Source organism: Triticum aestivum, chromosome 3A (assembly GCF_018294505.1).
Source record: "Triticum aestivum cultivar Chinese Spring chromosome 3A, IWGSC CS RefSeq v2.1, whole genome shotgun sequence".
Classification (NCBI taxonomy): Eukaryota; Viridiplantae; Streptophyta; class Magnoliopsida; order Poales; family Poaceae; genus Triticum; species Triticum aestivum.
In genome coordinates, this window is record NC_057800.1 from 554,100,134 (window position 1) to 554,172,222 (window position 72,089).

Consider the following 72,089-nt stretch of genomic DNA (forward strand, 5'->3'; position numbering starts at 1 on the left):
GCTGAAGATGTTAAGAATTTACCTCCTATTGAAGAAATACATGGTCTTAATTTACCGCCCATTGAATAAATACATGGTCTTGATAACCGGACGCAGGTAGTAAAGGTAAATTCTCTCTATAGATATGATAAAGCTGAAATCCCATTTACTAAGTTTGCTAGCCCATGCTCAGATGAGTTCGATAAATTTATGGTTAAGCAAGAAGACTTCAATGCTTATTTTGGTAGAGAATTAAAATGCAGTGTTGATATGTTGGAAATATGCGCTAGAGGCAATAATAAAATGTTTATTATTATATTTCCTTGTTCATGATAATTGTCTATTGTTCATGCTATAACTGTGTTATCTGGAAATCGTAATACATGTGTGAATATATAGACCACAACATGTCCCTAGTAAGCCTCTAGTTGACTAGCTCGTTGATCAACAGATAGTCATGGTTTCCTGACTATGGACATTAGATGTCATTGATAACGGGATCACATCATTAGAAGAATGATGTGATGGACAAGACCCAATCTTAAGCATAGCACAAGATCGTGTAGTTCGTCTGCTAGAGCTTTTCTAATGTCAAGTATCTTTTCCTTAGACCATGAGATTGTGCAACTCCCGGATACTGTAGGAATACTTTGGGTGTGCCAAACGTCACAACATAACTGGGTGACTATAAAGGTGCACTACGGGTATCTCCGAAAGTGTCTGTTGGGTTGGCATGAATCGAGACTGGGATTTGTCCCTCCGCATGACGGAGAGGTATCTCTGGACCCACTCGGTAAAACATCATCATAATGAGCTCAATGTGGCTAAGGGTTGGTCACGGGATGATGTGTTACGGAACGAGTAAAGTGACTTGCCGGTAACAAGATTGAACGAGGTATTGGAATACCGACGATCGAATCTCGGGCAAGTAACGTACCGATTGACAAAGGGAATTGAATACGGGATTGATTGAATCCTCGACATCGTGGTTCATCCGATGAGATCATCATGGAATATGTGGGAGCCAACATGGGTATCCAGATCCCACTGTTGGCTATTGGCCGGAGAGTTGTCTCAGTCATGTCTGCATGGTTCCCGAACCCGTAGGGTCTACACACTTAAGGTTCGGTGACGCTAGGGTTGTAGAGATATTAGTATGCGGTAACCCGAAAGTTGTTCGGAGTCCCGGATGAGATCCTGGACGTCACGAGGAGTTCCGGAATGGTCCGGAGGTAAAGATTTGTATATAGGAAGTCCAGTTTCGGCCACCGGGAAAGTTTTGGGGTCATCGGTATTGTACCGGGACCACCGGAAGGGTCCCGGGGGGTCTGCCGGGTGGGTCCACCTATCCCGGAGGGCCCCATGGGCTGAAGTGGGAAGGGAACCAGCCCCTGGTGGGCTGGTGCGCCCCCCCATGGGCCTCCTCCTGTGCCTAGGGTTGGAAACCCTAGGGGTGGGGGCGCCCCACCAAACTTGGGGGGGCAAGTCCCCCCCCCCTTGGCGGCCGCCCCCCATCTAGATGGGATCTAGAGGGGCCAACGCCCCCTGGTCCCTATATATAGTGGGGGGAGGGAGGGCAGCCGCACCCAAGTCCCTGGTGCCTCCCTCCCTCCCGTGACACCTCCTCCTCCCCGCTTGCGCTTGGCGAAGCCCTGCCGGGATCCCGCTACTTCCACCACCACGCCGTCGTGCTGCTGGATCTCCATCAACCTCTCCTCTCCCCTTGCTAGATCAAGAAGGAGGAGACGTCTCTCCCAACTGTACGTGTGTTGAACGCGGAGGTGTCGTCCATTCGGCGCTCGGTCATTGATGATTTGGATCACGACGAGTATGACTCCATCAACCCCGTTCTCTTGAACGCTTCCGCTCGCGATCTACAAGGGTATGTAGATGCACTCCCCTCTCCCTCATTGCTAGATGACTTCATAGATTGATCTTGGTGATGCATAGAAAATTTTAAAATTCTGCTACGTTCCCCAACAGTGGTATCAGAGCCAGGTTTATGCGTAGTTTCTATGCACGAGTAGAACACAAGTTGTTGTGGGCATTGATTTTGTCAATTTACTTGCCGTTACTAGTCTTATCTTGACTCGGCGGCATCGTGGGATGAAGCGGCCCGGACCGAACTTACACGTACGCTTACGTGAGACTGGTTCCACTGACTGACATGCACTAGTTGCATAAGGTGGCTAGCGGGTGTCTGTCTCTCCCACTTTAGTCGGATCGGATTCGATGAAAAGGGTCCTTATGAAGGGTAAATAGAAATTGGCATATCACGTTGTGGTTTTGGCGTAGGTAAGAAACGTTCTTGCTAGAAACCTTTAGTAGCCACGTAAAAACTTGCAACAACAATTAGAGGACGTCTAACTTGTTTTTGCAGCATGTGCCATGTGATGTGATATGGCCAAAAGGATGTGATGAATGATATATGTGATGTATGAGATTGATCATGTTCTTGTAATAGGAATCACGACTTGCATGTCGATGAGTATGACAACCGGCAGGAGCCATAGGAGTTGTCTTAATTTATTTATGACCTGCGTGTCAACATAAACGTCATGTAATTACTTTACTTTATCGCTAACCGTTAGCCATAATAGTAGAAGTAATAGTTGACGAGACAACTTCATGAAGACACGATGATGGAGATCATGGTGTCATGCCGGTGACGACGATGATCATGGCGCCCCGAAGATGGAGATCAAAAGGAGCAAAATAATATTGGCCATATCATGTCACTATTTGATTGCATGTGATGTTTATCATGTTTTACATCTTATTTGCTTAGAACGACGGTAGCATAAATAAGATGATCCCTCGCAATAATTTCAAGAAAGTGTTCCCCCTAACTGTGCACCATTGCTAAGGTCCGTTGTTCCGAAGCACCACGTGATGATCGGGTGTGATAGGTTCTAACGTTCGCATACAACGGGTGTAAGCCAGATTTACACACGCAATACACTTAGGTTGACTTGACGAGCCTAGCATGTACAGACATGGCCTCGGAACATGGAAGACCGAAAGGTCGAACATGAGTCGTATAGAAGATACGATCAACATGAAAATGTTCACCGATGATGACTAGTCCGTCTCACGTGATGATCGGACACGGCCTAGTTGACTCGGATCATGTATCACTTAGATGACTAGAGGGATGTCTATCTGAGTGGGAGTTCATTAATAATTTGATTAGATGAACTTAATTATCATGAACATAGTCTAAAATCTTTGCAATATGTCTTGTAGATCAAATGGCCCACGCTAATGTTGCCCTCAACTTCAACGCGTTCCTAGAGAAAACCAAGCTGAAAGACGATGGCAGCAACTACACGGACTGGGTCCGTAACCTGAGGATTATCCTCATAGCTGCCAGGAAAGCATATGTCCTTGATGCACCGCTAGGTGAAGCACCTGTTTTCCCTGCAGAACAAGACATTATGAACGCTTGGCAGACACGTAGTGATGATTACTCCCTGGTTCAGTGCGGCATGCTTTACAGCTTAGAACCGGGGCTCCAAAAGCGTTTTGAGCAACACGGAGCATATGAGATGTTCCAAGAGCTGAAAATGGTTTTCCAAGCTCACGCCCGGGTCGAGAGATATGAAGTCTCCGACAAGTTCTACAGTTGTAAGATGGAGGAGAACAGTTCTGTCAGCGAGCACATACTCAAAATGTCTGGGCTGCATAACCGCTTGTCTCAACTAGGAGTTAATCTCCCGGATGATGCGGTCGTTGACAGAATCCTTCAGTCGCTCCCACCTAGCTACAAGAGCTTTGTGATGAACTTCAATATGCAGGGGATGGAAAAGACCATTCCCGAGGTACATTCAATGCTGAAATCAGCGGAGGTGGAAATCAAAAAGGAACATCAAGTGTTGATGGTGAATAAAACCACTAAGTTCAAGAAAGGCAAGGGTAAAAAGAACTTCAAGAAGGATGGCAAGGGAGTTGCGCGCCCGGTAAGCAAGCTGCCGGGAAGAAGTCGAAGAATGGACCCAAGCCTGAGACTGAGTGCTTTTATTGCAAGGGAAACGGTCACTGGAAGCGGAACTGCCCCAAGTACTTAGCGGAAAAGAAGGCCAGCAATACCAAAGGTATATGTGATATACATGTTATTGATGTGTACCTTTATAGCTCTCGTAGTAGCTCCTGGGTATTTGATACCGGTGCAGTTGCTCATATTTGTAACTCAAAACAGGAACCGCGGAATAAAAGGAGACTGGCGAAGGACGAGGTGACGATGAGCGTCGGGAATGGTTCCAAGGTCGATGTGATCGCCGTCGTCACGCTACCTCTGCGTTTACCTACGGGGTTATTTTAAACCTCAATAATTATTATTTAGTACCAGCTTTGAGCATGAACATTGTATCTGGATCTCGTTTAATGCGAGATGGCTACTCATTTAAATCTGAGAATAATGGTTGTTCTATTTATATGAGAGACATGTTTTATGGTCATGCCTCGCTGGTCAATGGTTTATTCTTATTTAACCTCGAATGTGATGTTACACACATTCATAGTGTGAATGCCAAAAGATGTAAGGTTCATAATGATAGTCCCACATACTTGTGGCACTGCCGCCTTGGTCACATTGGTGTCAAACGCATGAAGAAACTCCATGCGGATGGACTTTTGGAGTCTCTTGATTATGAATCATTTGACATGTGCGAACCATGCCTCACGGGTAAAATGACCAAGACTCCGTTCTCCGGAACAATGGAGCGAGCAACCAACTTATTGGAAATCATACATACTGATGTGTGCGGTCCAATGACCATTGAGGCTCGCGGTGGCTATCGTTATGTTCTCACCCTCACTGATGACTTAAGTAGATATGGGTACGTCTACTTAATGAAACACAAGTCTGAGACCTTTGAAAAGTTCAAGGAATTTCAGAGTGAGGTTGAGAATCAATGTGACAGGAAAATCAAGTTCTTACGATCAGATCATGGGGGAGAATATTTGAGTCACGAATTTGGCACGCACTTAAGGAAATGTGGAATAGTTTCACAACTCACGCCGCCTGGAACACCACAGCGTAATGGTGTGTTCGAACGTCGTAATCGCACCCTATTGGATATGGTACGATCTATGATGTCTCTTATCGATCTACCGCTATCATTTTGGCGTTATGCTATAGAGACTGCCGCATTCACTTTAAATAGGGCTCCGTCGAAATCCGTTGAGACAACACTGTATGAATTGTGGTTTGGCAAGAAACCTAAGCTGTCGTTTCTGAAAGTTTGGGGATGTGATGCTTATGTCAAGAAACTTCAACCTGAAAAGCTCGAACCCAAATCGGAAAAATGCGTCTTCATAGGATACCCTAAAGAAACTATTGGGTATACCTTCTATCTTAGATCCGAAGGCAAGACCTTTGTTGCCAAGAATGGATCCTTTCTAGAGAAAGAGTTTCTCTCGAAAGAAGTAAGTGGGAGGAAAGTAGAACTTGATGAAGTATTGCCTCTTGAACCGGAGAGTGGCGCAGCTCAAGAAATTGTTCCTGAGGTGTCTGCACCGACTAGGGAGGAAGTTAATGATGATGATCATGAAACTTCAGATCAAGTTGCTACTGAACTTCGAAGGTCCACAAGGACGCGTTCCGCACCAGAGTGGTACGGCAACCCTGTCCTGGAAATCATGTTGTTAGACAATGGTGAACCTTCGAACTATGAAGAAGCGATGGCGGGCCCAGATTCCGACAAATGGCTGGAAGCCATGAAATCCGAGATAGGATCCATGTATGAAAACGAAGTATGGACTTTGACTGACTTGCCCGATGATCGGCGAGCCATAGAAAATAAATGGATCTTTAAGAAGAAGACAGACGCGGATGGTAATGTGACCATCTATAAGGCTCGGCTTGTCGCTAAGGGTTATCGACAAGTTCAAGGGGTTGACTACGATGAGACTTTCTCACCCGTAGCGAAGCTGAAGTCCGTCCGAATCATGTTAGCAATTGCCGCATTCTATGATTATGAGATATGGCAAATGGACGTCAAAATGGCATTCCTTAATGGTTTCCTTAAGGAAGAATTGTATATGATGCAGCCGGAAGGTTTTGTCGATCCTAAGAATGCTGACAAGGTGTGCAAGCTCCAACGCTCAATCTATGGGCTGGTGCAAGCATCTCGGAGTTGGAACATTCGTTTTGATGAGATGATCAAAGCGTTTGGGTTTACGCAGACTTATGGAGAAGCTTGCGTTTACAAGAAAGTGAGTGGGAGCTCTGTAGCATTTCTCATATTGTATGTGGATGACATACTATTGATGGGAAATGATATAGAATTCTTGGAAAGCATAAAGGCCTACTTGAACAAGTGTTTTTCAATGAAGGACCTTGGAGAAGCTGCTTATATATTAGGCATCAAGATCTATAGAGATAGATCGAGACGCCTCATTGGTCTTTCACAAAGTACGTACCTTGACAAGATATTGAAGAAGTTCAATATGGATCAGTCCAAGAAGGGGTTCTTGCCTGTATTGCAAGGTATGAGATTGAGCACGGCTCAATGCCCAACCACGGCAGAAGATAGAGAAAATATGAGTGTCGTCCCCTATGCCTCGGCCATAGGGTCTATCATGTATGCCATGCTGTGTACCAGACCTGATGTAAACCTTGCCGTAAGTTTGGTAGGAAGGTACCAAAGTAATCCCGGCATGGAACACTGGACAGCGGTCAAGAATATCCTGAAGTACCTGAAAAGGACTAAGGATATGTTTCTCGTCTATGGAGGTGACGAAGAGCTCGTTGTAAAGGGTTACGTCGATGCTAGCTTCGACACAGATCTGGATGACTCTAAGTCACAAACCGGATACGTGTATATTTTGAATGGTGGGGCAGTCAGCTGGTGCAGTTGCAAGCAAAGCATCGTGGCGGGATCTACATGTGAAGCGGAGTACATGGCAGCCTCGGAGGCAGCACAAGAAGCAATCTGGGTGAAGGAGTTCATTACTGACCTAGGAGTTATTCCCAATGCGTCGGGCCCGATGACTCTCTTCTGTGACAACACTGGAGCTATTGCCCTTGCCAAGGAGCCCAGGTTTCACAGGAAGACCAGGCATATCAAGCGTCGCTTCAACTCCATTCGTGAAAATGTTCAAAATGGAGACATAGATATTTGTAAAGTGCATACGGGCCTGAATGTCGTAGATCCGTTGACTAAGCCTCTTCCTCGAGCAAAACATGATCAACACCAGAACTCTATGGGTGTTCGATTCATCACAATGTAACTAGATTATTGACTCTATGCAAGTGGGAGACTATTGGAAATATGCCCTAGAGGCAATAATAAAATGGTTATTATTATATTTCCTTGTTCATGATAATTGTCTATTGTTCATGCTATAATTGTGTTATCCGGAAATCGTAATACATGTGTGAATATATAGACCACAACATGTCCCTAGTAAGCCTCTAGTTGACTAGCTCGTTGATCAACAGGTAGTCATGGTTTCCTGACTATGGACATTATATGTCATTGATAACGGGATCACATCATTAGAAGAATGATGCGATGGACAAGACCCAATCTTAAGCATAGCACAAGATCGTGTAGTTCGTCTGCTAGAGCTTTTCTAATGTCAAGTATCTTTTCCTTAGACCATGAGATTGTGCAACTCCCGGATACTGTAGGAATACTTTGGGTGTGCCAAACGTCACAACGTAACTGGGTGACTATAAAGGTGCACTACGGGTATCTCTGAAAGTGTCTGTTGGGTTGGCACGAATCGAGACTGGGATTTGTCACTCCGCATGATGGAGAGGTATCTCTGGGCCCACTCGGTAAAACATCATCATAATGAGCTCAATGTGACTAAGGGTTGGTCACGGGATGATGTGTTACGGAACGAGTAAAGTGACTTGCCGGTAACGAGATTGAACGAGGTATTGGAATACCGACGATCGAATCTCGGGCAAGTAACGTACCGATTGACAAAGGGAATTGAATACGGGATTGATTGAATCCTCGACATCGTGGTTCATCCGATAAGATCATCGTGGAATATGTGGGAGCCAACATGGGTATCTAGATCCCGCTGTTGGCTATTGGCCGGAGAGTTGTCTCGGTCATGTCTGCATGGTTCCCGAACCCATAGGGTCTACACACTTAAGATTCGGTGACACTAGGGTTGTAGAGATATTAGTATGCAGTAATCCGAAAGTTGTTCAGAGTCCCGGATGAGATCCTGGACGTTATGAGGAGTTCCGGAATGGTCCGGAGGTAAAGATTTGTATATAGGAAGTCTAGTTTCGGCCACCGGGAAAGTTTCGGGGTCATCGGTATTATACCGGGACCACCGAAAGGGTCCCGGGGGGTCCATCGGGTGGGGGCACCTATCCCCCCATGGGCTGTAGTGGGAAGGGAACCAGCCCCTGGTGGGCTGGTGCGCCCCCCCATGGGCCTCCTCTTGCGCCTAGGGCTGGAAACCCTAGGGTTGGGGGTGCCCCACCAAACTTGGGGGGCAAGTCCCCCCCCCTTGGCCGCCGCCCCCCCCCCCCCATCTAGATGGGATCTAGAGGGGCCGGCGCCCCCCTGGCCCCTATATATAGTGGAGGGGAGGGAGGGCAGCCGCACCCAAGTCCCTGGCACCTCCCTCCCTCCCGTGACACCTCCTCCTTCCCGCTTGCGCTTGGCGAAGCCCTGCCGGGATCCCGCTACTTCCACCACCATGCCGTCGTGCTGCTGGATCTCCATCAACCTCTCCTCTCCCCTTGCTGGATCAAGAAGGAGGAGACGTCTCTCCCAACCGTACGTGTGTTGAACACGGAGGTGTCGTTCGTTCGGCGCTCGGTCATCGGTGATTTGGATCACGACGAGTACGACTCCATCAACCCCGTTCTCTTGAACGCTTCCGCTCGCGATCTACAAGGGTATGTAGATGCACTCCCCTCTCCCTCATTGCTAGATGACTTCATAGATTGATCTTGGTGATGCATAGAAAATTTTAAAATTCTGCTACGTTCCCCAACATGATATGGTTGAACACTTGGGTGATTATATGGCTAGTGTCAAAGGTGAACTTAAACTTATTAGTAAACAAGCTTCTATGGTTACCACTCAAGTATAACAAGTACTTAAAGCTCAAAATTATTTGCTCAATGAATTGAATAGTAAGAATAATGATTTTGCTATTAGAGTGGCTACTAGAACTGGTAAAATGACTCAGGAACCTTTGTATCCTGAAGGCCACCCTAAGAGAATTGAGCAAGATTCTCAGAGAAATAATATAAATGCACCTAGTCCTTCTAAAAGGAAGAAAAAGAAGAATGATAGGACTTTGCATGGTTCTAGTGAACCTATTACTGAAACACCTGAGAATCCAAACGATATTTCTATTTCTGATGCCAAAACACAATCTGGTAATGAACCTGAAACTGGTGATAATGTTCATGTTGATGCTCAACCTAGTAATGATAATGATATAGAAATTGAACCTGCTCTTGATCTTGATAACCCACAATCAAAGAATCAACGTTATGATAAGAAAGACTTTGTTGCTAGGAAACATGGTAAAGAAAGAGAACCATGGGTTCAGAAACCCATGCCTTTTCCTCCCAAACCATCCAAGAAAAAGGATGCTGAGGATTTTGAGCGCTTTGCTGAAATCATTAGACCTATCTTTTTGCGTATGCAATTAACTGATATGCTCAAAATGAATCCTTATGGTAAGTACATGAAAGATATTGTTACTAATAAAAGATAGATACTGGAAGCTAAAATTTCCACCATGCTTGCTAATTACACTTTTAAGGGTGGAATACCAAAGAAACTTGGAGATCCAGGAGTACCCACTATATCATGCTCCATTAAAAAGAATTATGTTAAAACTGCTTTATGTGATCTTGGAGCCGGTGTTAGTGTTATGCCTCTCTCTTTATATTGTAGACTTGATTTGAATAAGTTGACACCTACTGAAATATCTTTGCAAATGGCTGATAAATCAACTGCTATACATGTCGGTATTTGTGAGGATGTGCCTATTGCGGTTGCAAACATTACTATTTTAACGGACCTTGTTATTCTTGATATTCCCGAGGACGATAGTATGTCTATTATTCTTGGAAGACCCTTTAAATACTGCAGGGGCTGTTATTGATTGAAACAAAGGCAATGCCACTTTTCATGTTAATGGTGATGAGCATACGGTACACTTTCCGAGGAAACAACCTCAAGTTCATAGTATCAATTCTATTGGAAAAATTCCATTGATTATTTTTGGAGGTTTTGAATTTCCTCTACCTACTGTCAAGAAGAAATATGATATTCTAATTATTGGGGATGTGCATATCCCCGTTGAGGTAACTTAGTATTATTTGAAATTTCTCCGGTTCCATGTTATTCGGAATGAGTTTGTTAACATGACCTGATCAACCTTGTTAATGGACTCCTTTTGATGATCATGAGATGGATGAAGTTAGAAAACACAAACCCCTATACCCTCCTTTTACTTTCTGTTATTTATATTAAATAAAGTAAAAATACTATTTTTCTGTCTGTTATCTGAATTATCCATGCAATATAAAAATACCCTAAAAATAAAAGTTCTCCAAATGCCCTGAAATTTAAATATGATTTTTTCAGGAATATTTGAGAATATTTGGCACTGAGAACACAGCAGGGGGCATCCACCTGGCCACGAGGGTGGAGGGCGCGCCCTACCCCCTGGGCGCGCCCCCTGCCTCGTGGGCCCACGGTGGCCCTCCTCCACTTATTCCTGCACCCACACACTCCTTCTTCCTTCCATAAACACCATTATCCAGCTCAAGCACGAGTTCTAGCTCATTTTGCTGCAATTTTCGATCTCCTTGCTCAAAGCACCTCTTACAAAACTGCTTTGGGAGATTGTTCCTTGGTATGTGACTCCTCCAATGGTCCAATTAGTTTTTGTTCTGGTGCTTTATTCATTGCATATTTTTGTTGGCCAGGTGACCCTATTCTTGAGCTTACATGTCAAATTTATATGGTTCCAAGTAGTTCTAATGGATGATATAGGCTCTAGGCACTTGTAGGAGTAGTTGCTATCAATTTTGTTGAGTTTGGTTCACTTTTATTTGAAGTTACTAAAAATTACAGAATTTTTCAGAAAATAATGAAGAGATTTTTGAGGGGCTCATCGAGCCGAAGCTCGAAGGAAAAGCAAAATGAAGAAGCAAAGAAGCCTAAATATAACCTGCCTCGCATCGCGGAGGTTCGGCCGTGTGAATGGCCTTGTGATGATTTCTTGACAGCAGCCGGGATTTATGATGATTTATATGAATTGGCTGAGAATGCAGGCCTCACCGCCTTCCTCCACGACTAGCGCGAACAGTATCTCTTACTCACCAATATCTTTGTGCAAAACTTTCATTTCCATGCTAGGAGCTCACCACCTATGGTGGAGTTTTATTTATATGATGAGCATAAGGAGATGTCACTTCGTGATTTTTGTCGGGTTTGTTTGATCCCTTTTGAGGGCATCATAGAGGAACCACATCACGGCGATGTGGATGGGTTTATTGATACCATCACTATAGGGGAAACGAGGAAGGTTTCCGATGCACGAACTACTAACATACACTTTTTTGTTCTACATTACTTTGCTATATTTTCTAGTAGATGCTTAATTGGGCGCGGAAACTGTGGAAACCTGAGTGCCCCTGATATTTTTATTTTGTGCCATGCCTTATTTCGTGATGATACATTCAGCATGGGTGCTATTATTGCAAAATGGTTAAATCTTAGCCGTACTAAGGGCCCCGTCTTTGGAGGCATCTTCGCCTCGCACCTAGCTGCACATTTTAACATACCTATTAGGCATTATGAGAAGGAAGAAAAATTGTTGCCTCCTGTTTATTTAGATTATAAGAGTATGGTAGCACACGATTTTATTGTTAAGAATAGAGGAGATGAGCTCAAATACAAATTTTTCTTTGATAAACATCATCCTGAGACTATTACCCTGCCTGCTCCTTCCTTGTTTGATTTATCTGCAGGCAAGTACCTTGTTCCATTGGAGGCTATTCACGCCTACAGGAACCCTACATCAGCCACAGAGCCAGAGTCGGAACCACAAGTAGATCCTCCACGATAGTCTAATTACCAGTGGGATCCAGAGATGATTGCCAACCAGTGGCAATCAAAGTCTTCTTCTTCGCAGTATGTCCCCAACTATTACTATGGATATCCGCCAGGCCAACCGTGGCCATAGACCAACTTAGGCCAAAAGCCTAAGCTTGGGGGGGTACGTATTTCTCACCGACATTACATTCATGTTCACACACTCATTGCTAGATGTCGGTGCTCATACGTTTTCACGATATTATCCATGCTAGTTTATTTCCTTTTTATGCCTTCTTCTCGTGTGTTTAATAAACCTTAAGAAAAACAAAAAAAATTAGTTGTAGATTTTAATTAGTTTACTTTCCATGCTTGTAGTAGTAATTAAAAAGAAAACCCAAAAGGATTTATTGTTCTTCTTTTGCTTGTTGGGAGCTTTCCCGTGTAAATAGTTTTATTTCTTTTCTTTTCTTTGGGGGTCGATAGGAGAAGACCATGATTAAATTGTTGAAGTGTCTCTTATATGCATTATTGTTGATCTGACAAAAGATCCCATATTGCCTTGTCTTCTCCTATTTATTGAATGCTTGCAGATTCCAGCTTAGTCCAATGCACGTGCACTATTATTATTATCCACATCATTCGGTCGTGCAAGTGAAAGGCAATTATGACGATATATGATGAACTGATTGAGATGGGAGAAGATGGTATGAACTCGACCTCTCTTGTTTTTGTAAATATGATTAGTTCATCGTTCCTGATTCAGCCTATTATGAATAAACATGTTTGCGATGATAATTACAGATCATAGTTTCTTATGCCATACTTAATTAGCTAGGAGCTTATAATGGTTTACCTTGCGTGCCAACATGCTATTAAAATGGTTGTGGTATGATAGGGTGGTATCCTCCTCTGAATGATCTAAGTGACTTGACTTGGCACATGTTCACGCATGTAGTTGAAACAAAATCAACATAGCCTTCACGATATTTATGTTCATGGTGGATTATGTCCTACTCATGCTTGCATTCGATGTTGATTAATTTTAATGCATATTCATGATTGTTGTCGCTCTCTAGCTGGTCGCTTCCCAGTCTTTTTCTAGCCTTCACTTGTACTAAGCGGGAATACTGCTTGTCCATCCAATTCCATAAACACCAAAGTTATTCCATATGAGTCCACCATACCTACCTATATACGGTATCTACATGCCGTTTCAAGTAAATTCGTATGTGCCAAACTCTAAACCTTCAAATAAACATTCTGTTTTGTATGCTCGAATAGCTCATGTATCAAATAGGGTTGTCTGTATCTTCCATGTTAGGCGGGTTATTCTCAAGAGGAGTGGACTCCGCTCCTCACTCACGAGAAAATGGCTGGTCACCGGGATGCCCAGTCCCATGCTTTATGCAAACTAAATCAAAATAATTGCAAACAAAACTCCCCGTGGGACTCTTGTTAGTTGGAGGCACTCGTTGTTTCGAGCAAGCCATGGATTGATGCTTGTTGGTGGAGGGGGAGTATAAACTTTACCATTCTGTTTGGGAACCGCCTATAATGTGTGTAGCATGGAAGATATCGCCATCTCTTGGTTGTTATGTTTACAATGAAAGTATACCGCTCAAAATATTATTCATCTCTATTTCAAAACCAAGCTCTGGCACCTCTACAAATCCCTGCTTCCCTCTACGAAGGGCCTATCTATTTACTTTCATGTTGAGTCATCATCCTCTTATTAAAAAGCACCAGTTGGAGAGCACCACTGTCATTTGCATTCATTACTGTTAGTTTACATTGAGTATGACTTGAATGGATCTCTTTTACCATGAATTACAATGTCTAGTCAGTCCTTGATCTTTAAAGGTGCTTTGCATTTATGTTTTGCAGTCTCAGAAAGGGCTAGCAAGATACTATCTTGTTATATCATATTATGATTGTTTTGAGAAAGTTTGTCATCCAAGACTTATTATTATTGCTCGCTAGTTGATTATGCCATTGATATGAGTAAACATGAGACCTGAGAGTTATTGTGAATATGGTTAGTTCATAATCTTTGCTGAAAACTTGAGTGCTGGCTTTACATATTTACAACAACAAGAGCAAACATAGTTTGTAAAAGTTTTGCTTTATCACTTTCTGTTTGTCAACTGAATTGCTTGAGGACAAGCAAAGGTTTAAGCTTGGGGGAGTTGATATGTCTCCGTCGTATCTACTTTTCCAAACACTTTTGCCCTTGTTTTGGACTCTAACTTGCATGGTTTGAATGGAACTAACCTGAACTGACGCTGTTTTCAGCAGAATTGCCATGGTGTTATTTATGTGCAGAAACAAAAGTTCTCGGAATGACCTGAAACTCCACGGAGCGTATTTTTGGAAATAATAAAAAAATACTGGCAAAAGATCAAGACCAGGGGCCCACACCCTAGCCACGAGGGTGGGGGCGCGCCTGCCCCCCTAGGAGCCCCCTACCTCGTGGGCCCCCTGGAGCTCCTCCGACCTCAACCCCAACTTTATATATTCACTTTCAGGGAGAAAAAAATCAGAGAGAAGGGTTCATCGCGTTTTATGATACGGAGCCGCCGCCAAGCCCTAAAACCTCTCGGGAGGGCTGATCTGGAGTCCGTTCGGGGCTCCGGGGAGGGGAATCCGTCGCCGTCGTCATCATCAACCATCCTCCATCACCAATTTCATGATGCTCACCGCCGTGTGTGAGTAATTCCATCATAGGCTTGCTGGACGGTGATGAGTTGGATGATATTTATCATGTAATCGAGTTAGTTTTGTTAGGGTTTAATCCCTAGTATCCACTATGTTCTGATATTGATGTTGCTATGACTTTGCTATGCTTAATGCTTGTCACTAGGGCCCGAGTGCCATGATTTCAGATCTGAACCTATTATGTTTTCATGAATATATGTGAGTTCTTGATCGTATCTTGCAAGTCTATAGTCACCCAATATGTGTTATGATCCGGCAACCCCGAAGTGACAATAATCGGGACCACTCCCGGTGATGACCGTAGTTTGAGGAGTTCATGTATTCACTATGTGTTAATGCTTTGGTCTGGTACTCTATTAAAAGGAGGCCTTAATATCCCTTAGTTTCCGCTAGGACCCCGCTGCCACGGGAGGGTAGGACAAAAGATGTCATGCAAGTTCTTTTCCATAAGCACGTATGACTATATTCATAATACATGCCTACATTACATTGATGAATTGGAGGTAGTTCTATGTCACCCTAGGTTATGACTGTTACATGATGAACCACATTCGGCATAATTCTCAATCACCGATCCATTGCCTACGACCTTTCCTTATATTGTTCTTCGCTTATTTACTTTTCCGTTGCTATTGTTACAATCACTACAAAATACCAAAAACATTACTTTTGTTATCATTACCTTTTGCTACCGTTACCACTACTATCATATTACTTTCTACTAAACACTTGCTGCAGATATTAAGTTTCCAGGTGTGGTTGAATTGACAACTCAGCTGCTAATACTTGAGAATATTCTTTGGCTCCCCTTGTGTCGAATCAATAAATTTGGGTTGAATACTCTACCCTCAAAAACTGTTGTGATCCCCTATACTTGTGGGTTATCACTTGCCTGGTTGCTCTGGCAAGTAGAGGTCGTCAACAACGTAGTCGACCGGGGCACCAGCAGCGGCGTCAGTCTCGTAGTCTACCGGAGAGAAGAGGGGGAAGAAACAATTAATACAATGCAAACAGATGAATAAGGATGCATGGCATTGTTGGGTTTCATAGTAATTTCAAAAAAATTCCTACGCACACGCAAGATCATGGTGATGCATAGCAACGAGAGGGGAGAGTGTGATCTACGTACCCTTGTAGATCGACAACGGAAGCGTTTGGTTGATGTAGTCGTACGTCTCCACGGCCTGACCGATCAAGCACCGAAACTACGGCACCTCCGAGTTCTAGCACACGTTCAGCTCGATGACGATCCCTGGACTACGATCCAGCAAAGTGTCGGGGAAGAGTTCCGTCAGCACGACGGCGTGGTGACGATCTTGATGCACTACCATCGCAGGGCTTCGCCCAAGCACTGCTACAATATTATCGAGGACTATGGTGGAAGGGGGCACCGCACAGGGCTAAGAATATGATCACCTGGATCAACTTGTGTGTCTAGGGTGCCCCCTGCCCCCGTATATAAAGGAGCAAGGGAAGGAGGCCGGCCGGCCCTATAGGCGCGCCGAGGAGGAGTCCTCCTAGTAGGAGTAGGACTCCTACTAGGAGGGGGAAAGAAGTGGGGAGGGAGAGGGAAAGGGGGGCGCCGCCCCCCTCTCCTAGTCCAATTCAGACCAGGGGGGAGGAGGCGCACAGCCCACCTCTGGCTTCCCCTCTCTCTCTCCACTAAGGCCCATATGGCCCATTACTTCTCCCGGGGGGGTTCCGGTAACCCTCCGGCTCTCCGGTTTTCTCCGAAATCACTCGAAACACTTACGGTGTCCGAATATAGCCGTCCAATATATCAATCTTTATGTCTCGACCATTTCGAGACTCCTCGTCATGTCTGTGATCACATCCGGGACTCCGAACTAATTTCGGTACATCAAAACTCATAAACTCATAATATAACTGTCATCGAAACCTTAAGCGTGCGGACCCTACGGGTTCGAGAACAATGTAGACATGACCGAGACACGTCTCCGGTCAATAACCAATAGCGGAACCTGGATGCTCATATTGGCTCCTACATATTCTACGAAGATCTTTATCGGTCAGACCGCATAACAACATACGTTGTTCCCTTTGTCATCGGTATGTTACTTGCCCGAGATTCGATCGTCGGTATCCCATACCTAGTTCAATCTCGTTACCGGCAAGTCTCTTTACTCGTTCCGTAATACATCATCTCACAACTAACTCATTAGTTGCAATGCTTGCAAGGCTTATGTGATGTGTATTACCGAGAGGGCCCAGAGATACCTCTCCGACAATCGGAGTGACAAATCCTAATCTCGAAATACACCAACCCAACATGTACCTTTGGAGACACCTGTAGAGCACCTTTATAATCACCCATTTACGTTGTAACGTTTAGTAGCACACAAAGTGTTCCTCCGGCAAACGGGAGTTGCATAATCTCATAGTCATAGGAACATGTATAAGTCATGAAGAAAGCAATAGCAACATACTAAACGATCGGGTGCTAAGCTAATGGAATGGGTCATGTCAATCAGATCATTCACCTAATGATGTGATCCCGTTAATCAAATAACAACTCTTTGTTCATGGTTAGGAAACATAACCATCTTTGATTAACGAGCTAGTCAAGTAGAGGCATACTAGTGACACTCTGTTTGTCTATGTATTCACACATGTATTATGTTTCCGGTTAATACAATTCTAGCATGAATAATAAACATTTATCATGATATAAGGAAATAAATAATAACTTTATTATTGCCTCTAGGGCATATTTCCTTCAGTCTCCCACTTGCACTAGAGTCAATAATCTAGATTACACAGTAATGATTCTAACACCCATGGAGCTTTGGTGCTGATCATGTTTTGCTCGTGGAAGAGGCTTAGTCAATGGGTCTGCAACATTCAGATCAGTATGTATCTTGCAAATCTCTATGTCTCCCACCTGGACTAGATCCCGGATGGAATTGAAGCGTCTCTTGATGTGCTTGGTTCTCTTGTGAAATCTGGATTCCTTTGCCAAGGAAATTGCACCAGTATTGTCACAAAAGATTTTCATTGGACCCGATGCACTAGGTATGACACCTAGATCGGATATGAACTCCTTCATCCACACTCTTTCATTTGTTGCTTCCGAAGCAGCTATGTACTCCGCTTCACATGTAGATCCCGCTACGACGCTTTGTTTAGAACTGCACCAACTGACAGCTCCATCGTTTAATGTAAACACGTATCCGGTTTGTGATTTAGAATCGTCCGGATCAGTGTCAAAGCTTGCATCAATGTAACCTTTTACGATGAGCTCTTTGTCACCTCCATATATGAGAAACATATCCTTAGTCCTTTTCAGGTATTTCAGGATGTTCTTGACCGCTGTCCAGTGATCCACTCCTGGATCACTTTGGTACCTCCTTGCTAGACTTATGGCAAGGCACACATCAGGTCTGGTACACAGCATTGCATACATGATAGAGCCTATGGCTGAAGCATGGGGAACATCTTTCATTTTCTCTCTATCTTCTGCAGTGGTCGGGCATTGAGTCTTACTCAATTTCACACCTTGTAACACAGGCAAGAACCCTTTCTTTGCTTGATCCATTTTGAACTTCTTCAAAACTTTGTCAAGGTATGTGCTTTGTGAAAGTCCAATTAAGCGTCTTGATCTATCTCTATAGATCTTAATGCCTAATATGTAAGCAGCTTCACCGAGGTCTTTCATTGAAAAACTCTTATTCAAGTATCCCTTTATGCTATCCAGAAATTCTATATCATTTCCAATTAGTAATATGTCATCCACATATAATATCAGAAATGCTACAGAGCTCCCACCCACTTTCTTGTAAATACAAGCTTCTCCAAAAGTCTGTATAAAACAAAATGCTTTGATCACACTATCAAAGCGTTTATTCCAACTCCGAGAGGCTTGCACCAGTCCATAAATGGATCGCTGGAGCTTGCACACTTTGTTAGCTCCCTTTGGATCGACAAAACCTTCTGGTTGCATCATATACAACTCTTCTTCCAGAAATCCATTCAAGAATGCAGTTTTGACATCCATCTGCCAAATTTCATAATCATAAAATGCGGCAATTGCTAACATGATTCGGACAGACTTAAGCATCGCTACGGGTGAGAAGGTCTCATCGTAGTCAATCCCTTGAACTTGCCGAAAACCTTTTGCGACAAGTCGAGCTTTGTAGACAGTAATATTACCGTCAGTGTCAGTCTTCTTCTTGAAGATCCATTTATTCTCAATTGCTTGCCGATCATCGGGCAAGTCAACCAAAGTCCATACTTTGTTCTCATACATGGATCCCATCTCAGATTTCATGGCATCAAGCCATTTTGTGGAATCTGGGCTCACCATCGCTTCTTCATAGTTTGTAGGTTCATCATGATCTAGTAGCATGACTTCCAGAATAGGATTACCGTACCACTCTGGCGCGGATCTCACTCTGGTTGATCTACAAGGTTCAGTAGTATCTTGTTCTGAAGTTTCATGATCATCATCATTAGCTTCCTCACTAACTGGTGTAGGTGTCACTGAAACAGTTTTCTGTGATGCACTACTTTCCAATAAGGGAGCGGGTATAGTTACCTCGTCAAGTTCTACTTTCCCCCCACTCACTTCTTTCGAGAGAAACTCCTTCTCTAGAAAGTTTCCGAATTTAGCAACAAAAGTCTTGCCTTCGGATCTGTGATAGAAGGTGTATCCAATAGTTTCCTTTGGATATCCTATGAAGACACATTTCTCTGATTTGGGTTCGAGCTTATTAGGTTGAAGCTTTTTCACATAAGCATCGCAGCCCCAAACTTTCAGAAACAACAACTTTGGTTTCTTGCCAAACCACAGTTCATAAGGCGTCGTCTCAACGGATTTTGATGGTGCCCTATTTAACGTGAATGCGGCCGTCTCTAGAGCGTATCCCCAAAACGATAGCGGTAAATCAGTAAGAGACATCATAGATCGCACCATATCTAGTAAAGTACGATTACGATGTTCGGACACACCATTACGCTATGGTGTTCCGGGTGGCGTGAGTTGTGAAACTATTTCACAATTTTTCAAATGTACACCAAACTCGTAACTCAAATATTCTCCTCCACGATCAGATCGTAGGAATTTTATTTTCTTGTTATGATGATTTTCTACTTCACTCTGAAATTCTTTGAACTTTTCAAATGTTTCAGACTTGTGTTTCATTAAGTAGATATACCCATATCTGCTTAAGTCATCTGTGAAGGTGAGAAAATAACGATATCCGCCACGAGCCTCAATATTCATCGGACCACATACATCTGTATGTATGATTTCCAAAAAATCTGTTGCTCTCTCCATAGTACCAGAGAACGGTGTTTTAGTCATCTTGCCCATGAGGCACGGTTCGCAAGTACCAAGTGATTCATAATCAAGTGGTTCCAAAAGTCCATCAATATGGAGTTTCTTCATGCGCTTTACACCGATATGACCTAAACGGCAGTGCCACAAATAAGTTGCACTATCATTATCAACTCTGCATCTTTTGGCTTCAACACTATGAATATGTGTGTCACTACTATCGAGATTCATCAAAAATAGACCACTTTTTAAGGGTGGATGACCGTAAAAGATATTACTCATATAAATAGAACAACCATTATTATCAGATTTAAATGAATAACCGTCTCGCATCAAACAAGATCCAGATATAATGTTCATGCTTAACGCTGGCACCAAATAACAATTATTTATGTCTAATATTAATCCCGAAGGTAGATGTAGAGGTAGCATGCCGACTGTGATCACATCGACTTTGGAACCGTTTCCCACGCGCATCGTCACCTCGTCCTTAGCCAATCTTCGCTTAATCCGTAGTCCCTGTTTCGAGTTGCAAATATTAGCAACAGAACCAGTATCAAATACCCAGGTGCTACTGCGAGCATTAGTAAGGTACACATCAATAACATGTATATCACATATACCTTTGTTCACCTTGCCATCCTTCTTATCCGCCAAATACTTAGGGCAGTTCCGCTTCCAATGACCAGTCTGCTTGCAGTAGAAGCACTCAATTTCAGGCTTAGGTCCAGGTTTGGGTTTCTTCTCTTGAGTAGCAACTTGCTTGCCGTTCTTTTTGAAGTTCCCCTTCTTCTTCCCTTTGCCCTTTTTCTTGAAACTAGTGGTCTTGTTGACCATCAACACTTGATGCTCCTTCTTGATTTCTACCTCTGCAGCTTTCAGCATTGCAAAGAGCTCGGGAATAGTCTTATTCATCCCTTGCATATTATAGTTCATCACAAAGCTCTTGTAGCTTGGTGGCAGTGATTGGAGAATTCTGTCAATGACGCAATCATCTGGAAGATTAACTCCCAATTGAATCAAGTGATTATTATACCCAGACATTTTGAGTATATGCTCACTGACAGAACTGTTCTCCTCCATCTTGCAGCTATAGAACTTATTGGAGACTTCATATCTCTTAATCCGGGCATTTGCTTGAAATATTAACTTCAACTCCTAGAACATCTCATATGCTCCATGACGTTCAAAACGTTGTTGAAGTCCCGATTCTAAGCCGTAAAGCATGGCACACTGAACTATCGAGTAGTCATCAGCTTTGCTCTGCCAGACGTTCATAACATCTGGTGTTGCTCCAGCAGCAGGCCTGGCACCCAGCGGTGCTTCCAGGATGTAATTCTTCTGTGCAGCAATGAGGATAATCCTCAAGTTATGGACCCAGTCCGTGTAATTTCTACCATCATCTTTCAACTTTGCTTTCTCAAGGAATGTATTAAAATTCAACGGAACAACAGCACGAGCCATCTATCTACAATCAAGCATAAACAAGCAAGATACTATCAGGTACTAAGTTTCATGATAAATTTAGGTTCAATTAATTTACTTAAAGAACTCCCACTTAGATAGACATCCCTCTAATCCTCTAGGTGATTACGTGATCCAAATCAACTAAACCATGTCCGATCATCACGTGAGATGGAGTAGTTTCAATGGTGAACATCACTATGTTGATCATATCTACTATATGATTCACGCTCGACCTTTCGGTCTCCGTGTTCCGAGGCCATATCTGTATATGCTTGGCTCGTCAAGTATAACCTGAGTATTCCGCGTGTGCAACTGTTTTGCACCCGTTGTATTTGAACGTAGAGCCTATCACACCCGATCATCACGTGGTGTCTCAGCACGAAGAACTTTCGCAACGGTGCATACTCAGGGAGAACACTTCTTGATAATTAGTGAGAGATCATCTTATAATGCTACCGTCAATCAAAGCAAGATAAGATGCATAAAAGATAAACATCACATGCAATCAATATAAGTGATATGATATGGCCATCATCATCTTGTGCTTCTGATCTCCATCTTCGAAGCACCGTCGTGATCACCATCGTCACCGGCGCGACACCTTGATCTCCATCGTAGCATCGTTGTCGTCTCGCCAATCTTATGCTTCCACGACTATCGCTACCGCTTAGTGATAAAGTAAAGCATTACAGCGTGATTGCATTGCATACAATAAAGCGACAACCATATGGCTCCTGCCAGTTGCCGATAACTCGGTCACAAAACATGATCATCTCATACAATAAAATTTAGCATCATGTCTTGACCATATCACATCACAACATGCCCTGCAAAAACAAGTTAGACGTCCTCTACTTTGTTGTTGCAAGCTTTACGTGGCTGCTACGGGCTTAAGCAAGAACCAATCTTACCTACGCATCAAAACCACAACGATAGTTTGTCAAGTTGGTGTTCTTTTAACCTTCGCAAGGACCGGGCGTAGCCACACTCGGTTCAACTAAAGTTGGAGAAACTGTCACCCGCAAGCCACCTATGTGCAAAGCACGTCGGGAGAACCGGTCTCGCGTAAGCGTACGCGTAATGTCGGTCCGGGCCACTTCGTCCAACAATACCGCCAAACCAAAGTATGACATGCTGGTAAGCAGTATGACTTATATCGCCCACAACTCACTTGTGTTCTACTCGCGCATATAACATCAACATATAAAACCTAGGCTCGGATGCCACTGTTGGGTTTCGTAGTAATTTCGAAAAATTTCCTACGCACACGCAAGATCATGGTGATGCATAGCAACGAGAGGGGAGAGTGTGATCTACGTACCCTTGTAGATCGACAACGGAAGCGTTTGGTTGATGTAGTCATACGTCTCCACGGCCCGACCGATCAAGCACCGAAACTACGGCACCTCCGAGTTCTAGCACACATTCAGCTCGATGACGATCCCCGGACTCCGATCTAGCAAAGTGTCGGGGAAGAGTTCCGTCAGCACGACGGCGTGGTGACGATCTTGATGCACTACCGTCGCAGGGCTTCGCCTAAGCATTGCTACAATATTATCGAGGACTATGGTGGAAGGGGGCACCGCACACGGCTAAGAATATGATCACCTGGATCAACTTGTGTGTCTAGGGGTGCCCCCTGCCCCCGTATATAAAGGAGCAAGGGAAGGAGGCCGGCCGGCCCTATAGGCGCGCCAAGGAGGAGTCCTCCTCCTAGTAGGAGTAGGACTCCTACTAGGAGGGGGAAAGAAGTGGGGAGGGAAAGGGGGGCGCCGCCCCCCTCTCCTAGTCCAATTCAGACCAGGGGGAGGAGGCGCGCAGCCCACCTCTGGCTGCCCCTCTCTCTCTCTCCACTAAGGCCCATATGGCCCATTACTTCTCCCGGGGGTTTCCGGTAACCCTCCGGCTCTCCGGTTTTCTCCGAAATCACCCGGAACACTTCCGGTGTCCGAATATAGCCGTCCAATATATCAATCTTTATGTCTAGACCATTTCGAGACTCCTCGTCATGTCCGTTATCACATCCGGGACTCTGAACTAACTTCGGTACATCAAAACTCATAAACTCATAATATAACTGTCATCGAAACCTTAAGCGTGCGGACCCTACGGGTTCGAGAACAATGTAGACATGACCGATACACGTCTCCGGTCAATAACCAATAGCGGAACCTAGATGCTCATATTGGCTCCTACATATTATCGGTCAGACCGCATAAAAACATACGTTGTTCCCTTTGTCATCGGTATGTTACTTGCCCGAGATTCGATTGTCGGTATCCCATACCTAGTTCAATCTCGTTACCGACAAGTCTCTTTACTCGTTCCGTAATACATCATCTCACAACTAACTCATTAGTTGCAATGCTTGCAAGGCTTATGTGATGTGTATTACCGAGAGGGCCCATAGATACCTCTCCGACAATCGGAGTGACAAATCCTTATCTCGAAATACGCCAACCCAACATGTACCTTTGGAGACACCTGTAGAGCACCTTTAATCAAATCGGGCCCATAGACATACTAAACGATCGGGTGCTAAGCTAATGGAATGGGTCATGTCAATTAGATCATTCACCTAATGATGTGACCCGTTAATCAAATAACAACTCTTTGTTCATGGTTAGGAAACATAACCATTTTTGATTAACGAGCTAGTCAAGTAGAGGCATACTAGTGACACTTTGTTTGTCTATGTATTCACACATGTATTATGTTTCCGGTTAATACAATTCTAGCATGAATAATAAACATTTATCATGATATAAGGAAATAAATAATAACTTTATTATTGCCTCTAGGGCATATTTCCTTCAGCCATGACAAGTAGCGGTGCTAGGTGTGCCCTAACGCGGTATGAGGTGATACCAGTGAAGGGGGAAACTTTCGGGAAAATATCTCCGGTGTTTCGCGTTTTCAGACAGATGAATCTGAGGGGGAAAGTTGCGTGTTCGCTATGCTAGGGATGTGTGGCGAACGAACGGGCTGCGCATCCGGATTCGTCTCGTCGTTCTGAGCAACTTTCATGTCAAGTTTTTCCATCGAGCTAGGTTTATTTTATATTAACTTTAAAAGATTTAAATCATTTTTAGGATTTATTTAATTACTATAACTCAACATTATCCAGAACAGTGCATGTTGACGTCAGCATGACGGCAGTAGTCAACAGGGATGTTGTGACGCCCGGATAATTAGGCTACAGTAAAACTCTGCTAATGATGCCACGTCATCACTCTTACTGTTGTAAACCTCACGATGATTCAATCCCGTCTGAATTCAAAAAATTCAAAATCAAGGCAAACAATAAAAGTTTTCAAACATTAAAACTAAAATGTTCTATATGTGCCAAATATTGCATAAATAATTATGGTGGAGAATCCGCATTTTTATAAAGTATTTAATGGCACTGAAATAAATAAAACAGTAATAAAAACTAATAATTAAATGCCTTTACTAATTAGTAAATTATCAAACTAAATTAATTGGGGACTAGACATTTTGTGACGGTGGACTAAACTGAGATACTAAATTAGATGCTATGTATATATTTTACAGAAACTAAAATAAAAGGTGACTAAAGTAAAAAAAGGAGGAATAAATAAAAAGAAAAGAACAAGTAGAAAACAAAAGAAAGAAAAAGGAGAAAGAAAACCCCCCAGGCCAACTGGGCCTCGGCCCAGCCAGTGGCCTGCCAGGCCGGCCCAACTGGCCCAGTCGGCCGCACCTTATCCCCACACCCCCCGCAAACCCTAATCCCCACTCTCTCCCACTCCACCCCTCCCCCCCCGATTGGATCGGGGGCTCGAACCGTCCCCGACCCCGTCGTCTCGATGCCGCGCTGGCGCTCGCCCGAAGCCGCCCGTCGCCGGCTCATCGTCCTCCTCCTTGCCTCCTCGCCCCCCTCCTCGCCGGAACGTCGTCCCCATCACCCCCCCTCGACCCTGTCGCCCTCGACGACGATCACCACCATTCCGACGCCGTCGCCGAAGCCACCGCGCCGCCACCCCGCCGGACGCCGTCCCCATCGCCGGTCTTCCTCCCATCTACGTCGACGTCCCCGTCCTCCTCCTCGCCGGTCCTCCCCGACCGCCGTCAAGCCCACTGCCCCGTCCCCTACACCCCCCCCCCCCCGTGAGCTCCCTCCTCTCCCTTCTCCGTCACCGGCGTCGTATCCCCCCCCATTACGCCGTTGCCGCCCCGCCGTGGGCCGCACGCGCCGGCCGTGCCCTGGCCGTGCGCGCGCACGCGCCCCGCGCTCACCGTGGCCCTCGCGCCCGTGGTCGCGCCCTCTTCCCCCCCCCCCCCCGCTCGCGCTCCCGCGTCGTCGGCAACTCCGGCCGCCGTTGGTTGCGGCTGCCCCAGCGCGCGCCCTCGAAGCCTCCGCCCGCACCTGCCCCGTCCGGCCTCAAGACGCGCCTCGGCGCGCCGGCCGGCCCCCTGCTCCCCGTGGCCGCACGCTACCTGCGGTGGCCGCCGCCGTCGGCCGTTCCGCTTCCTCCCTCCATGCGGCACCGCCCGAGTCCACCCCCCTGTTGGGCGTCGATCCCGCCGTCTGTCCCACGCTGGCCAAGCGCCGCCGCTCCCCGGTGGCCTCGCCTTGCCTCGCCTTCCCGGTCGGGCTCGGCCCCGCGCGGGTGCGCCCGAACCGCACCGGGGGCGCCCGCACTCCCGCATAGGCCTTTGGCCCACTGACAAAGGGGCCCCAGCCCTAGAACAAAAAAAAAGAGAGAAAATAGTAATAATAATAATAATAATAATAATAATAATAATTAATTAACTAAATTAATTAACTTAATTAATTAAGTTTAATTAACCTGATCAATTAACTAAACTAATTAACATGTTAGTTTAATTAAACTATAATTAGATTAACCTAAAACCTAATTAACCTAATAGTGTATGACAGGTGGGTCCCAGGGGACCCACATGTCAGTTTGACCCAAGTCAACGGTCAACGTTGATTGCTGATGTCAGCATGACATCATGCTGATGTCATAAATCCATTTTCAAATTAGATTAAATAATTAATTAAATTTTAGAAATTAATAAAATCTTTAGAAAATCATATCTTTTAATCCGTAACTCGGATTAAAATATTTTCAACATGAAAGTTGCTCAGAACGACGAGACGAATCCGGCTACACCCTCCGTTCGTCCGCCACACACTCCTAGCATAGCGAACATGGAACTTTTCCCCTCCGATTCATTTGTCCGAAAATGCTAAACCTGGGGAAACATTCCCGGATGTTATCCCCCTTCGCCGGTAACGTGTAGCATCGCGTTAGAACACGTCTAGCTCTGTTTGTTGTCCTGTTATGCTCTTGCTTGCTATGTATTTACTGTTTCTTCCCCCTCTTCTCTCCGGTAGACTCTGAGACTGCCGCTGATGCCGCTGTGATCAACTACGTCACCGACGACCCCTCTCTCTTGCCAGAGCAACCAGGCAAGCCCCCCATTGATCACCAGATATCGCCCATTCTACTCTATACTGCTTGCATTAGAGTAGTGTATCATGTTACTGCTTTCCGTTATACCTATCCTGATGCATAGCCTGTCCTTGTTACTACTGTTGATACCTTTACCTTCAATCCTATATGCTTAGTATAGGATGCTAGTATTTTTCATCTGTGGCCCTCCATTCTTGTCCGTCTGCTGTGCTATACTATTGGGCCGAGATCACTCGGGAGGTGATCTCGGGTATATACTATATACTTATACATGATACATGTGGAGACTAAAGTCGGGTCGGCTGGTGGAGCACCCGCGAGTGGATCTTTGTGGCGGAGCGACAGGGCAGGTTGTGACCGCCTAGGAGAGAGGTGGGCCTGGCCCTGTTCGGCGTTCGCGGATACTTAACACGCTTAACAAGATCTTGGTATTTGATCTGAGTTGGCTACGAGCCTATACGCACTAACCATCTACGCGGGAGTAGTTATGGGTATCCCGGCATCGTGGTATCAGCCGAAGCACTTCAGACGTCAGCGACGGAGTGGCGCGCGCCGGATTGGACTGGAACGCCTGCTAGGCTAGATCTGCTTCCGGCCGCCCTCGCAACATGCAGATGTGCTATGGGCGATGGGCCCAGACCCCTGTGCGCTTAGGTTTAGACCGGCGTGCTGGCCTCTCTGTTTTGCCTAGGTGGGGCTGCGACGTGTTGATCTTCCAAGGCCGGGCATGACCCAGGAAAGTGTGTCCGGCCAATTGGGATCAAGCGTGTTGGGTAAGTTGGTGCACCCCTGCAGGGAAGTTAATCTATTTGAATAGCCGTGATCTTCGGTAACAGGACGACTTGGAGTTGTACCTTGACCTTATGACAACTAGAACCGGATACTTAATAAAACACACCCTTCCAAGTTCCACAGACAACCCGGTGATCGCTTTTCCACAGGGCGACGAGGGGAGGATCGCCGGGTAGGATTATGTTGTGCGATGCTACTTGGAGATGCTACTTGGAGGACTTCAATGTACTCTCTTCTACATGCTGCAAGACGGAGGTTGCCAGAAGCGTAGTCTTCGATAGGACTAGCTATCCCCCTCTTATTCTGGCATTCTGCAGTTCAGTCCACCGATATGGCCTCCTTACACATATACCCATGCATATGTAGTGTAGCTCCTTGCTTGCGAGTACTTTGGATGAGTACTCACGGTTGCTTTTCTCCCTCTTTTCCCCTTTCCCTTCTACCTGGTTGTTGCAACCAGATGCTGGAGCCCAGGAGCCAGACGCCACCCTCGACGACGACTCCTACTACACCGGAGGTGCCTACTACTACGTGCAGCCCGCTGACGGCGACCAGGAGTAGTTTAGGAGGATCCCAGGCAGGAGGCCTGCGCCTCTTTCGATCTGTATCCCAGTTTGTGCTAGCCTTCTTAAGGCAAACTTGTTTAACTTATGTCTTTACTCAGATATTGTTGCTTCCGCTGACTCGTCTATGATCGAGCACTTGTATTCGAGTCCTCGAGGCCCCTGGCTTGTATTATGATGCTTGTATGACTTATTTATGTTTTAGAGTTGTGTTGTGATATCTTCCCGTGAGTCCCTGATCTTGATCGTACACATTTGTGTGCATGATTAGTGTACGATTGAATCGGGGGCGTCACAAGTTGGTATCAGAGCCGACTGCCTGTAGGAATCCCCTTTCCAACTCCTTGGCCGAAGTTGAGTCTAGTCATTGCAAAACTTTTACTAACTTGGCTGTGTGCCTTACGGGCCCATGTCGCCATTGGGTGGTATTAGGATCTTTTATTCCTCGACCTATACTCTGGGACTCTGATCTCTCCTCTATTCGGGTTAAATGAAGTTTACTAAATTTAACAATAGGATCTCGTTATCACTTTCACCCGGAGAGCCCCTTGTTACTGATGATCATCTGCGGCACGTGAAGACCCTGAAGATACTCTCCGCTGTTAACCCGAGAACTTATGTTCATCGCATTTGCAATTCCTCTTCCACCATCAACACTTATGGATAACTACTTGCTGTTGTTATTCTTACATTCATCCCCAGTTGGTCTTGTTATTACCAGATACCTCGAAACATTTTTCTATTGTTCCGGGAATACTTTGTGCCTACTGCCTAGCAGTTCTTGCCACATGAATACCCCCTTCAAATAAATTCTCGCACTTATTGAGTATCCGCTCATCCCCCAGTTGTTCATGTGTTACACAAAAGTCTTTGGAATACCACCCGATATTCCAAAAATCCTCAGCAACCTATTGCTCTGGAATTTCTTGTTTGCTTTCATTATGATTAATCCCATAAGTATAGAAATCTTATTGACATTCCTTGTCATTATCATTTTGAGTCTATTGACTCAATATGTTGCGAATACACGCAATCATCATTGATCCTTATAAATTACCTTTCCGGCTGAGCTTCCATTCTTTTAACTGGAATTGGTTCTCGACCAATCCAATTGTCGTTGATTGTACCCTAAGGCTATTCAACTTATCCATCCCTAATCAGAGCATTGATTTTGATCCCTTGACTTAGAAATCATAATTCCTTTGCATTTGACAATTGAGTTAGTCAGTTGTTTCTATAATCTGATCTCCTTGCATTCTTCTTCCTCTAGTTGAGTACCGATACTCGTATCAGATCCTTTGTGGACCATCAAGTCCTTTGTTGGATTGTTATCCGACAGTGTCCTTCACATTTGATCACCTTGTGAGTTCTTCCCCTGATACATAATGCCTTTGTTAAGTTGTATCCTCTGCTTGGCCAACCATGCTCTGCTTTCGGGCTTGTGTTATTTACTCTTGAAACTTGTGGTATATGTTTCTAAGAAGCCCCTATGGGTTGAACATATGCCTTCTCTAAACCGTGTGAACCCGAAAGTTTTCACGAGTCATACTCTTCTGGTGCTTCACCAGATAAAATTTCAACACTGCAACTTCATCGAACGTGAGAAGTGAATGAAAGGTTATGCATTGGAGAAGTGGGAGTCGACCTTGAACTTGTGTTCATGCCCATGGACACGATGTAGATCTTATCATTAAAGCTTCTCTTAAATAAATTATTCCTTTGGTATAAGTTCATCTTATATCTAGGATCTGGCCTTTTGCAACCGTGGTTCCGACCATGACTGTTCTTCTTTGATCTCATTTCTCGGACAAGTTAAAACAATTGTCTTCTATGGATCAATACACCAGTCCAACCTTTACTTTGATCTTGTGTCGAGTATTACCCCCCTGGTATCTTGAGATTATCATGGAACTGCATAACTTTTTATGAGTTCTTCATCAAGTGCTACCTTCCCACTGATTCCAATTTTTGCGGGCTCTGAGTTATTGAACACTCAAAGACACCGATAACTGAACCGAGTCCGCACTACGGTTCAACAACTCTTCAGTAAGCTTCTATAAGTACGAGTTTGTACCCGATCACGCCATTCCTAGCCTGTTTGGCTATATCATTGTCGTGATGATTTAACTATGCTACCCGGTCCTTCTTCTCGGAGCACAATTTTCGACGATGAACTAACCTTACGTCGATCCTCATCGTCATATCATTTCGCCTTGAACAACAAGCTTGGTTTCGAGTTGTGTCGTACCCTTGGTTCCAATAACCTTTCACTTCATCATTACTTGACTTGATATCATCGCCGATCGATTACATCTTCATGAACTCTCGCGACAAAGGTGTCGTGATCATCAACATTCTGAGCTCATCCAGGATATCAATTGAATTCATGATGAGAAATACCATCCTTGCCCTCGATGAATTGTATTATCATCGACCAATTTATTGCCCTTCCCACCAACACAAGCTTGTTCATGCTTGGTGTTATACTTGAGTTCCTTGCTATCCAACAATTGTTCTTCTTTACCTTGGAGTATTACCATCCTTTATGTCAAGAATGTTCTGAGATTTGTTCCACCTCTTGAGAATTCTTGACATAGAAATACTTCTCACCATCACCATTCTTTCTTGGTCCCCGTGTTAATTCCAACAAGTGAACGGTGTTGTTTGGATTCTTTCCTTCTAGCAACCCTATTTTTTAGTTAATGGTCGAAAGTTCATTCTTAGGCTATTGACTATTGAACCACCATTCTAACGTTGATCATGCTACTATAAGCCCATATTTCGGGTGCACTTTTCAACCAATTTTTAATTGTGTATGTTTTTCTCGAGCTTACATCATTATATCATTTGATCCGACAAATGTTATCTCCTTGTTCACATAACTGTGGAAATCCACATTTTTGGATACCTCGTTGAATTATCACTGAGTCCATCAGCCCCCTCATCCTCTCCTTGCTTAATGATGAATCCCTTCGTGTATCCAGAGTCTGATCTTTGCTTGAAGCCATGCCAATGCTATCTTAAGCATGTCTGTGTACTCCAATTTTCAACAAAAACATTTGAAGCCCAATGCAAAATGTTTTCTTGCTCAATTATCCAAACACCGTTGTATGGGTAATGTCATGCAATTTTTCTCCCGTTACCTAAATGGTTTTCTACCTACTATCCTGTCATGGATATCATCTGCTTGTCCTTGGGAAGGATATACCCCTGGAAAATGTGTTTAAACACATTTTTCCTTTCCATTGATCTGGTTAAATCCGATAATCATATCTTCCTTTCCATTGTTTGGTTTAACCTTTCTTGTGATCTATGAGATCTAAGCAGTAATATTCTCCTACTTTTGTAAACACCTCGGTGTACAATGATGTCAGAAAGACCCTGTTATTTTGGTGATGACATTCCGGTAACCACCGATGGACGAGAACTTTGCCTATTGGTCCGCCTCGTTCAACGAGCAGGAAGATGGTTCTCTTCGTCCCTCGCCCTTGGTACCGACATTGTTGCCGACATAACTGTCAGGCTATCCTCTAACATGCCTTGCTTACATGATTGTGCAAGACGTCATTGCCTTTCCTACTTTTAACCCACATGGTGGGCCCATAACCCACAGTTCCACAGGATCGAAACCTGACCCTCCTGTACCCCCTTTCCCAAAGTCAATACTCACGCTTGGCTTCGTGTGTAATTCGCGAGCCACCTTCCTAGTGATCTGTTCCGGTATCAGATGCAATACTTAATCTTGATGCTTTGGACCCCTTTCACACTCTTTTCCGGCATCGAACGATTGTCTATCCGCTTGGAACTCCTTGTTGTACCTTCTTACTTTGCTCACGATACATTCTTAAGTTTTAGTTCGAGAGTTACTTTCCGCCACCTTCCCTATTGTTATCTACAGGCTAAGCAACCTTGTAGAGGCATGTTCTTCCGAAGTTAACCCTTATAATTTTCGTAAGTACGATGGAGTTCCTGAAGGAAGGACGACAACCTCATCATGATGTGATGCATAGGAATGAAGACATCAACGATATGGATCGACCTCTTCGAGAAGAGCTACCAAGACCAAGAAGATTCGCTAAAATTTCGTAACCAAACCTTCCCCCCTTAGACCCCTCTTAAATCTCGGGACGAGATTTCTTGTAGTGAAGGAGAATTGTGACGCCCGGATAATTAGGCTACAGTAAAACTCTGCTAATGATGCCATGTCACCACTCTTACTGTTGTAAACCTCACGATGATTCAATCCCGTCTGAATTCAAAAAATTCAAAATCAAGGCAAACAATAAAAGTTTTCAAACATTAAAACTAAAATGTTCTATATGTGCCAAATATTGCATAAATAATTATGGTGGAGAATCCGCATTTTTATAAAGTATTTAATGGCACTGAAATAAATAAAACAGTAATAAAAACTAATAATTAAATGCCTTTACTAATTAGTAAATTATCAAACTAAATTAATTGAGGACTAGACATTTTGTGACGGTGGACTAAACTGAGATACTAAATTAGATGCTATGTATATATTTTACAGAAACTAAAATAAAAGGTGACTAAAGTAAAACAGGAAAGAATAAATAAAAAGAAAAGAACAAGTAGAAAACAAAAGAAAGAAAAAGGAGAAAGAAAACCCTCCAGGCCAACTGGTCCTCGGCCCAGCCAGTGGCCTGCCAGGCCGGCCCAACTGGCCCAGTCGGCCGCACCTTATCCCCACACCCCCCGCAAACCCTAATCCCCACTCTCCCCCACTCCACCCACTCCCCCCCCCCCCGATTGGATCGGGGGCTCGAACCGCCCCCGACCCCGTCGCCTCGATGCCGCGCTGGCGCTCGCCCGAAGCCGCCCGTCGCCGGCTCATCGTCCTCCTCCTTGCCTCCTCGTCCCCCTCCTCGCCGGAATGTCGTCCTCATCACCCCCCCCCCTCGACCCTGTCGCCCTCGACGACGATCACCACCATCCCGACGCCGTCGCCGAAGCCACCGCGCCGCCACCCCGCCGGACGCCGTCCCCATCGCCGGTCTTCCTCCCATCTACGTCGACGTCCCCGTCCTCCTCCTCGCCGGTCCTCCCCGACCGCCGTCAAGCCCACTGCCCCGTCCCCTACTCCCCCCCCCCGTGAGCTCCCTCCTCTCCCTTCTCCGTCACCGGCGCCGTATCCCCCCTAATTACGCCGTTGCCGCCACGTCGTGGGCCGCACGCGCCGGTCGTGCCCTGGCCGTGCGCGCGCACGCGCCCCGCGCTCACCGTGGCCCTCGCGCCCGTGGCCGCGCCCTCTTCCCCCCCCCGCCCGCACTCCCGCGTCGTCGGCAACTCCGGCCGCCATTGGTTGCGGCTGCCCCAGCGCGCGCCCTCGAAGCCTCCGCCTGCACCTGCCCCGTCCGGCCTCAAGACGCGCCTCGGCGCGCCGGCCGGCCCCCTGCTCCCCGTGGCCGCACGCTACCTGCGGTGGCCGCCGCCGTTCGGCTTCCTCCCCCCATGCGGCACCGCCCGAGTCCACCCCCCCTGTTGGGCGTCGATCCCGCCGTCTGTCCCACGCTGGCCAAGCGCCGCCGCTCCCCGGTGGCCTCGCCTTGCCTCGCCTTCCCGGTCGGGCTCGGCGCCGCGCGGGTGCGCCCGAACCGCACCGGGGGCGCCCGCACGCCCGCATAGGCCTTTGGCCCACTGACAAAGGGGCCCCAGCCCTAGAACAAAAAAAAGAGAGAAAATAATAATATTATTATTAATTAATTAATTAACTAAATTAATTAACTTAATTAATTAAGTTTAATTAACCTGATCAATTAACTAAACTAATTAACCTGTTAGTTTAACTAAACTGTAATTAGATTAACCTAAAACCTAATTAACCTAACAGTGTATGACAGGTGGGTCCCAGGGGACCCACATGTCAGTTTGACCCAGGTCAACGGTCAACGTTGACTGCTGACGTCAGCATGACATCATGCTGATGTCATAAATCCATTTTCGAATTAGGTTAAATAAATTTCAGAAATTAATAAAATCTTTAGAAAATCATATCTTTTAATCCGTAACTCGGATTAAAATATTTTCAACATGAAAGTTGCTCAGAACGACGAGACGAATCCGGCTACACCCTCCGTTTGTCCGCCACACACTCCTAGCATAGCGAACATGGAACTTTTCCCCTCCGATTCGTCTGTCCGAAAATGCTAAACCTGGGGAAACATTCCCGGATGTTATCCCCCTTCGCCGGTAACGTGTAGCATCGCGTTAGAACACGTCTAGCTCTGTTTGTTGTCCTGTTATGCTCTTGCTTGCTATGTATTTACTGTTTCTTCCCCCCTCTTCTCTCCGGTAGACTCTGAGACTGCCGCTGATGCCGCTGTGATCAACTACGTCACCGATGACCCCTCTCTCTTGCCAGAGCAACCAGGCAAGCCCCCCCCTTGATCACCAGATATCGCCTATTCTACTCTATACTGCTTGCATTAGAGTAGTGTAGCATGTTACTGCTTTCCGTTATACCTATCCTGATGCATAGCCTGTCCTTGTTACTACTGTTGATACCTTTACCTGCAATCCTATATGCTTAGTATAGGATGCTAGTATTTTCCATCTGTGGCCCTACATTCTTGTCCGTCTGCTGTGCTATACTATCGGGCCGTGATCACTTGGGAGGTGATCACGGGTATATACTATATACTTATACATGATACATGTGGAGACTAAAGTCGGGTCGGCTGGTGGAGCACCCGCGAGTGGATCTTTGTGGCGGAGCGACAGGGCAGGTTGAGACCGCCTAGGAGAGAGGTGGGCCTGGCCCTGTTCGGCGTTCGCGGATACTTAACACGCTTAACGAGATCTTGGTATTTGATCTGAGTTGGCTACGAGCCTATACGCACTAACCATCTACGTGGGAGTAGTTATGGGTATCCCGGCGTCGTGGTATCAGCCGAAGCACTTCAGACGTCAGCGACGGAGCGGCGCGCGCCGGATTGGACTGGAACGCCTGCTAGGCTAGGTCTGCTTCCGGCCGCCCTCGCAACGTGCAGGTGTGCTATGGGCGATGGGCCCAGACCCCTGTGCGCTTAGGTTTAGACCGGCGTGCTGGCCTCTCTGTTTTGCCTAGGTGGGGCTGCGACGTGTTGATCTTCCGAGGCCGGGCATGACCCAGGAAAGTGTGTCCGGCCAAATGGGATCAAGCGTGTTGGGTAAGTTGGTGCACCCCTGCAGGGAAGTTAATCTATTCGAATAGCCGTGATCTTCGGTAACAGGACGACTTGGAGTTGTACCTTGACCTTATGACAACTAGAACCGGATACTTAATAAAACACACCCTTCCAAGTTCCACAGACAACCCGGTGATCGCTTTTCCACAGGGCGACGAGGGGAGGATCGCCGGGTAGGATTATGCTATGCGATGCTACTTGGAGATGCTACTTGGAGGGCTTCAATCTACTCTCTTCTACATGCTGCAAGACGGAGGTTGCCAGAAGCATAGTCTTCGATAGGACTAGCTATCCCCCTCTTATTCTGGCATTCTGCAGTTCAGTCCACCGATATGGCCTCCTTACACATATACCCATGCATATGTAGTGTAGCTCCTTGCTTGCGAGTACTTTGGATGAGTACTCACGGTTGCTTTTCTCCCTCTTTTCCCCTTTCCCTTCTACCTGGTTGTTGCAACCAGATGCTGGAGCCCAGGAGCCAGACGCCACCCTCGATGACGACTCCTACTACACCGGAGGTGCCTACTACTACGTGCAGCCCGCTGACGGCGACCAGGAGTAGTTTAGGAGGATCTCAGGCAGGAGGCCTGCGCCTCTTTCGATCTGTATCCCAGTTTGTGCTAGCCTTCTTAAGGAAAACTTGTTTAACTTATGTCTGTACTCAGATATTGTTGCTTCCGCTGACTCGTCTATGATCGAGCACTTGTATTCGAGCCCTCGAGGCCCCTGGCTTGTATTATGATGCTTGTATGACTTATTTATGTTTTAGAGTTGTGTTGTGATATCTTCCCGTGAGTCCCTGATCTTGATCGTACACATTTGCGTGCATGATTAGTGTACGATTGAATCGGGGGCGTCACAGATGTTGACTGGTCAAACTGACATGTGGGTCCCGTTCGTCATTGACTAGACTAACTAATCATGATTAATGAGTTTAATTAGTTGTTTAGCTTAATTAATCAAAATTAATTAAGTTAATTAATTCTTTAATTATTATTATTATTTAATTCTTAAAAAACATTCTGGGCTGGGCCCTCATGTCATTGGCCCAAGGGGCATAGCGGGCGAACGGGTGTTGGGCACGGGCGCCCGAAAGGGCGCCGTCGAGCGAGGCAAGCGGGGCTGTGGTGGGGCGCCGGCCAGGGCGGTGGCCGACAGGGGTGGCCGCGGGGCGGATGTGGTTCACCGCCGGCGAGGTCAGGCGGAGACGGGCTGACGAAGGCGGGTGGCGAGGCGGCCATGGCTGCGGCCTGGAGCAGCGAGGCTCGCGCGGGCGCTAGCTGAAGGCGGGAGGCATCATCGGCGGCGGGCACACGCGCGGATGGAGAGGCGCGCGCGAGCGCGGCCACGAGGCTGCGGGCGGGGTGCGGTCGGGTGCTGCCCGGGGCATGGCCAGGGCGCAGCTGGCGCGTCAGCGAGCGTGAGAAGGCTCGCGGGGACGAAGAGGGAGCGGGGCGAGCGGGCGCGCCTGGGCCTGCGTGGTGCGCGCGGAGGTGCGAGCTTGCGCGGGGGCAACGGTAGAGGCGGGCGCGGTCATCAACGACGGAGCGCGGCGGGCGGCGCCGGGTGCGGTGGCCGGAACGGGCGTCGCGGATGGGGAGAGAGGGAAGTGCTCACGGACGGTGTAGGGGAGTGGTAGCGGGTTCGAGGAGGAGGACGGGGATGACAGCAAGGTCGAGGCGGTGGTCGACGACGGCTCCAGGCGAGGACGGGAGCGACCGTGTCGGGGCGGGACGACGCCGGGGACGGGCGTGGCGACGGTGATGAGGCCCTCGAGCGGCGGCGTCACGGCGAGGGCGGCGGGAGGTGTTGGGGTCGAGCCCCAGTTCAGATTGGGTGGGGGGGCGTGACAGCCGTGGCTAGCAGCTGGGCCGACAGGCCCACTGGGGGTGGGGTTTTTTCTTCTTTTTTGTTTGTTTGTTTGTTTGTTTGTGTTTATTCTTTTCCTTTTTTCTATTTTCTCCTATCTCCTAAACATTTAGTTTTTGGAAAAAACACAGGTGGCACCTAATTTAGTAAACTTGATTATGTCACAGTCCGAACATTTTAGTTTTGAAATTTAAAAACTTTTATTGTTTGTCAAAAATTCAAATTTGATTTTGAAACGTTTAGATCTAACGCGAGGTTAGCAACAATATCAGAAGTGACGTGTCATCACTAGTGTAGGTTTATTGTAGCATAATAATTCGGGCGTCACAATTGATTGCCTCGGCAGCCGTTGGATGAAGCCCGAGACAACCGTTCAATCTCTCCCCCGTGAGCATGAGCATGCCAGCCTTTGCAACAAGGCTCTTGTTGCACTCACTGCTTTGCAACATGAGCACTATTGCGCTCCCCACTGAGCCATTTATTTTCTTTTGAAATAATGCATATGTTGCGGTTGCACCTATGTTGCCATCACAATATACCGTTCATTTTTGTTCGCAACATGAGCCATGTTGCAAAGTGCACTGCAGCCACCATTGCAACATCACACATGTTTCAAATACATAGCCCCCGTTACAGACCAACAACACACATGTTTCAGAAACATAGCGCCAATTGCAGACCATTGCAACACCACATATGTTTTAGAAACATATGTAGCCTTAGTTGCATATTTAATCGAGTTGATGTGTTGTCCCTTCCAACAAAGGAAGGCAGGAGGAAGGAGAGAGAGTTCGGGAGGGAGCCAGAAAGAAAGACCGAGATGTTTCTGGATAAGGCTCTGTGTCGTTTGCTTGGGGGGAGAGAAATGCTCCAAGCCATGGGATCGCTTGAGATCGGATGGCACATGATGCGGCCGATGCAGCCACAAAATTAGTCTGTTGGGTTTAAGTGTTTCCAAAAAAAACCTATAATGGGTTTTTTTTTGACAGGATAGCCCTATGATGAGTTGTGATGGGTTGTTGTTGATCGATCATATTTTGCTAGGGTTACCAACGCATTCCTTTGTATTTTGCCAACCTCATGTATCCGATGTGTTATCGCCGAAAGGATAACAATTACTTGTCTTCATATATTCTTGTTGAAATCTTGTTGCAAGGTGCATCGTGTTTTGCATTGGATCAAATGTGGTTTGGCTGGAACATGCACCATTGTTATCATGCAACATTTACATCTTGTTCTCATACAAAATATTTAGTTGCAAGCAAGCACATGTCTAGTTTACAAGCACACAGCGCGACGACACGGATGGAAGAGTAATGCTACAACAAAGATGATTGACTGAGAGATAACGGCTGAAAATGGCCAAAGGGAAGGAGAAAAAGCACTAGTTTACCTACGATTTACAATTACAAGAGGTGGGCTATATTCCTTTCATTAGTTACTATACTCCATCTGATCACTAGTTTACCTACGCTCTTATATTTCTTTACCGGGGGAGTACATGATTTACAGGCGACGACAGAAGGTGATCAGCACTTCGGCATTGGTGCACAAATGCAATTCAGGATGCAATTTGCAACGGCTTTCAACTACTTAATGGATATAATAGTGCATGCAAAACTACATGGTTAGCATTAGATTCTTGTTTACTGGTTATTTGATTTCAGTGTAAGCAACATCCTAGACACAGCTAAACAATATCCTAGGCACGTTTCCACGCCCAAGATATGATTGGTATATGAAAGAATGGTTCCATACAGCAAATCACTTGCCAAACGGCGCACAAAGCAAAGGACAACACAAGAGAACATACCACATTCTTGCATGAAGGCACACTCTTAACATTAAAAGCAGTGAACAAGGACAATGTATGAACCGAAAATCGACAGCTACTAAATTCGCCAAACCAATGTTTCGGCAGCGATAGAGGCGAGAGCGACAGAATCCCTAACTTCCCAGTTGCAAACATACAAACCGCCCTAGAGAAGAAACTGTTTTCTAGTACCATGATGTAGTGATGTACTCGTACTACACAAGAGCAGATAATTCTGCCTGCAGCTTGGGACTCCCAAGGATCAGAGCTCAAAATGACCAAAATAGCGTGCTTGTTTCCTCTTTATAAATCTGGATATACTGGAGACGTCGCCTTGAATAATCGTCCGGCCATCTTCCATGTAAATAGCGCCATCTGCGTATCTGAGTTCTTCCAGCCGATGAGTCACCCACAGTGCCGCAACCTCCCCACTAGCAGTTACAGAGTTCCTCACCGCCTTGACCACGCCCATCTGCACTTTCATGAAGCCAAGATCACCAAGATTACAATGTCCATAACAATCAAGTACTGTATAACTACAAGGTAAGAGTAGGCCTGCTAAGTGGTAACTACCAGTCAATCAAAAAGGATGATAACTACATATCAGAAACAGGAAAATATAACAATTTCTTATATTTTCAACAACCAACAGAGGATTTTCCATACATAATACAGTGTAGGTTAGCCATAGCTTCTAAGGCATATCAACAACACAACAAATGCGATAGAAGCATCAGAAAATTATATGTAATATAGTCCAAAATCGTAATGTGTTTATGAACCATGGCTACACCAATTTTAATGAACTACAGACTGTTGGGAGCTTTAGCGCAATTGCCAAACTACAGTTCCAGTTCGAAATGAAATGGTAACTGAAGATTGCTCTAGCAAAGGTACCTCGTGATCATATATCTTAGTGCATGTTATTAAAAACTAAACATGAATAATCATAATACCTGATCATATTCGTCCAAGAATGTGGTCAGCTCATCCAGCAGTAGTACTTTGGATGCTTCAGCTAAAGCACCAGCAATGGCAACTCTCTGTTTCTGCCCACCACTCAGAGTTTGGATTGGCCTCTGTTTTGGATGAAGGATGTTTGTGAACCTTGTGCAGACAATAGTAGATTATAATCCAAAATGTGCATGTCAGCTGCCTACTTGAGAGTAGCTCAACATTCCAACTGCATCCAGAGATTGTGACACTCTTGACCTAACCTCATCCAATGAAAGATTGAGCTTACCAAGACCAAATGCAACATCGGATTCTACCGTGGGCATCACAACCTGCATCCAAAAGACAGAATTCAATATGCAGCAAAACTTCATTTAATTTGGGACGATTGCATTGCTAACAAAGCTCCCAAGCATCCACAATACAAACATCCTATGAATTCGAAGCCACTTTGATAATGCGTTATGGCATAGTTGCAGGTAAAAACTCATCAAAGAACCAGTGATAACCTGGTGATCAGGATTTTGGAAGACATAGCTGAATGGCCTATTAATATGCACTGTACCAGCAGATGGATTTTGAAAACCTGCCAAAACCTACAAAAGAACAAGAAGTTAGCATTCCATTGAGGTACTAGTAGAAAGAAACCCTATCAAAGTTTTGTATTCCATGTAAGCAGAAAGAAAAACATGCAAGCAAATAAACTGATCTAGAACCAAATTTTGTATCACTCTGCTTTACAAAATATATTCTAACAATACCAGAATAGATTATGCAACTTCTCTAAGAATACTTCCTTCCTAGTTCTGTCATAATTTTTATTGAGGTTGAAGTTGAACATATATCCTGAGAAATGTGAAATTACCATGTCGATCAGGTGTTCAGTGCTCAATTGGTCGAATGTACTTGATACAACACGCACAGTATCTGATGCATGATTGCTCATTTACACGTGAAGATCCTGGTAGTTATGCTACAGGATATATTTACTATCAGTTATCGAATTAAATTTCCTGTTGGCTCCTGATGGTGGCTGATATATTTTTTCTCAAGCAACTCGAATGACCGCAAACTCAGCAAATTCTGAGCCATTCCTAGGTCTCACAGACCTTATCTCGGTAAAAAGCTGGGACAATCCAAAGATTCAAATGGCTACCATTCAGCATTTCGATTTCTGATAAAGTACACATACTCTGCCTAGTCCTCCAAAGATATATTTTATGAGAACTGAATCAAACACGACCAGACTGTGCTTGTGGTATCGTACTCACTCCATGAGTTGGTTCTACACACTAAAGAAGAAAATTCTCTTTAAGAACAGACCAGCTACTCAACCATGGGTCTTGGAATTGATCATTTGCATACGGTATTTCGGTCAATTGCCTGATGAGCACAGCTACCGCCGGTCTATCGATAAAAATGCGCGTGGAAACAAGCACCAGACTCTTAGTCCTACTAGTTGAGAAAAGATAGACCTTGAGGAGGGTGGACTTGCCGCAGCCGTTGGGGCCGAGGAGCATCCAGAGCTGCCCCGGCGGGACGCACAGTGAGCAGTCCTTGAGAACCGGCAGCACCACCCCCCGCCTCGTCGTCACCGAAAATCCCACCCCGCGGCCCTCGATGGCCGGCGGGGGCGACGGAGGGGAGGCCGAGGCGGCCACACGGCGGCGGGTGGAAGGGGGAGCGGTCGGGGTAGCTCGTCCGGCGGCGCAGCAGGGCGGGTGAGGGTAGCAGCGGAAGGGGCTGGCGCCGCCGGTGAGGCTGTGCGCCATCGTCGGCGAGGGCGATAAGAGGTGATGGGCCTGGGCCGGTACACTGGGAGGCTAGAAGAAGACGAGAAACCAACCCCTTCAAGCTTAAGCCTAATCGGCCCACGATCTGAAAGCCTGTCCACAGAAGAGGAAAAATGGATCCGCTATCCTCACAAAGATCGCGTGGGCCGTGGGTGGTTACGATCTGACTGACAGCTGCGTCTGACGACTGTGTACTTCCTTTGGCTGCCGGTGTCGTACATGCGTACTGCACAGGCGCCGCGCCGCGCCGGCCCGCCCGCACATATACACCCACGCGGGCGCGGGCGCAGATGCAACGAACGCACAGAACGCCACCAGATCATCATCGGCGTCCAGCGCGCGATGGACATGGGAATGGGAGGGCACGGCGTGGGCATGGGCGGCGCCGCCGCCCCGGCGGCGGCGGCGGCGCACGGGGGCATGCAGATGCACTACATGCACATGACCTTCTACTGGGGCAAGAACTCGGAGATCCTCTTCCACGGGTGGCCCGGCTCCAGCGGTGGCATGTACGCGCTCGCGCTCCTCGTCGTCTTCGCGCTCGCCGTGCTCGTGGAGTGCCTCTCCTCCTCCCGCTGGCTCGAGTCCCGCCTCTCCTCCCGCGACCGGCCCGCGGCAGCGGGGGCGGCGCGCGCCGCCGTGCACGCGCTGCGCGTCGGGATGGCGTACGTCCTCATGCTCGCGCTCATGTCGTTCAACGTCGGCGTGCTCCTCGTGGCAGTCGCTGGCCACGCGGTGGGGTTCCTGCTGTTCAGGGCCGGCCTGTTCGGCGGACAGGCGCAGGTGGAGGACGGAGCCAAGGACTACCTCGCGCCGGCGGCGTGCTGCTAGGTCTTCTTATCCGCATCATTCATGGGTTTGGAAAGTTTGGTGGTGTGATCCTGTTAATCTGGGTGATTGCGATCTCACCATTCACAACCGTTCTTGTTTGGTTGCATCTTGCATATCGACCGGGATTAACTTTTTTGTCATTTAATTGAGATGCTGGATTTAGTTGTTGGTGTGTGCTCGCTATGTTATCTCATTAATGGCCTTGGTAAATGCTTTGGCTAGTAGCCATCCACTCATCGATGTAGGGTTGGCTATTATATTGAGTCAAGAGCACTACACATCCACAAATTTGCAATGGATGAGATGATTTAGTTCACAAACTTGCAAAAGGTGATCACCTTATCCTTAAACTTGCAATGGATGTGAAAATTTAGTTTAGAGGCAATCACAAGTTGATAAATGGCGCCACACTGGCCGCGTCATGGCACACCCGCTCGGCCCGGCATTTTTACGAAAAACCCCTCCACCTTTATAGAAATCATGAACGCTGTTGCGCTTGCGCCTACGTGCCGAGGGCGGTGCCAGCAAACCTGGCTAGGATTGGCGGCTGCCATACCTCAAATTCCATCAATAAATATACTGATATATATACAAATACTAGTATGTGTGCATCTTGATTATAATTGATAAGGTATTGTACGTGTTGAGCCAGCTGAGTTGATTGCTGACTTGTTGATGGTCTTGCGAGTTACACTCCACGCACAAATCAACACATGTTCGCCGGTTTTAAAATTCTGGAAAGTGGAAATCCTTTCGCTGCATGGCCGAATGTGTGCAGCAGCAAACAACAAGCAGGGAGCGGCAGTGGTCAGCACTGAATCGGGCCATACGAGGACGCAAGCGCGACTGAGACACTAGTAGAAAACAGGGCTTTGGTCCAGGCCGGGTCAGCCCATTAGTCCCGGTTCAGTCCAGAACCGGGACCAATGGGGGCATTGGTCCCGGTTCGTGAGCCCAGGGGGTCGGCCGGGCCACGTGGGCCATTGGTCCTGGTTCATCTGGACCTTTTGGTCCCGGTTGGTGGGATGAACCGAAACCAATGGGCCTCGCTCCTGGCCCACCACCATTGGTCCCGATTGGTGGCTTGAACCGGGACCAAAGGCTCCCCTTTAGTCCCGGTTCATGTCACCAACCGAGACCAATGAGGTGCCTATATATACCCCTCGCTCGCGAGCAGAGCACCCCAGTGCTCTGTTTTTCTCTGGCCGAGGGGGAGAGGGCTTGGTGGTGCTCTAGCTCACCTCCTATGCACACAAGGTGTTCGATGGAATGCCCGAGCCACACTACTTAAGCTTTCTCCTCTCCAAGCTCGACCTCCAAACTCCATTTTCCATAATATTTGTCTAGGTTTAGCGGTCCGTCACGCCCCGTCCCCGTCTTCACCGCGTCGATCATCCGCGCCGAGCTCATCGCCGGCACCATCGTGGTGAGCCTCTTGTTCTTATCTTCTTTCTAAAAGGAAAAATATTCTTACTTGTATGTTTACATAGATACTTGTATTATTTTCTTACTTTTATTATTGTATCTTATATAGTGTGATGGTTTTGGTATCCGCCCCTGTCGGCCCTCGTCCTGTCTATGATTCGGATGTGGTATATATATTATCTTTATAACTATTGGTTCATTTATTGTTTATGAAAATTATGCCGACCAACGTGACATAGATTTTATTTATGTAGGATGTATGTGAATAGGAAATGCCAACCGACCCTATTGTCGAGAGGTTAAATTTAGTTGAAGAAGAAAACAATTTGTTGAAGGAAAAAATAAAAAAATTGAGGAGGAGAAGATGATATTGGAGTTGCATGTTGCGGATGTCGTCGATGATCACAAGATCAAGATGGATGCAATGCGCTTGAAGATTAGAAAGATTAGAAAATATGTCATTCATACCGAGGCTTGGTATCATTATGCCGTTGGATCAATTGTTACCTTGGTTGCGATTATGATTGCATTTGTTTTCGCATTGAAATGTTTTACATAGTTTCAATGTATGGTTTAATTAATTAGATGCTCTGGAGAGCTATATGTTGTTAGATGAGAACTATGTATGCACTTTGGTTTTAATGTGATGGTGAACTTCTATTAATTTGGACACTTAATTATATATAATGCACGCAGATGAACCGGCAATGGATGTACGGTGACAGACACACCTGCGAGTACATTAAGGGCGTGCATGAGTTTCTCGATGCGGCTGAGGCAAACAAGCAGAATGGTTTCATGTGTTGTCCATGCACTGAATGTGGGAATACGAGGTCTTACTCTAACCGGAAAATCCTTCACTCCCACCTGCTTTACAAGGGTTTCATGCCACACTATAATGTTTGGACAAGGCACGGAGAAATAGGGGTTATGATGGAAGACGGTGAAGAAGAAGAGTACGATGACAACTATGTGCCCCCTGAATACGGTGATGCTGCAACGGGGGGAGCTGGTGAAGATCAAGAGGAACCAGACGATGTGCCCAATGATGCTGCAACGGGTGAAGCTGCTGAAGATAAGAGGAACCAGACGATGTGCCTGATGATGATGATCTCCGCCGGGTCATTGTCGATGTAAGGACGCAATGCGAAAGTCAAAAGGAGAAGCTGAAGTTCGATCGCATGTTAGAGGATCACAAAAAAGGGTTATACCCCAATTGCGAAGATGGCAACACAAAGCTCGGTACCGTACTGGAATTGCTGCATTGGAAGGCAGAGAATGCTGTGGCTGACAAAGGATTTGAGAAGCTACTGAAAATATTGAAGAAGAAGCTTCCAAAGGATAACGAATTGCCCGACAGTACATACGCAGCAAAGAAGGTCGTATGCCCTCTAGGATTGGAGGTGGAGAAGATACATGCATGCCCTAATGATTGCATGCTCTACCGCGGTGCATACAAGGATCTGAACACATGCCCGGTATGCGGTGCATTGCGGTATAAGATCAGACGAGATGACCCTGGTGATGTTGACGGCGAGCCCCCCCCCAGGAAGAGGGTTCCTGCGAAGGTGATGTGGTATGCTCCTATAATACCATGGTTGAAACGTCTGTTCAGAAACGAAGAGCATGCCAAGTTGATGTGATGGCATAGTGAGAACCGAAAGAAAGATGGGAAGTTAAGAGCACCCGCTGACGGGTCACAGTGGAGAAAATTCGAGAGAAAGTACTGGGATGAGTTTGCAAAGGACCCAAGGAATGTATGGTTTGCTTTAAGCGCGGATGGCATTAATCCTTTCGGGGAGCAGAACAGCAATCACAGCACCTGGCCCGTGACTCTATGCATGTATAACCTTCCTCCTTTGATGTGCATGAAGCGGAAGTTCATTATGATGCCAGTTCTCATCCAAGGCCCTAAGCAACCCGGCAACGACATTGATGTGTACCTAAGGCCATTAGTTGAAGAACTTTTACAGCTGTGGAATGGAAACGGTGTACGTACGTGGGATGAGCACAGACAGGAGGAATTTAACCTTAAGGCGTTGCTGTTCGTGACCATCAACGATTGGCCCGCTCTCAGTAACCTTTCAGGACAGACAAACAAAGGATACCACGCATGCACGCGCTGTTTAGATGACACTGAAAGCATATACCTGGACAAATGCAGGAAAAATGTGTACCTGGGCCATCGTCGATTTCTTCCGACCAACCATCAATGTCGAAAGAAAGGCAAGCATTTCAAAGGCGAGGCAGATCACCGGAAGAAGCCCGCCATGCGTACCGGTGATCACGTACTTGCTATGGTCAATGATTTACACTACGTAATCTTTGGAAAGGGTCCCGGTGGACTAGCTGTTCCGAATGACGCTGAGGGACACGCACCCATGTGGAAGAAGAAATCTATATTTTGGGACCTACCCTACTGGAAAGACCTAGAGGTCCGCTCTTCAATCGACGTGATACACGTGACGAAGAACCTTTGCGTGAACCTGCTAGGCTTCTTGGGCGTGTATGGGAAGACAAAAGATACACCTGAGGCACGGGAGGACCTGCAACGTTTGCACGAAAAAGAAGGCATGCCTCCGAAGCAGTATAAAGGTCCTGCCAGCTACGCTCTTACGAAAGAAGAGAAAGAAATCTTCTTTGAATGCCTGCTCAGTATGAAGGTCACGACTGGCTTCTCGTCGAATATAAAGGGAATAATAAATATGCCAGAGAAAAAGTTTCAGAACCTAAAGTCTCATGACTGCCACGTGATTATGATGCAACTGCTTCCGGTTGCATTGAGGGGGCTTCTACCGGAAAATGTCCGATTAGCCATTGTGAAGCTATGTGCATTCCTCAATGCAATCTCTCAGAAGGTGATCGATCCAGAAATCGTACCAAGGCTAAGGAGTGATGTGGCGCAATGTCTTGTCAGTTTCGAGCTGGTGTTCCCACCATCCTTCTTCAATATCATGATGCACGTCCTAGTTCATCTAGTCGACGAGATTGTCATCCCGGGGCCCGTATTTCTACGCAATATGTTCCCCTTTGAGAGGTTCATGGGAGTCCTAAAAAAATATGTCCGTAACCGCGCTAGGCCATAAGGAAGCATCTCCATGGGCCATCAAACAGAGGATGTTATCGGGTTTTGTGTTGACTTCATTCCTGGCCTTAAGAAGATAGGTCTCCCTTCGAGGGTCAGGATCGCCGAGCGGTAGAGGAAACCCTAAATAGGAAGTATCGTCGGTGTGAGATACATGTGGCCGTCGGTGTCGGACACTACATCCACGTCCCACAAGTGGCGCGGGCTTCGACGCCCACGTCACTTGTGGGACGTGGATGTAGTGTCCGAAACCGACGGCCACATGTATCTCACACCCATGATACTTGCTATTTAGGGTTTCCTCTACCGCTCGGTGACCCTCGATGACCCTCGTTCCCGAGAAAAAAAAGAGGAAGAAGAAGAAAAAAAGAGGAGAAGAAAGAATAGAGGAGTTCTTACTCCTCTATTCTTTCTTCTCCTCTTTTTTTTCTTCTTCCTCTTTTTTTTATCCTTGAAGCGTTGTCGAGGCCACCCCAAACCCTAGAGAAGCAGCGTCGAGGCCACCCCAAACCCTAGAGAACCAGCGTCAAGGCCACTAATTAATATTAGTTCTACATTTGCCACTAATATATCCATCTGTCATGTTTGAATAATAATTGCCATGTTGTCATTATTTGTAGAAACTATGGACACCGCCCGAGACGAAGTACAAGAAGAGTTGTTGGGGGACATAATCGCACGAGGAAGTGATGCCGTCGTCTCGTTGTTTCTCAATGACACCGATGGTCTGGAAGCAGCTGGCTATGATTATGATGGCTCCGGTGACCTAATGCCGGTGCAAGAAGGAGACCGTGAGGACGGCTCCGGTGACCCTATGCCGGTGCAAGAAGGAGACCGTGATGACGTCTCCGGTGACCGAACCGAGTCCGGCCAGGTATATATATTAGTTAAGCTTCTGCTGACTAGCTAATTGATGCATTCATTGTTTTGGTATGTACACATATTAATTAAGTCTTTGTTCTTTTTTCTAGCCCTCCGGATCGAGCACAACTTTGGTAAAGAGACAAGGCCCGAAGAAAAAGTTGAGCTCGGATGAAAAGTTTGAGATCATAGCAATCGCGCCCGACGGCCAACTGATTGAACCCCTCCGAACAAAGAGCGCATTTGTTGCTCAGTGCGGGGTTTTGGTTAGGGACAAGATCCCGATCAGCATCCAGCAATGGTTAAAGCCGGCTACAGAAGACCCTGAGGTGTCTTATGTCAATGATATGCAGAAAAATGATCTTTGGACTGAGCTGAAGTCAAATTTCACCCTACCGCCAGAGGATGATCCAGAGAAGCCAGTTAAAGAGCAATTAATCAAGTCTTTTGCTCTTAAGAGGATGGCAGAACTATTCAGGAGGTGGAAGAAAGAGCTGAATAAGTTTGTCAAAAATAAAGAGAATTTAAGGGCAGATATGAGAAGATCAGAGATCACTGGCCCGCATTTGTGGCCCACAAGACATCGGAAAAGAGTAAGAAGATGTCGGCGACAAACAAGCAAAATGTTGCGAAGAAGCATCACCATCGCACGGGGTCAGGTGGCTACCTCGTAGCCCGGCCTAAGTGGGCCAAGACTGAGAATGATCTGGTTGATAAAGGGATCGAACCAGAGACAATTAACTGGCCAGACCGTTGCCGGACTTGGTTCTTCGGGGCTGGCGGAACCTTGGACCCTGTAACAGGGAAGTGCATTTGGACAAACAATCAAATGGACATACCAGTCAGGAAGCTTCAGCAGTATATTGAAGCAACGCAGCAAGGGACGTTCTTTCCAGATAGAGAGAATGACGAGCTCACAATGGCCCTCGGGAATCCTGAGCACCCTGGACGGACACGAGGCACGCCAGGCTCCATTCCGTGGAAGGTTGGGTTTCCGGACGCAGGTGGTTACAAATCCCAAGAGAGGAGGAAAAAATTGCAGCAGACCCAAATGCAGGCGCTGCAAGCAAGGGTACAAGCGATAGAGGAACGAGAAGCAAATCGCAGCAAACGTACTGCCGAAGCTTCCCCCGAAGCTATCCCGCCATCTCAGTGGAGAAGCAGCGTGGCTTCCACCGAGCTGCTTCAGCCGGAGCATGCCTTGACAGCTCCTGCCAGCTATCCCGTGGATGCTATCACGGAGTCTCAAAATTGCCACCTTATGACGCAATGGATGAATTTGAAGGTCAAGGCGGCTGTTGGCTCTGTTTATCCTACTGAACCCGGCGCAACTTTTCACTGTCGGCCGATTCCAGAAGGATATGCTAGGGTGATGGTGGATGAAATAACGGAGGGATTTGAGGACCTCCAGCTTGACCACCCTACCGGTGAAAGGGAGACTAGGCTGGGGTCTACTCTGAAGACTCCATGCCTATGGCGGAAGGAGCTCATCAACCTTCCGAACTGGATGCCTCCGCCTCCTCCTCCGGCAAGTCAGGGCACTCCGCCTCCTCCACCGCCTCCTCCTCCGGCGAGTCAGGGCACCCCGCCTCCTCCACCGCCTCCTCCTCCAGCGAGTGACGATCAGGGCACTCGACCGGCCCCTTCTCCGGCGCGTGGCGGCACTCCGCCTCCTTCTCCGCCTGCGCCGACGCACCCGAGCAGCCAGCCTCCTCCTTCTCCGCCTCGTCAGCAAGGGCGGAAGAGACATGCCGCCGCTCCGGCTGCTCCGGCACGTCGTAGTCCTTCTCCTCCACCTCGTAAGCAAGTAAAGAAGATGTGACGCCCCGAGACTGATGCTCGAGAAGACTTCCATATATTCCGGGTTTCGCCGTGTGTTTCATTTGTGCTTGCCCTTTTATTTTGCATTGCATCATGTCATCAAGCCATCATATCATTAATTTTATAACTCTTCTAAATAAATTGTGTGGATCTTCGATCCATTTAAATCGAGGGAGTTCACATGGTGAAATTCTCTTTATAACATATAAAAGTCTCCTACTATTATTAGGGAGCTATATTAAAAAATCCATTGTTTTGGAATTCACCTTAACACACTTGCAAAATCCCAATGCCTTTGTTATCACAACTTTTGGCCTCTAACTTTGCTATATATCCTTTCTCTATTTTTCCGGAGCTCCACCGAGATTCTCAATCGTTTCTGGACCGTCCTAGCACCCACTTTCTATTAGAACCCATTTGAATTAAATTCAAATGAGTGTGGACCTAGTTTGCCCAAACCTCTTCCAACCATTTTTGTTAAATCCTTCATTTTTTCTTGGTCCAAGGAAAATATCCCTGTTGGTCTAAGTCCTTTTCTAATTCTCCTTTCTGTTATCCAAAGTTCTCTTTATTTTTATTTTTTTATTGGGAGCCCAATTTAGCCTTCCAGGCTGGCCCTCTCCTTCTCTCTTCCTAGTCTTCCTTTTAGCCCAGCCCAACAAGGCCAACCCTTGACCTTTTGGCCCAAGGCCCGTATCCCTCCTAACCCTAGGCGCTTCTGGACTCTCTCTCCCTCGCGCCGCCAGAGTTAGCGAGTGTTGCGGCCTCGCTCGACCCCCTCCTCTCGTCGTGATCCTTTTCTCTCTCTCTCTCTCTCTCTCTCTCTCGATCTCCCATGCCCGATCCCTGTCGCGCACCTCTCTCTTCGCTCTTTCCCTCGCGCCGCCACCACGCATCACACGCATCGCACCAGGGAGAGGAGATCCCCACGCTCCTTCCTCCTCTTGCTCGCTACCTCCTCCCTCACCTGCGGCCTCCTCCTCGTCGCCCCGCGCCTCCTCGAGAGCCACCTCCGCCTCGACTAGCGCCGCCCCTCCGTCGTCCGCTTCCGGCGTCTCCGACCCTCCTCTGCATCGACCTCCTCTGCGCCAAGCCCCGCTACCAGCCTGCTACCTCGCCTCCCCAACCCGAGTTGGCCCGGATCCGGCCATCTTTGACACCTTGGGTCGCTGGCCATGGACGCCTCTGTTCCATCATCGGACGACTGCTTCTCCGCGCGCCTCTGTTCGTCGTCATTGTCACCACGAACCGTGTACTACTACCGCCGCTATAATTTTGACAAGAAACGTGTACCACTACTGTCGCGAGTACCTCTACCATCGGCATGTACCCCTACTTCCACTACCGTCACGAGAACAACTACTTCCTCTACGAACTCGAACCACTCGAGAATGCTTCCTTGGAAGGTATAACCACCGAGACGACGCCCGTGAACGAATGTTGTATGTTGTATGTGATGCCCATGTGTTGCTCCGTGTCCGAGTTGTTTGTTGCACGTATCCCCACTTTTGCCTTGCCACCATCATGTGGGAACCCGGAAACCGGGATCACCCCACCATCTTGCTTTACTCGCTCACACCCTATCTTTTCACCGGCATCTCAATCGAGTTACTGGAACCGGATCGTCGCCGTGGCACCCCTTTTCTTTCCACCATGGTGACAAATGCTTCATAATATGCTCTTGTTAACATTTTCATAAAAACCTGCATAAACTTCCAATGTCATCCGCATCATGATAACAACAATTAAAATGCTTAAATTGTTGTTTGCTTTTAAATTACTAATGCATATGGGGTTTTACCGGGTTTGTTGTTTGTTATATCCGGCCCCATTTAAATTGTTTAGATGGTATAGTTTTTGTTATGCTTCACCTCTTGCCATGTTAACCAACCTTTAATATTGTTGAGTACCTAACCCGGGAGTGAACTAAATAATTGATGTGGTGTTCCATCAATATGCAACTCGATGCATATTGAGCTCCACTTAACTTGTAATTTTGTTTGTGCCCCTTGCCATGCCATGCCTCATTAAACTGGACATGCATCATACTTGGTTGTGCATCATGTCATGCTTATGTGGTGGTTGTTTACTATGTTGTTTGCTTCTTTCCGGGTTGTTTCCCTCGTTAGCTTCGGCTCCGTTCCGGAGTTGTGAGGATCCGTTCGACTACGTACGTTTGTCTTCTTCATGGACTCGTTCTTCTTCCTTGCGGGATTTCAGGCAAGATGATCATACCCTCGAAATCACTTCTATCTTTGCTTGCTAGTTGCTCGCTCTTTGCTATGCCTATGCTACGATACCTACCACTTGCTTATCATGCCTCCCACATTGTTGAACCAAGCCTCTAACCCACCTTGTCCTAGCAAACCGTTGATTGGCTATGTTACTGCTTTGCTCAGCCCCTCTTATAGCATTGTTAGTTGCAGGTGAAGATTGAAGTTTGTTCCTTGTTGGGACATGGAGATGTTGTTCCTTGTTGGAACATGTTTACTTGTTGGGATATCACAATATATCTTATTTAATTAATGCATCTATATACTTGGTAAAGGGTGGAAGGCTCGGCCTTGTGCCTGGTGTTTTGTTCCACTCTTGCCGCCCTAGTTTCCGTCATATCGGTGTTATGTTTCCGGATTTTGTGTTCCTTACGTGGTTGGGTAATAATGGGAACCCCTTGACAGTTCGCCTTGAATAAAACTCCTCCAGCAATGCCCAACCTTGGTTTTACCATTTGCCACCTAGCCTTTTCTTTCCCTTGGGTTCTGCAGACTCAAGGGTCATCATTATTTTAACCCCCCCCCCCCGGGCCAGTGCTCCTCTGAGTGTTGGTCCAAACTGTGAGCCGCCGGTGGCCACCAGGGGCAACTCTGGGCTGGCCTACCGGAAGTTTGGACAATCTGAGTGTGCCCTGAGAACGAGATATGTGCAGCTCCTATCGGGATTTGTCGGCACATTCGGGCGGTGTTGCTGGATTTGTTTTACCTTGTTGAAGTTGTCTTGTAGAACCGGGATACCGAGTCTGATCGGAATGTCTCGGGAGAAGGTATATCCTTCGTTGACCGTGAGAGCTTGTGATGGGCTAAGTTGGGACTCCCCTGCAGGGATTTGAACTTCCGAAAGCCATGCCCGTGGTTATGGGCAGATGGGAATTTGTTAACGTCCGGTTGTAGAAAACCTGAAGTTGACCTGAATTAAAATGCATCAACCGCGTGTGTTACCGTGATGGTCTCTTTCCGGCGGATTTCGGGAAGTGAACACGGTGTTGGGGTAATGCTTGACGTCGGTTGTTTTAGGATCACTTCTTGATCATACTTTTATCGACCGTACTTTGCCTTCTCTTCTCGCTCTCATTTGCGTATGTTAGCCACCATACATGCTAGTCGCTTGCTGCAGCTCCACCTCATACCTTTACCTTACCCATAAGCTTAAATAGTCTTGATCGCGAGGGTGCGAGATTGCTGAGTCCCCGTGACTCACAGATACTTCCAAAACCATCTTGTAGGTGCCGATGAGTCCGTGCAGATGATGCAACCAAGCTCAACGAGGAGCTCGATGAAGATCTTGTCCTTTGTGTTGTTTCGTTCTAGTTGATCAGTAGTGGAGCCCAGTTGGGGTCGATCGGGGACCTTGTCGCATTTGGGGTTCTTCTTTTATTTTGGTTCCGTAGCCGGACCTTGATTCTTTTTGGATGTTGTAATGCTTTATTCATGTAATTGTGTGAAGTGGCGATTGTAAGCCAACTATGTATCTTTTCCCTTATTGTATTACATGGGTTGTTTGCGAAGATTACCTCACTTGCGACATTGCTTTCAATGCGGTTATGCCTCTAAGTCGTGCTTCGACACGTGGGAGATATAGCCGCATCGAGGGCGTTACAAGTTGGTAATCAGAGCCTTCTCCGACCTTAGGAGCCCCATTGCTTGATCGAATTAGCGGACGAGTTGAGTCTAGAAAAATGTTTTGAGTCATTTAGGAATTATATATCGGAGAGTTTAGGAATTCTTTTTACTCCCCAGTCCCTTCATCGCTCTGGTGAGGCATCCTGACGTAGAGTTTTGACTCTTCTCTTCTCAAATTCCACTAAATTTTTTTTAGGATCACACGGGTATCTTGGAATCGTTCCGATGGTTTTGTGACGAGAACATTGTTCTTGGTGCCTCCTATCATTTAGGGGTTATGGCAGTGTCTCTGGGAGTTGAGCTCCGAGGTGTTGTCGTCACAATTTTATCGTTGCAGTTCTGGAATACCTGAGTTTAGTTCGCCGACATCGAAAATCTCTTTTATGCAGTTGTTGGTGAGAGAACCTCGACGCCACCCAGTACTGGGGCGGGAGTTTGGGAGTATTGCCATAACTCGTATAACGGATGCTTTTTGAAGGTTGAGGTAGACGATTTCCGAAGGTTTCTTGGTTATGTGTTGAAGGATGGATACAGCTGGATGTAGGATTTGCTAGTTTTGGGTGAGATATTATGCTTCCCCTGTATCCCCAACACCTAATTGCATAACCGGAAAGTTTCGGGAGTTTATAAGTGGGAATTCAAGTAGTTCTTAGGATATCTTTCCGACAGATGTATGATATGAAATTGGGGTTTGACGTCTAGTGGTCCGCCTATTCACGGTTGGTTTTACAGTGGTCTCGTTGTGTCTTAAAGAGTCCTTGGCTATGCCGACTCGGGGACACTTCGTATGTCATGTGCACTGCCTTGTACATGATGGTGCTGTACGATCGAGCCCGTGTAGGCCCCACCACAAAAACTTCGGACGAAATCTTTATCATATGTTTGCTCCGGCTTATTTTGCAAGCCAATCCTTTATGTTGTTTTCAGTTGTGGTATTCGAGTTGCTTCAATGTCAAATGTTGATTCCATACCTTTTCTAAGCGGTGTTCTCATGTTCCTATGAGAATACTAATCCTTCTTGATCATCGAGATTGTCTTGTCAATCCTTTTTCACCGGCGTGTTTCTCTTCAAGTGGATCCGATCTTTTCAACATCCGCAAGATCAAGTATCAGTTCTTCTCAACGGTGTTTGTTTCATCCATTCCAAGTTGTCTTTGTTTTCCCGCCCACCCACCCTTTTTCTTCGACGACTCAGATTTCTTAATCTAGTATCATCTTATTGATGAGAAGCCTCTCCATTATTTTTCCTTAATGTTCTTATCCGGTGATTCTCATGAAGATCCTAACGGAGCTTCAAGTTCATCATTATTTGCTCTTTTCTTCTCCGGTGGACTGAACTCAAGCTTTCGTCTTGATCATGTCCTTTTCCTTGTTCCGGTGCACCTCATAATAATTCACTTCTCGCTATTCATTTGTTCTAGAGTGCTCAAGATATCTCGAAGATTCATGTTTCCACTCTGCTTTCATTCAAACTCTTTCGAGGATGTTATCTCTTTCAAGTCATTTAATTCAACCGGTGCAATATCTTTCAAGTAATCATTCCAACGGTGTTTATTTTGAGTGGGCCCTAACCCACAGGTCTTTTCCCAGGATCTAACCTGACTCTTCTAATTTTCTGGAGTTATTCTCAAATTCTTTTCTAAAGTTTGACGTAAGAATGAATTATCATCAGTCAAATGTCTTTCTCCAAGATCTTTTAAAATTCTTTTCATCGTTGGCTCAACCTTTACATTCTTCATTCCGGAGTGCCTCAATAATTCTTGGTGGTGTTCTCATCGTCATTCTCAACATTTGAAGACCGAAAAATATTTTCCTCTAAATCTTGCTCCTTTCTCTTCAAGATTTATGGCTCTAGCTTTGTGCCACCCTCTCTTAATTGTTTTGATTGTGAAAATTATTTTCGCCCATCCGAAGCAATTCAAGAGTCTTCTCAGTTTGTTATCCGGAGTCCATCATCTCAGAGTTATTCATTCTCAGCTTTCAGCTATCATTCTCCAATTTTACCGGTGCTTCGTTCAAGTGATCCTTAATCGGCTCGTGATCTCTTCGTTCTCATGTATCTAAATCCTCTCAAGCATCTTCGTTCATTTCATAATTCTTCCCGGTGTTTCTTTATCTTTACTTCGTTCATTTTCAATTCTTACCGGTTGTTCGTTCAAGAGTTTTCTTCCTTCGTGTATCATATCTATGCATTCATGCTTTTCAAATCCTATCGGTGGTGCATTGAAGACCTTCCCAAGTTTGCGCTATATCTATCTTAATCCTTTCAACGAGAATAAGTAGTATGCCAAATCCGTTGCTTGTCATCAATTTAATTGATGAAGGATACGCATAACATAGTTCTTATTTTTGTTTCATCCAAGTGATTAATTCCTTATTCCGGAGGTTCATCAAAATTCTTGATCTCAATTATTCATCTTTCTTTTACCGGAGTTCCAACCTCTTTCAATTATATCACCACGGAGATTCATCTAAATCATTGCAAGGATTCACCTTGTGTTTCCAACTTTTCTTTCCTTTCGTTTGATCATTCTTTTGTTTACCGGAGTTCTTCAGGAAGGTTATACATGATGGTTCATCAAAGAAATAATTCCTTCTCCAAGTGTTCATTGAGATTCTTTTCAAAGGAGCTCAAGCTTTCTTCATCTTGCTATCCGAAGTGCAATTCTTTCTTCCGTATTATTGAAGGTGGTATTATGTCATTCTTGATAATTTGAGTTCATGTTTTCATGATTCACATGTTGTCAAGAATGAGATATTTTAAATCCATCAATCTCATCATTGGAGTTATCTTGGGTTATATTTCACCTAAAGCCTTCCCTAAGGATTGTTGCTACTTATGGTGCTCATATATGATCCAAGTTCTTCATCTACCCTCCCGATGAAATAAGCTTCTCGTCTCCTTGTTCATATCAATCCAATTCTTCTTCCCGTGAGTGGCAGGTTGTCACCTCATAATTCGAGATGTATTCCATAAGAACTTATCGAGCTTATCCTTTTCGTTGTTGGTTTTCCAACAACTCCGTTCGACCCTTCCCCTAAAGATGCCTCTTCAAGCTCTTTTGTGGCAGAAGTTGGCTTTTTCTTCTCAATTCTCCTATGGCAATTATCTATCTCCTATTCTTCCGTTCCGGAGACGTTGTGATGTTGCTTTCTCCAACCCATCATCTTGTTTGTCAAGATCATGTTCAATTTCTTCCATTTTCAGTCGAAGTGCTGCCCAAATTATACCATTCTTTCCCTCTCTATCTTGTTTTTTTAACCGGAGTGTTGTGCCCCTTTTGCACAAGTTCTTTTCGCCTTATCAAGTCTTGCATCCCTTATCAACCGGAGTGCTACCCGAATTGGTTCCTTTTTTTTCTCTTTCTTAACAGAGTGTTTTGAACTTTGTTCTTCTCCGTTGTTTCATTTCTTTCAATTTGTTCAACCTCTCAAGGTTCGTGGTTTCACTCGTTTATGAAAGAAGCAACTTAGTTTTACCTCTTCTCTTTCTCTTCCGTTGTCCCTCCGGTGCCATTCTAGATCTCGGGACGAGATCCTCTCATAGTGGTGGAGTGTTGTGACGCCCCGAGACCGATGCTCGAGAAGACTTCCATATCTTCTGGGTTTCGCCGTGTGTTTCATTTGTGCTTGCCCTTTTATTTTGCATTGCATCATGTCATCAAGCCATCATATCATTAATTTTATAACTCTTCTAAATAAATTGTGTGGATCTTCGATCCATTTAAATCGAGGGAGTTCACATGGTGAAATTCTCTTTATAACATATAAAAGTCTCCTACTATTATTAGGGAGCTATATTAAAAAATCCATTGTTTTGGAATTCACCTTAACACACTTGCAAAATCCCAATGCCTTTGTTATCACAACTTTTGGCCTCTAACTTTTCTATATATCCTTTCTCTATTTTTCCAGAGCTCCACCGAGATTCTCAATCGTTTCTGGACCGTCCTAGCACCCACTTTCTATTAGAACCCATTTGAATTAAATTCAAATGAGTGTGGACCTAGTTTGCCCAAACCTCTTCCAACCATTTTTGTTAAATCCTTCATTTTTTCTTGGTCCAAGGAAAATATCCCTGTTGGTCTAAGTCCTTTTCTAATTCTCTCTTTCTGTTATCCAAAGTTCTCTTTATTTTTATTTTTTTATTGGGAGCCCAATTTAGCCTTCCAGGCTGGCCCTCTCCTTCTCTCTTCCTAGTCTTCCTTTTAGCCCAGCCCAACAAGGCCAACCCTTGACCTTTTGGCCCAAGGCTCGTATCCCTCCTAACCCTAGGTGCTTCTGGACTCTGTCTCCCTCGCGCCGCCAGAGTCAGCGAGTGCTGCGGCCTCGCTCGACCCCCTCCTCTCGTCGTGATCCTTTTCTCTCTCTCTCTCTCGATCTCCCACGCCCGATCCCTGTCGCGCACCTCTCTCTTTGCTCTTTCCCTCGCGCCGCCACCACGCATCACACGCATCACACCAGGGAGAGGAGATCCCCACGCTCCTTCCTCCTCTTGCTCGCTACCTCCTCCCTCACCTGCGGCCTCCTCCTCGTCGCCCCGCGCCTCCCCGAGAGCCACCTCCGCCTCGACTAGTGCCGCCCCTTCGTCGTCCACTTCCGGCGTCTCCGCCCCTCCTCTGCATCGACCTCCCCTGCGCCAAGCCCCGCTACCAGCCTGCTACCTTGCCTCCCCAACCCGAGCTGGCCCGAATCCGGCCATCTTCGACACCTTGGGGTCGCTGGCCATGGACGCCTCTATTCCATCACCGGACGGCTGCTTCTCCGTGCGCCTCTGTTCGTCATCGTTGTCACCACAAGCCCGGCGACCGCTTCCTGCCGCTGACCACCACCATCGCCTCCTTGCTGCTGCGTCATTCGCAAGTCCCGCTGGAGGCCACACGCGAGCCCGCATTGACTTCCCCTGCTCCACCACCATCAGCGCCCGGCAACACCTCCTCTGTTCGTGACTCATGCTGCTGCTGCTCGCCTTGCCACTGCCATGGCCTCTCACTTGTATCCCCTCGCCAAGCATGCTACGTGATGCTGCCCCTTTTGTCGTTGCCAAGGCCACTGAATCCAAGGACACAAGACCGCCTCGGTGGATTCCTTTCGACAAGTACCACGACCACCGTCGAGACCGCCAAGTTCCACTACAGATGAACATTTTGGAATCGCCAAGTCAGACTACAACGCGAAGACCATGTACAACTACTGACACCTGTGGATTTCACCAAGTATCTATACCGACGACCGAGACCCTGGTTTCGACAAGTCCCTCACGACGCCCCTGAACATCTACGAACCGTGTACTACTACCGCCGCTGTAATTTTGACGAGAAACGTGTACCACTACCATCGCGAGTACCTCTACCATCGGCATGTACCCTTACTTCCACTACTGTCACGAGAACAACTACTTCCTATACGAACTCGAACCGCTCGAGAATGCTTCCTTGGAAGGTATAACCACCGAGACGACGCCCGTGAGCGAATGTTGTATGTTGTATGTGATGCCCATGTGTTGCTCCGTGTCCGAGTTCTTTGTTGCACGTAGCCCCACTTTTGCCTTGCCACCGTCATGTGGGAACCCAGAAACCGGGATCACCCCACCATCTTGCTTTACTCGCTCACACCCTATCTTTTCACCAGCATCTCAATCGAGTTACCGGAACCGGATCATCGCCGTGGCACCCCTTTTCTTTCCACCATGGTGACAAATGCTTCATAATATGCTCTTGTTAACATTTTCATAAAAACTTGCATAAACTTGCAATGTCATCCGCATCATGATAACAACAATTAAAATGCTTAAATTGTTGTTTGCTTTTAAATTACTAATGCATATGGGGTTTTACCGGGTTTGTTGTTTGTTATATCCGGCCCCATTTAAATTGTTTAGATGGTATAGTTTTTGTTATGCTTCACCTCTTGCCATGTTAACCAACCTTTAACATTGTTGAGTACCTAACCCGGGAGTGAACTAAATAATTGATGTGGTGTTCCGTCAATATGCAACTCAATGCATATTGAGCTCCACTTAACTTGTAATTTTGTTTGTGCCCCTTGCCATGCCATGCCTCAATAAACCGGACATGCATCATACTTGGTTGTGCATCATGTCATGCTTATGTGGTGGTTGTTTACTATGTTGTTTGCTTCTTTCCGGGTTGTTTCCCTCGTTAGCTTCGGCTCCGTTCCGGAGTTGTGAGGATCCGTTCGACTACGTACGTTTGTCTTCTTCACGGACTCGTTCATCTTCCTTGCGGGATTTCAGGCAAGATGATCATACCCTCGAAATCACTTCTATCTTTGCTTGCTAGTTGCTCGCTCTTTGCTATGCTTATGCTACGATACCTACCACTTGCTTATCATGCCTCCCACATTGTTGAACCAAGCCTCTAACCCACCTTGTCCTAGCAAACCGTTGATTGGCTATGTTACTGCTTTGCTCAGCCCCTCTTATAGCATTGTTAGTTGCAGGTGAAGATTGAAGTTTGTTCCTTGTTGGGACATGGAGATGTTGTTCCTTGTTTACTTGTTGGGATATCACAATATATCTTATTTAATTAATGCATCTATATACTTGGTAAAGGGTGGAAGGCTCGGCCTTATGCCTGGTGTTTTGTTCCACTCTTGCCGCCCTAGTTTCCGTCATATCGGTGTTATGTTCCCGGATTTTGTGTTCCTTACGCGGTTGGGTAATAATGGGAACCCCTTGACAGTTCGCCTTGAATAAAACTCCTCCAGCAATGCCCAACCTTGGTTTTACCATTTGCCACCTAGCCTTTTCTTTCCCTTGGGTTCTGCAGACTCAAGGGTCATCATTATTTTAACCCCCCCGGGCCAGTGCTCCTCTGAGTGTTGGTCCAAACTGTCAGCCGCCGGTGGCCACCCGGGGCAACTCTGGGCTGGCCTACCAGAAGTTTGGACAATCTGAGTGTGCCCTGAGTACGAGATATGTGCAGCTCCTATCGAGATTTGTCGGCACATTCGGGCGGTGTTGCTGGATTTGTTTTACCTTGTCGAAGTTGTCTTGTAGAACCGAGATACCGAGTCTGATCGGAATGTCTCGTGAGAAGGTATATCCTTCGTTGACCGTGAGAGCTTGTGATGGGCTAAGTTGGGACTCCCCTGCAGGGATTTGAACTTTCGAAAGCCATGCCCGCGGTTATGGGCAGATGGGAATTTGTTAACGTCCGGTTGTAGAAAACCTGAAGTTGACCTTAATTAAAATGCATCAACCGCGTGTGTTACCGTGATGGTCTCTTTCCGGCGGATTCCGGGAAGTGAACACGGTGTTGGGGTCATGCTTGACGTAGGTTGTTTTACGATCACTTCTTGATCATACTTTTATCGACCGTACTTTGCCTTATCTTCTCGCTCTCATTTGCATATGTTAGCCACCATACATGCTAGTCGCTTGCTGCAGCTCCACCTCATACCTTTACCTTACCCATAAGCTTAAATAGTCTTGATCACGAGGGTGCGAGATTGCAGGTGCCGATGAGTCCGTGCAGATGACGCAACCAAGCTCAAGGAGGAGCTCGATGAAGATCTTGTCCTTTGTGTTGTTTCGTTCTAGTTGATCAGTAGTGGAGCCCAGTTGGGGTTGATCGGGGACCTTGTCGCATTTGGGGTTCTTCTTTTATTTTGGTTCTGTAGCTGGACCTTGATTCTTTTTGGATGTTGTAATGCTTTATTCATTTAATTGTGTGAAGTGGCGATTGTAAGACAACTATGTATCTTTTCCCTTATTGTACTACATGGGTTGTTTGCGAAGATTACCTCACTTGCGACATTGCTTTCAATGCGGTTATGCCTCTAAGTCGTGCTTCGACACGTGGGAGATATAGCCGCATCGAGGGCGTTACAGAAGACAACTGCTCCGTCTGCTCTGCCGGTGTCTAGCAGTACAGCCAGAGGCGGGAGGACATACAGATTCGGTCCTTCTCTGAAGACTCCAGAGAAGTTACCATACGAGAGGACCCTGGAGGAGAACGCCGAGATCGCGCGAGAAGAATTGAGGAACTTCTTTGAAGGGGTGAAAGCAAAGAAACATCCACCTCCGGAGGAGAAGTTAGATCCGGTGAAAGCGAAGCGCACTCTGGCTGCCCTGACAAAACCACCCAAGTCTCTGTCGAAAGGAAACTATGAGCGCATTATTGGAAAGGAATTTGCCGAAGCGGAGCGGTCGGGAAGTACTGTCAGTGATCAAAGGTTGAAAGAACGACGAGCTGGGAAACAAATTGCCCAGCTCGGCGAACAAGCGAAGCAATCGTGCCCCCCGCTCAAGGTGCCTAGCGACAACGTCGCTAAGGATCCGAGGATGGTGCCCGGTTATAGCAATCTTGGCGATTACCTGCCCGACGATGTACATTATGAACCCATGGAGGTGCAGATACAAAGATACGAGTATGGGAAGCCTCTCATCAAAGATGAAAGATCTCTATCAACGATGATGCGAAGATTGCATTATTGGTACTTGAAAATCTGCAAAGACTCTGGGGGGAGGAGTACTTTGTATGTGAAAGTTAAAAAGGAGCATGACCTCGTTGGAATTGAACTGTTGCATGTTCCATTTGAGGAGTTCTTTCAGTTTTTCAATCAATTGGCCCTCGATAAAACAACGGTCACCTGCTACTGTCTGTAAGTAGTACTACTTCTGTCATTAAGTCTCTCTATATAGCTCAGCTCTTTCATTGCATGTATTTATAATCATCCTCACTATATTATGCAGATTGAAGATCGCCGAATTAAAGAAAAGACAAGTCTGTGATATTGGGTTCATTAACACATATCTCATAGATGCAACTCAGGTTAAATTTCATGCCGCAGATACCGAGGCCAACTTGCTACGATCGTTGGTAATAAATGAAAACAAAGATATAATACTCTTTCCTTACAACTTCAAGTGAGTGTTACTGTCTTGTGCGTATTCGGTTTCCCTTATATATTAGTCAAGGTTATAGTAATGTAATTGATGAGTTATGCATGTGTGTACAGTTACCACTATATTCTCCTAGAGATTAAGCTTGAGCAGGGACTAGTAACTGTCTTAGACTCAAGACGAAAAGATCCCCAGGACTATGCGGACATGACTCAAATGCTCGAGAAGTAAGTTAAGTCGATCATTATCCACCATATCAGCAACTTTGTTCATTTCCTGATATATCAAGTAATTGTTTTCTTTGTCTGGCAGGGTTTGGAAAAAATTCTCCAAAAAAGCTCCAGGACTCCCGAAGAAGCTGCAATTTAGACACCCGAAAGTAAGTACTATAGTAGCATGTTCCGCGCATCTCCTATTGATTTGGCATTCTTGCTTATCAGTTTGATTGACCTATATTTCTTGTAAAGTGGTTGTGGCAGGAACAAGGGAATGATTTTTGTGGATACTACATTTGCGAGTCCATCCACCACACGACCTGTGAGCGGGGCTACACTGACGAACAATATGAAGTACGTAAATAACAACATTCACAATTTTATTTTATTACCATCATTTGTGTTGAGTTTCATTCATTCATATATATATATATATATATATATGTATTGACCCCCTTCTTCAAATTAGATGTTTCGGAAGCGGGATGAACTCCTAGCACCAGCTCGCATGCGAGCAATTCAAGAGGAATTGGCGGCATTCTTTCTTGACCACGTGATCGCTAAAGACGGAGAATGCTATGTGGACCATGAGTCCGTATGATTATATTTGTAAGAGATAATTATTGTATATATGTAGCCGGTAGTGTCGGATAGATATACGAGAACTTGTTGTTCGACCAATCTCTCGGAGAAGGAGAGGTGGTCGATATCACTTCTCTCTGTATGCATATATGTTCATGACGATCTTCTGTTTCCTTCGTTTGCTTACTAGCTAGCTATCGTGTCTAGTCCTCTCTATACGTATGTATAGTACGTAGCGTCGACCAAGCACGGATATATGAGAGGACACTTCTCTCTATTAATTATAGCTAGCTAACACAATATATGAAACACGTAAATTAACCCCCCAAAACCCCCAAAACCCCCAAACCCCCCCCCCCTTCAAAAACAAAAACAAAAACCCCAGCCACAGAAATGCTGACGCGTGGATGCCTATTGGTCCCGGTTGGTGCCACCAATCGGGACCAAAGGGTCTCCTGCCTGGGCTCCGCGCACAGGCCACGTGGAGGCCCATCAGTCCCGGTTCTGGATTGAACCGGGACTAAAGGGACAGGGCATTAGTACCGACCCTTTAGTCCTGGTTCAGGAACCGGGACAAAAGGCCCTTATGAACCGGGACAACAGGCCCTTTTTCTACCTGTGGAGCACAAAATGGCATAGAATAAGAAGATCAAGTAATGAATGAAAGTGTTCTAAAAATGTAAAGAATGAAACTTAATTTAGAATTGAAATTGAACTTTGAATTTTGAGCAAATTTTGTTGCCGTCTGCCAAAATAAGCTCAAATATTTTAGGTATCCCCTACTACAAAACTAATCGATTGGTTTCGAATTTTGATTGTGCTTGTTAAACACAAAGTATTTATATAACTAATATTTAGTGAGCTCTTGCAGATGTCGAGCGGGTGATGGATAGTGGTGGTGGTTCATTCGGGTGAAATGTTTCTGATTGTTATATTTAGTTTGTTTCTAGGCACTAGTAGAAAATGGGTCAAATGTAAAGCACATTAGTGCCGGTTTGATTTTGAGCCGGCACTAACGTGTGCATTAGTGCTGGTTCCAACGGCTAGCCGGCTACTCTCATTAGTACCGGTTCGTGGCGAACCTTTAGCACCGGTTCGTGCCACAAACCGGTACTAAAGTGAGTGGTGGCAGGATGTTGTCAGTCTGGGGCCCCTCCAGCACCTTTAGTACCGGTTCGTATCACAAACCGGTACTAAAGGTCGTCCTACATAAACCCTTCGTCCACCCGTGCTCGCTCTATTCTTCCCCTTTCCCCTCTCCTCTCTGTTCTTTCCCTCTTCCTCTCAAGCTCATCACACATTTGCCCAAAATTTGTCAAGATTTGAAGGCCCCCATCCATTTAAATGATCACAAAGGTTAGCAACTTTGTCCTTTCATCTCTCATTGCTAGATTAGCTCTTGCAATGCTTTATATAATGATTGATTTGTGAGTTTAGTAATTTGGGGGGAATTATATATATGTGCTAGTATTTTATTTATATGCAATTTGAGGTCAAAAATAACACTTAGTTTGCATATGTAGGTGTGGTTTACTTAGTGCCTTCTAAATCTCTGTCGTAACCACCGTCGATCGCCCGCAACGTCCCGTCGCCGGCACCACCTTGTGGTGAGCCTCTTGTTCATGAATGTTTTATATAAAAAAATTGATGTTTGTGTGATTTGGATATATAGTTACTCGTATAATTATCTTACCCATACGTTGTTTGTTATACATAGTGCCATGGTTTTGATATCCGTCCCCGTCGGCCCTCGTCCGGGTTATGATTCGGATGTGGTATATTCTCTTTTAAAACTATTTGTTGCATTTCATGTTTATGACAAATTATGCCCATCAAGTTGACATAGATATTTGTATGTAGGAGGTAGTTGAACCGGAAATTCCAACCGACCCTATTGTTGAGAGGTTAAATTCAGTTGAAAGAGAAAACGAGGATTTGAAGGAAAAATTGAAAAGAATTGAGGGGGAGAAGATGGAATTGGAGTTGCATGTTGCCGATGTCGTCGATGATCACAAGATTAAGATGGAGAAAATGCGCTTGAAGATTAGAAAGATTAGAAAATATGCCATTCATAGTGAGGCTTGGTATCATTATGTTGTTGGATCAATTGTTACCTTAGTTGCGATCTTGATCGCATTTGTTGTTGCATTTAAATTCTTTAGCTAGAGAGTTATTTGTTTGTTGCATTTAAGTGTTGTATGAACTTTATGTATTAACTTGTATTAATTTGGTCTTTTTCGGTGTTATGTAATGAAGATGAGCCTACAATGGATGTACGATGACCGATGCTCTCCCGACTTCATTAATGGTGTGCAAACTTTTCTGCTTGCGGCTTAGCCAAACAAGCGGGCGGATGGTTTTATGCCTTGTCCATGTGCTGGCTGTAAGAATGATCTAAATTACTCTAAGTCAAGAACCATTCACATCCACCTGTTTAAGTCCGGTTTCGTGCCCCACTATAATGTTTGGACCAAGCACGGAGAAAGAGGGGTTATGATGGAAGACAATGAAGAAGAAGAGGACGACGATAGCTATCCTGGACATGGGTTCCCTGAATACAATGATACAACAATGGGGGAAGAAGCTGAGCCGGTAATGCGGGAAGAAGTTGAGCCAGCAATGCGGGAAGAAGCTGAAGAAGAGGCATCAGATGAGCCCGTTGATGATCTAGGTCGTGCCATTGCCGATGCAAAGAGAAACTGCACAAGTGATTTGGAGAATAAGAAGTTGCAGCGCATGTTAGAGGATCACAAAAAAATGTTGTACCCGAATTGCGTAGGTGACAAGAAAAAGTTGGGCACCATACTGAAATTGCTGCAATGGAAGGCAGAGAATGGTGTATTTGACAAGGGATTTGGAAAGTTGCTGGTAATGATAAAGAATATGCTTCCAAAGGGCAACGAATTGCCCGAGAGTATGTACGAAGCAAAGAAGGTTGTCTGCCCTCTAGGGTTAGAGGTGCAGAAGATACATGCATGCCCTAATGATTGCATCCTCTACCGCGGTGAGTATGAGGATTTGAACGCTTGCCCGGTATGCAGTGCATTGTGCTATAAGATCAGCTGCGATGACCCTGGTGATGTCGAGGGCGAGCGGCACAGGAAGAAGATTCCTGCCAAGGTGATGTGGTATGCTCCTATAATACCACGGTTGAAACGTTTGTTCCAAAACAAAGAGCATGCCAAGGCGATGCGATGGCACAGAGAAGACCGTAAGAAAGACGGAAAGTTGAGAGTACCTGCTGACGGGTCGTAGTGGAGAAAAATCGAGAGAAAGTACGGGAAGGAGTTTGCAGATGACGCAAGGAACATATGGTTTGGTCTAAGCGTGGATGGCATTAATCCTTTTGGGGAGAAGAGCAGCAACCATAGCACCTGGCCTGTGACTCTATGTTTGTATAACCTTCCTCCTTGGTAGTGCATGAAGCAGAAGTTCATTATGATGTGAGTGCTCATTCAAGGCCCTAAGCAACCCGGCAATGATATTGATGTGTACCTAAGGCCATTAGTTGAAGAACTCTTACAGCTGTGAAATGGAATAGGTGTACGTGCGTGAGATGAGCACATGGGGGAAGTATTTAACCTAAAGGCATTGCTATTCGTGAGCATCAATGATTGGCCTGCTGTCAGTAACCTTTCGGGACAGACAAACAAGGGATACCGCGCATGCATGCACTGTTTGGACGATACCGACAATATATATTTGGCTAATTGTAAGAAGAATGTGTACCTGGGACATCGTCGATTTCTTCTGAGCAGGCATGCCGTAAGAAAGAAAGGCAAGCATTTCAAAGGTGAGGCGGATCACCGGACGAAGCCTCGCCACCGTACTGGTGCTGATGTACATGATATGGTCAAGGATTTGAAGGTAGTCTTTGGAAAGGATCCTGGCGGATAACCTGTTCCGAATGACGCTGACAGACGCGCACCCATGTGGAAGAAGAAATCTAGCAGAAAATAGAAAAACAGAATAAGAGAGAGAGAGAGACTACATGTGTTACCTGCGGCCCAACAACCGTGCAACCACCTGGCCTGGCACCGCTGGCCCAGCCCACTAGGGGCTCGCATGTCTTCTTCCTCCTCTACCAGGAGGGAAAACATGTGTGTGGCGAGCGCCGACGCTGCCCTGGCCAGCTCGTGCTTCCCTGGCCCCTCCTCCCCCTTGACACCTTTTGCGACGCCACGCAACCCCCCGGACCCTCTCACTCTCCCCGCACTCCTCCCCCTCCTCTGCTCTCTCTCCACACGCTCCCGAGCAGAGCTCGTCGCCGCCGTCCGCTGTTTGCATGTCCACCGGCCACCCTACCCCTCTCCGTACCGCCCAATGGATCCTACACATCGCCCACTTCCTCATCGCCGAGCCATGCGACGCCGGGAGCCCTGCAGTGACGCAAACGTCGTCGTCTTCACCGACGGGCACCAAAGATCGCCGGATCCGATTCACCGTCTCCAGGCCGCCCCCGAACCGACTAACCTGCTCTGCGAGTCCTCTGTGAGCTCCTCTCCAATCCCCCATGTCCCCTTCCTCTAGCGCGTCCTCTAACGCCGATCCCCGCCATGGCCGAAGGTCGCCGCCGCCGTGCCATTTCGTTGCCGTGGCCACAGCCGCCTCCGCCCACCTTTGAGCGTGTCGCCATGCTCACCGAGCTCCCAGGAGCCGAACACATCCCCCAGCTCCTCCTGCCGTGCTCCGCAGCCCCGTTCCGCTCGACATCGTAGCTCCGGCCGCCGCCGAGGTCGATGCCGTGCCCAACTCCGGTCACCTTGCGCCCTTCCCCTGCCACAGTTGGATGCGCACGAGCCCCAGCATCGAGTAGGTGGGCTCGACCATTGAGTTGGTCGCCGGAGTAGCCGTCCCGATCATCGCCGTCGCGTCTGTGTGCTCGCCGGCATTGAACTCCGGTGAGATGACGTGACCTGTCATTAGCCACTAACGACCCTGCTGATTAACCCCCTAACTCACTGTCACATGGGCCCAGGCCGTAATTAACCTCAGTTTTGTCTTAGTTTAGATCAGTTTAAAACACAGCGGGACCCACAAGCCAGAGTTGACCGCGCTGACCTGGCCCACCTGTCAGCGACACTAACCAGCCCAGTGTCACTAACATGTGGACCCCAAACGTCAGGTTTGACCCGGGGCAGCCCTGTTGACCCTGCTGATGTCGCCCAGACGTAATGCTGACACAATAATTGTTTTCTGGAGTTTTAAATAAATCAGAAATGATTTATGAATTCCAGAAAATGCTATAAACTTCTAAAAATCATAGAAAATCAACCGTAACTCCAAATGAAATAATTTATATATGAAAAATTATCAGAAAAATCCAATCTATCCATTTATGCTACTTTCATGCATGAAAAACCAACTTATACCTGTTGTATAAGTGAAAACATTCAAATGGAATTTTAAATGCTCAAACTAGAGTTTGCATTTGAACCTTTGGTTCAAATGGACTCCCTTGCACTTGTTGCTAGCTGCATTAGCTCAATTCACAACATATTGCCATGTCACATTCATGCATCATATTGTTGCAGTGCATTGATTGTGTTTTCCTCTGTTGCCAGTGTTTGTCCCCTCTTAGTATACGACGTTCCGATGATTTGATCGTTGACACTGATGAAGACCCAATGCTATCTTCAGAAGTGCCAGGTAAGAAAAAACCCCTTGTTCATTCCGATACAATCCCACTCTCTCGCTCCTGCTCTCTTTTACGCATTAGGACAACAACGATTCAACTGTTACATGTTGCGGTAGCTGAACCCCTTTCCCCTGCATGACCTGTCATTGCCACAGTAAATAGATGAAACCCACTAGCATGAGTAGGAGTTGTTTGAGCCCTGATGTGCCTACTCATTCATGCTTGTTTGTCTTGCATGCTACTGCTTAGAGTTGAGTCAGGTCCTATTCATCGGGGATGAATTGGAACATGGTGAACATGTCCTACCATTGAGAGCTAAGTGTGTGAAAACTATTTGGTAAAGGTAGCAGTGAGAGGCCATGTAGGAGTACATGGTGGGTTGTCTCATTGCAGCCGTCCTCAGGAACTGAGTTCTGTGTTTGTGATCCATGAACAGTTACTACCACACATTGGGCTCCGGGCGCTCCAAGATCTCTCGACTTATTAATCAACCTGATCTCTGTCCAGGAGGTGCAACTAGTTTCTGGTGTTTGTAGGTAGTGTTAGCAGTCTACCAGGTGGCACCCGGTACAGGTGGGCTTGGGACAGACTAGGCACAGTGGCGTGGTGTACCAAGTGGCACCCGGATGGTGGGCTTGGGAACCCTGCTCACATCGTTTGGGGCCGTGAGCGACACCCCGACCGGATCTCCTTGCGGATGGAACCCGAATAGGCGATAAACCTAGACTAGAGACTTGTGTGGTTAGTCAGGTCGTGGCCGACTCCCTCACCAGGCTTCCGCTTGAAGGTTGCCAAGATACACGATGTGTACATGGTGGTAAGTGGCGAGAGCATGTGTGAAGAAGTACACCCCTGCAGGGTTATCATTATCTATTCGATTAGCCGGATTCCTTGGATATGGAAACTTGGACCCCTTGCATAGTTCATAGACAAGTGAAAGTGGATACTCTAAAATGCGCAAGATAAGTGTGAGTGTTATGGATGGCGTTCTCGCAGGGAGACGGGAGCGGATCCATAGTGGTGTATTGGTATGGTGAATTTGTGGGCTCGTGTGCGCCACCTCAAAAGAGTTACTTGCAGTCGTAGTTCAGGTTAGCCACTGAGTCAAAGCTGGCTTGCTGCAGTCAAACTCCACCACCCCTTTGTTGATACGGATGCATATGTAGCTAGTTCTGATGTAAGTCTTGTTGGGTACATTTGTACTCACATTTGCTTAATTTATGTTTTTGCAGAGAGACTTCACTCTCGCTAGTAGTTCCACGTGGACTTCAACGTTTAGCTTGTTACCTCAGCTATGATCTTGTACCCTTGGGAGGGTCTTGTAGATAGTCAGGCTTCTGAGCCTTCTTCATTTGTAGTTGTCTGTACTCAGACAAGTTAAGCTTCCGCATGTGATTGTTGCTTGTATGCTCTGTATGTTGGGTCATGGGACCCATGTTTGTAATATCTCGCTCCTCGGAGCCTATTGAATAAATACTTGAGTCGTAGAGTTATGTTGTGATGCCATGTTGTATTTACACATATCGAGCATATTGTGTGTATGATTGAAATGCTTGGTATGTGTGGGATCCGACAACCTAGTTGTTCATCCTTGGTAGCCTCTCTTATGGGGAAATGTAGTCTTGTGCTTCCATGAGCCATAGTAGTCCGCTACAGCCCGGTTCACCGGAGTCCTGCTAGCCCAGCACTACTGCTCTGGAACACTTGACTGGCCGGCATGTGATTCACTTCGTCCCTGTGTCTGTCCCTTCGGGGAAATGTCGCGTGGTGACATCCGGTGTCCTGCCTAGCCTGCTACAGCCCGGTTCACCGGAGTCCTGTTAGCCCAGTACTATAGCCCGGATTCGCACGCTGCTGACCGACATGCTCGATGTTGATTCATGTATGCCTGTCCACATAAGTTAGTGCCACTTTGGGTTCACGACTAGTCATGTCGTCCCAGGTTCTCTGTCATATGGATGCTAGCGACACTATCATATACGTGAGCCAAAAGGCACAAACAGTCCCGGGCCATGGTAAGGCGACACCCGTGGGAATACCGTGCGTGAGGCCGCAAATTGAAATGAGGTGTTACAGGCTAGATTGGTGTGACTTAGAATCGGGGTCTTGACAGCTTTGGTATCAGAGCCTGACTGCCTGTAGGATTACCAAGCCAAGCTGGTCGAAGTCGTGTCTAGAAATGCTTTAGTTATATAAGGGAATTGATTGTGGATGGGAACGTAAGGCTCTTTTTACCCCTTATCCTCATGACCTTCTGATCTGAGTCATCTTATCTTTTCTACGGGGTTAAGAACTAGGCTTCTCTTCTATCTCTTAGGTTGACATGTTACTAAACCGTAGTTGCCTAGGATTGTTGATTCAAGCCTCGGTTCAGTTTCTACTACTTTCAGTATGTTGTCAGTTGAACCAGAACCTTGATACAATGTTGTTGAGTGGTTATGCCACCATTTTGCAGGATGTCTCAAATCTTTTTGAGCATTTACAACCGTTATGCTGTCCGAGTCATCCCAGGTTTCTAAATAGTCTGATGCACTTACAAATCCCTTCTTCTCATTCCCGGTGATCCTTTTGGGCCGGATTAATCACACTAATTGTTGAGTTGAGGTACTCCATTGCCTCGACATATATGTTGGAGTTATTATTATGACCCTAGGTGTTTTAGGGAGTCGCTTAGTAATCTAGCCATGTTTTGTGTTCCCAGTGTGATGATTCTGGTCACCATTCTCGATAGCATCCTGTGATGCCATTTAGTAGTAGGTATTCTACTCCTAGGTTCTTGACCCAAGATTCACTCTACTTACCTCGTGTTGATAGTATTGCTCGTGCCTTTAGGATATTAGTAAGCTTTGTGATAGTATTCGAGGTTCGTGGTATCTCATTCCTCCAATACCATGAACCATCATGGCAGAGGTTATTTGAACCAAAGGATCACAATCAGAGTACT

At 46.3% G+C, this 72,089-nt stretch overlaps 2 protein-coding genes across 2 annotated transcripts; one reads left to right on the forward strand and one right to left on the reverse strand.

The window, feature by feature from the left end:
* Positions 1–39,179: 39,179 nt before the first annotated feature.
* On the reverse strand, positions 39,180–41,989 carry LOC123062191 (ABC transporter I family member 10). Its single transcript, XM_044485572.1, has 5 exons — positions 41,605–41,989; positions 40,639–40,725; positions 40,336–40,461; positions 40,132–40,254; positions 39,180–39,647 (listed from the first exon to the last, which is right to left on the reverse strand). Exons 1-5 carry the CDS (start codon positions 41,899–41,901, stop codon positions 39,438–39,440), a joined length of 843 nt encoding a protein of 280 aa, XP_044341507.1. The 5' UTR covers positions 41,902–41,989; the 3' UTR covers positions 39,180–39,437.
* Positions 41,990–42,169: 180 nt separating this feature from the next.
* On the forward strand, positions 42,170–42,915 carry LOC123062192 (copper transporter 3). The gene has a single exon (XM_044485574.1). The coding sequence runs from the start codon at positions 42,265–42,267 to the stop codon at positions 42,751–42,753; it is 489 nt and encodes a 162-aa protein (XP_044341509.1). The 5' UTR covers positions 42,170–42,264; the 3' UTR covers positions 42,754–42,915.
* The last annotated feature ends 29,174 nt before the right edge of the window (positions 42,916–72,089 follow it).

Bases quoted from the DNA above. Each gene is read 5' to 3' on its own strand.
- LOC123062191 (XM_044485572.1), bottom strand. From the start codon at position 41,901: ATGGCGCACAGCCTCACCGGCGGCGCCAGCCCCTTCCGCTGCTACCCT. The intron at 40,726-41,604 runs GTCTATCTTTTC...GTTCTTTTGTAG, and splicing joins GCAAGTCCACCCTCCTCAAG to GTTTTGGCAGGTTTTCAAAA. The intron at 39,648-40,131 runs GTATTATGATTA...ATGAAAGTGCAG, and splicing joins TCTTGGACGAATATGATCAG to ATGGGCGTGGTCAAGGCGGT.
- LOC123062192 (XM_044485574.1), top strand. From the start codon at position 42,265: ATGGACATGGGAATGGGAGGGCACGGCGTGGGCATGGGCGGCGCCGCC.